We start from the raw sequence: 72089 nt of genomic DNA, 5'->3' as shown, positions 1-72089 counted from the left end.
CAAAGGCTGTCTTCGGCCTATGGACGTCAGCGATGGGTACTTGCCGATAGCCGGATCGTAAATCTAGAGATGAAAAGAATTCTGCTCCTTGTAGGCTATCGATGGCGTCATCGATTCGCGGCAGCGGGTATACATCTTTGCGAGTGATCTTGTTCAGGCGCCGATAGTCTACACAGAACCATACCGAGCCGTCCTTTTTCGTAACAAGGACGACAGGGGATGCCCACGGACTGATCGAGGGTCGGATCCCTTCGCGGCGAAGCATATCGTCCACTTGCTCATTAATCACACGACGTTCTGTGGCAGATACGCGATATGGTCGTTGTGGCAATGGCGGTTGGGAGCCACGGTCAATATGGTGCGTGACAGCAGACGCCCGGCCCAGGGAAGGTTGCCCGACATCAAAAGAAGAACGAAATTCTTCTAAGATGGGCAGAAACTGCGAACACTGAGGTGGGGTGAGGCCACCGGCAATAGGTGAATCGAACATACCTGTGGGCAAAGGGTCGAACGTAGACAGAGAACCGAGCGTGTTGTAACTGGCGCAGGACGTGTCTTCGGGAACACCCGTAATTCGTACGGCACCGATCACTTCCACGTGGCCAAGACATTCGCCTTGAAGCAGCATCACAGGGTATAAGAAGGGATTACAGACAAAAATAGCTGTGGAGCCCTGTTTGACGTTCACAGTCGCAAAAGACAGCAGCAGACTTTTTCGTGTATAAAAGCGGCCCGACGGAGAAAGTAGTGCGATGGCGTCGGAGAGGCTGCTACATTGATGATGCATTGATACAATCACTGACGAGTTGGGAGGAACGTTGGTGTCTTGCCTGACGAGTAGTTTGTTCGCAAAAGAAGCATTATCGGCAAGCGTCATATCTGAGATCGGCGACAGTTCTAGTTCGGCCCGTGCGCAATGAATGATGGCATCGTGGCGGGCGAGAAAGTCCCACCCCAGGATAACTTCGTGGGAGCACGAGGAAATCACAATAAATTCGACGGCGTATACAACGTCCTCGATGAGAACACGAGTGGTGCACGCCGCAATCGGGTGAATACGCTGTGCGCCTGCTGTGGGGAGGGCGAATCCAGCAATGGGCGTCGTAACCTTTCCAAGGAAGCGACAAAGCTTTGCGTTCATAACTGATACAGCGGCTCCGGTATCCACGAGGGCATATGTGCGCACACCGTCAACTAACACGTCTGTCACATTGGTCGGGCTACGTTGAGGACTTCCGCGTTTTGACGGCCGTCGCAGCCCTTGACTCATGGACTGCGACGATTAGTTTTCCTCATCCCGAGCTTCGGGACGAGGCCGCATCGGTGATGGGGAGCATTGACGTGGAGAAGTTGAGCGGCGCATGTTGGCGGACCGGCGGAATGGTGGTGACGCAGCCCGAGGTTCGTCGTCGTAATAAGGGCGCGGAGAACCCGCCATAGCACTTAGCACATATGGCCTAGCGCTAGGCGACTGCACGCGACTACAGTGGCGTGCGACGTGGCTTGCATGGCCGCACGCAAAATATATCGGTCGAGTGTCCGCTGTACGCCACCGAGTCATTGCGGCAGGTCCCATCCATGTGGAAGGGCGTGTTGGACGTGGCGGCTGGTGAAGTGATTGCCTAGCAGGCTGTTGTCGGGGCATAGAATGGACTTCGGCGTACGTGAGAGGTCCCCGTTGAGGGAGATGTTGAGGCTAGGTGACAACTTCCGCGTAGCTGAGTGGTACAGCCGTCGGAATCTGTCGGGGCCTGGCCATGACTTCGGCGTAGCTGTGAGGTGCAGCGCGCGCTGGTGGTGCTCAGGCGATCCATCACATACTGTACATATGCTCTGAGTTCCAGCCGCCATCAGGATGGCAACTCACTGACTTCGAGCGATGGGAGGTCGCGGTGTCCAGCTCCGACCCAGCTGTCCAAAAGCAGCTGGTGGGCTGGGCTTCGGAAGTCGCCGGACGTCACCGACTGCTGGCCACTTCACGAGACCAAGGGCCAACCCAGGAATAGCTTAAGATACGGCTCAATATTTATTAAAGTTTATCACCACCACCAGGCGAAACCTCGTGCAGTTCTTGCGCTAAGACGCGGTGAAGCGGAGGCGCAAGACATGGCGTAGGCGCGTGTACCGACTGCGGCTGTACAAAATCCACCAACGAGATTTGCCGGGCGACTTCCTCGCGGACGAACCAGCGAGGTGTTCGTCACGTGGCAGAGATCGACGGGTCAGTGATCGCGGCCTGCGGAGTTCTTCAGAGCTCTGGTACAATGTGACAATTTCAGCCACAGAGCGTGGACTTTTGGCCAGCAACATGTTAAAGGCGTCGTTTTCTATGTTCTTCAGATGTTTCGGATTCGATGAGACTCCGCCTTGGTCGTATTGACATTCGTGCATATGTCCAGGACATCTTCGATATAACTGGTGAATGTTTCGCCTGGCTGCTGAGCTCGTTCTCGCAAACGCTGCTCGGCACGCAGCTTGCGAACAGCAGGGCGACCAAATACATCGGCGAGGGAAGTCTTAAATTCCGACCAAATCTCGAACTCTGAAGTAGGTAAAGGCAAGGCGCAGAAGACCAGGACTTAGGAAGAACAGAAACGACAAGACGGGCGCCACTCACAACTAAGTTTATTTTCGGAACAAGCCTGCCTTATGTAGGTCATTCACGCCGAGTCACGCACAACCTTTAGAAGAAAAAATAAGACAGCAATCTATCGACCATTCAGGAATGTTATCTGCGCAGCTATCGACAGAGCAAACTATAACCACACGTGGATCAGCACAGGAGCCAACTGATCTAGTACAGCCTTATTCAACGCAAACGGGGACAAAAACCAGACATAAAAAGTACCGTCTACACTTCACTACCAACCAATCTAACCACAACATAACACACTTCAAACGCCTAAGACCCAGTCAGTGATAAAACCCGCACGACGATGGGAATAATGACCAACGAATAACGCGGAAATAACATGAAAAATGCGTCTAAGAACAGTGTCTGCGTCAAAACTAAAATCTCTGATAGTCACTCACCTAAAAATTGATAGAACATGTAACCGCGCGAAAAAAGAACCACGCGACAAACAATGAAATGGACAGAAGTGATGATGAACGATAAAGGTCTAAGAACAGCGTCTGCGTCAAAAAACAACAAAAGCCTAAGAGCCACTAGAAAATCGTCAGCAAAATAAAAACTAGTTAAATAAAAGGATGACAGACGGTAAAACAATGAAATCACTCTAACAAGAGGCCTAAATGAAACCTTCTAAAAAAGTCGTCTCCTTGTCACTAAGCATAATGGACGGTCTGCTGACGCATGTGTTCCCCTCTTTTTTGATGAAAAAGGCTTCCACAATTTCCCGCTCATACCTGTCTTTTCCATACTTCAAAAATTTGGTTTTGTCAAACTGAGGCCGGCAATTAGAGCAGTCTCTGCAATGCTCTGCAAGGAAACTCCCTTCCTTGTTGCGCACATTACGACAATGTTCCATTGCCCGCTCATTGAAACATCGACCTGTTTGTCCGATATAGCTGCGCCCACAGCTTAGGGGTATTCGGTAGACTACACGTGTCCTGCATTCAGTGAACTTCTTCTGATGCTGGATCGAACAGGCCGGGCGTTTCTCTCTGTTCATGGCACAAAGCTTAGACAGCTTGCAAGGCGCCGAGAAAACAACCTGAACGTTATGCCTACTTGCCACTTTCTTAATGTTGTGCGATACCTTATGAATGTACGGAATTACCGCAACAGAACTGCGTGAAACTGGCTCCCTGATAAGAGGCGGGTGCTTTAGTTTTTGGAGCATCGTTTCGCAGACAGCTGAAATCAGACATGGCGGGAAGCCTGCCTGTTGTAGTCGTTGCACTTGAGTGCTAACGCTACTTGACACCAAATGGATGCAAGACTTAGTTAAAGCCGCTTGCAGAGAATTTGTAGCGATTGCACGCTTTACAATCTTGGAATGGGCGCTCTCAAACGGAAGCAGGCCTTTCAAAGAACGCGGATTGTACATCCAACAAAGGCCTTCCTTTGGAAACACTAGCCTGATATCCAAGAACTGGAGTTGTCCGCAGCTCGGAACTTCCTTAGTAAACCTGAGACCCTGACTGTGGTTCGAGAAGATAGTCATAGTTCTCTCAACGGTAGAAACTAATTCGTGCTCAGGGACGTCCTTCAAAATGACCAAGAAATCATCAACATATCTGTAAATGGACACTACATGAGGATCACAAAGATTATTACTGATGTCAGTTCCTACAACAGATAGGAAGATATCGCAAAGGACTGGAGCTACAGAAGAAGCTACAGATAAGCTAAGAAGAAGCTACAGATATGTTGATGATGTTGACGCATACCGGCGATGCAAGCGCATCCAAGCTTAAATTGTAGCTAGCCACCCGAGTCTTCGGGCACGACACCGCTGTAACCATGCGCTGTTCTCAACCGCTGTTGTTCCGGGAATAACTCACATGGAGCGCCCTTTCCTGGCTTCCTGGAACTTTCCCTATGCACTTCAATGGTCCACCGCTGTTTATGCCGGTCCTGCCATGATCCCACCTATGTTTGGACACAACTTCTTCATACCTCTGGGAACGCGGATTTGGAACGGATATTGGCGAAGCAAGCGCATCAAAACATAAATTGTATCCAGCCACCGGCATCATCGGGAACGACACCACTGTAGCCACGCGGTGCACACAACCGCACTTTATTCAGACCAAACTGTCATGGGGTGTCCTTTCCTGGCTCTTTCCCTACGCACTTCGATGGTGCACCACTGCTTACGTTGGTTCTGTCGCAATCCCAGCCGTGAGTGGACGCCACTCCTCCCTACGTCTGGCAACGCGGATTGCGAAGGTATACCTGCGACGCAAGCGCATCAAAGCGTAAGTCAAGCCAGCCGCCTGGATCGTCGCGCTCTACACCTTGTAACCATGCTCTCCTGACAACCGCTCTTGTTCCAGGCAACCCTCTCTTGAGAAGTCCTTTCGTGGGTTCCTGGCCCTTTCCCTACCCACTTCGATAGTCGCCCACTGCTTATACCATTCCTGCTGAAATCTCAGGAGTGTTTGGATGAAACTGGTCCCTACGTCCGCCAAGGCGGATTGGGAACGTAAACCGGCGACGCAAGTGCATGCGAGTATATATTGCAGGCAGCAACCAGCATCGTAGCCATGCGGCGTTCCCAACAGCTCTTGTTCCAGGTATACCTCACATGGAGCGTCTTTTCCTGGCTTCCTGGAACTTTCCCTATAGACTTCAGTGGTCTACTGCTGCTTATGCCGGTCCTGCCACGATCACAGCTGTGTTTGGATGCAACTAATCCCTACCTCTGGGAGCGCGTATTGGCAATTTATACTGGCAACGCAAACGTATCAAGGCAGAAATTGTAGCCAGCCAACAGTATCATCGGGAAAGAAACCACTGTAGCCACGCGGTACACACAACCGCTCTTATTTCAGACCATACTCTCATGGGGTGTCCCTTCCTGGTCCCTTCCTGGTTCTTCCATGCCGGTCGGGTCGCAATCCCGGCCGTGATAGGACGCGTCTGCTCGCTTCGCCGTGCAACGCGGATTGTGAACGTATGTCGGCGAAGCAAGCGCATCCAAGCATAGATTGTAGCTAGCCACCAGCATCGTCTGGCACTACACCGCTGTAACCATCCGGTGCCCACCAAGGCTCTTGTTTCAGTCCACACTCTCATGGGGCGTCCTTCCCTGGCTCTTTGCCTACGCACTTCGATGGTCCACCGCTGCTCCTGCCAGTCCTGCCGCAATCTCAGGCATGTTTTTATGCAACTGCTCCCTACGTCTGGTAACGCGGATTGGAAACGTATCCTGGCGACGCAAGCGCATCGAAGCATAAATTGTAAGCAGTCACCAGCATCGTCGGGCCCGACACCGCTGTAACCATGCGCTGCTCACAACCGCACTTTTTTCAGACCAAACTGTCATGGGGCGTCCTTTCCTGGTTCTTTGCCTACGCACTTCAATGGTGCACCACTGCTTATGTTGGTCATGCCGCAATCCCAGCCGCGACTGGACGCTACAGCTCGCTACTTCTGGCAACGCGAATACGGAACGAATACCTGCGACGCAAGCGCATCAAAATCTAAATCGTAGCCAGCCACCAGCATCGTCGCGCTAAACACCTTATAGCCATGCGCTTCTGATAACCGCTCTTGTTCCAGGCCACTCTCATGGGACGGCTTTTCGAGACTTCTTGGCTCTTTCCTTACGCACTTCCATTGTCCACCATTGCTTTTAATGGTCCTGCAGCAGTCTTAGGAGTACTTGGACGCAACGGCTCCCAACGAGGGGTAACGCGGATTGGGAACGGCTACCACCGACGCAAGCGCATCCAAGCATACGTTGTAGCCATCCACAGGCGTCGTCGGGCACGACACCGCTGTAATCATGTGATGCCCACAAACGCTCTTGTTTCAGACCAAACTGTCATGGGGCTTCCTCTCCTTGCTCTTTCCCTACGAACTTCGATGGTGCACCACTGCTTAGTCGGTCATGCCACAATCCCAGCCGTGCATGGACGCAACTGATCCCTCACTCTGCAACGCGGATGGGGAACGTATACCGGCGACGCAAGTGCATCAAGTTATAAATTGTAGTCAGCCACCAGCATTCTCGGGCACGACACCGCTGTAGCCATGAGGTGCACACAACCCCTCTTGTTTCAGACCTAACTCTCGTGGAGCATCCTTTCCTGGCTTCCTGGCACATTCCCTATGCACTTCAAGGGTCCACCGCTGTTTATGCCGGTCCTGCCACAATCCCACCGTGTTTGGATGGAACTGATCCGCACCTCTGGGAACGCGGATTCGGAACATACACCGGCGATGCAAGCGCATCAAAGCATAAATTGTAGCCAGCCACCTGCATCGTCGGGCACGACAACGCTGTAGCCATGCGGTGCACACAACCGCTCTTGTTTCTGACCAAAATGTCATGGGACGTCCTTTCCTGGCTCTTTCAATACGCACTTTGATGGTCCACCTCTGCTTATGCCGGTTCTACCGACATCCCAGCCGTGTGTTGACGCAACTGCCAGATGCGTCTGGGAATGCGGATTGGGAACGTGTACTGGTGACGCAAGCGCATCAAATCATAAATTGTAACCAGCCACCAGCATCGTCGGGCGCGAAAGCGCTGTAACCATGCGCTGCTCACAACCGGTCTTGTTCCAAGCCTAACTCTCATGGAGCGCCCTTTCCTGGCTTCCTGGCACTTTCCCTATGCCCTTCAGTGGTCCACCCCTGCTTATGCCGGTCCTGCCACAATCCCAGCAGTTTGTTGACGCAACTGCTTGCTACGTCTGGCAACGCGGATTGCGAACGTATACCGGCGACGCAAGCGCATCAAAACGTAAATTCTAGCCAGGCACCAGCATTGTCACCACCAAAACCCCATAACCATGCGCTTCTGACAAAAGCTCTTGTTCCAGGCCAAACTCTCATGGGACGTCCTTTCCTGGCTTCCTGGCTCTTTCCTTAGGCATTTCGATAGTCCACCGCTGCTCATGCCGGTCCTTCCGCCATCGCAGGAGTGTTTCGAAGCAACTGCTCCCTACGTCAAGCAACGCGCATTCCGAAGTTATACCGGTGACGCAAGAGCATCCAAGCATAAATTGCAGCCAGCCACCAGCATCGTCCGGCACCACACCGTCGTAACCTTGTGGTGTACACAAACGCTCTTTATTCAGACCACACTGCCATGGGGCGTCGTTTCCTGGCTCTTTCTCTACCCAATTCGATGGTCCTCCACTGCTCATGCCGGTCCTGCCACAATCTCATGCGCGTTGTAGGGAAATGCTCCCTACGTCTGGCAACGCTGATTGGGAACGTATACCGGGTGACGCAAGCGCATCCTAGAATGAACTATAGCCAGCCACCAGCATCGTCGGGCACGATACCGCTGTAACCATGCGCTACTCACAACCGCTCTTTTTCCAGGCCTAACTCTCATGGAGCGTCCGTTCCTGGCTTCCTGGCACTTCCTCTATACACTTCAGTGGTCCACCGCTGCCCATGCCGGTCCTGCCGCAATCTGAGGCATGTTTTTACGCAACTGCTCCCTAAGTCTGGCAACGCAGATTGGGAACGCATACCGGCGAGGCAAACGCATCCAATCACAAATTGTAGCCAGCCACAAGCATCGTCAGGCATGACACCGCTGTAACCATACGCTGCTCACAACCGCTCAGTTTCCAGGCGAAACTCTCATGCAACGTCCTTTCCTGTCTGCCAGACATTTTCCCTATGCTCTACAATGGTCCACCGCTGCCTATGCCGGTCCTGCCGCAATCCGAGCCATTTTAGACGCAACTGCTCGCTTCGTCTGGCACCGTGGATTGGGAACGTATACCTGCTACGCAAGCGCATCAAAACGTAAATTCTAGCCAGGCACCAGCATCGTCACACCCAACACCCCATAACCATGCGCTTCTGACAACCGGTCTTGTTTCCGGCCATACTCTCATGGGACGTCCTTTCCTGCCTTCTGGGCTGTTTCCATGCACACTTCGATAGTCCAGCTGCGGCCTATGCCGGCCCTGCCGCAATCTCAGGAGTGATTGCACGGATTGGGACTGTATACCGGCGACGCAAGCGTATCCCAGCATAAATTGTAGCTAGCCACCAGCATCATCGGGCACGACGCCGCTGTAACCATGTGGTGCCTACAAACGCTATTGTTTCACACCGCACTGACATGGGGTGTCCTTTCCTGGCGGTTTCTCTACGCATTTCGGTGGTGCATCACTGCTTATGTCGGTCGTTCCGTAATCTCAGGCATGGTTGCACGCAACTGTTCCCTACGCCTGGCAACGTATACCCGCGACGCAAGCGCATCCAAGTATAACTTGTAGCCAGCCACCAGCATCGTCGGGCATGACACCGCTGTAACCATGCGCTGCTCACAACCCCTCTTGTTCAGGCCTAACGCTCTTCGTTCGCTAACGCTAACGCTAACGTTCAGGCCTAACGCTGGTTTCCTGGAATTTTCCCTATGCAATTCAACCGTCAACCGCTGTTTATGCCGCTCGGGCCAGAATCCCAGCCTTGTTTGTACGCAACTGATCCCTACCTAGGGGAACGCGGATTTGGAATGTATACCAGCGATGCAAGTGGATCAAAGCATATATTTTAGCCAGCCAATAGCATCGTCGGGCACGACACCGCTATAGCCATGCAGTGCACACAGCTGCTCTCGTTTTAGACCACACTGTCATGGGGTGTCCTTTCTTGGCTCTTTCAATACGCACTTCTATGGTCCACCGCTGCTTATGCCGGTTCTGCCGAACTCCCAGCCGTGGGTTGACGCAACTGCTCGAAATGTCTGGGCACGCAGATTGGGAACATGTACCGGTGACGCAAGCGCATCAAAGCATAAAGTGTAGCCAGCCAACAGCATCGTCGGGCGCCACACCGCTATGACCATTTGGTGCCCACAAACGCTCTGGTTTCAGACCGCACTGTCATGGGCTGTCCTTTCCTGGCTCTTTCCCTACGCACTTCGATGGTGCACCACTGCTTATGTCTGTCCTGCCACAATCCCAGCCTTGATTTGACGCGACTGCTCCCTACGTCTGGCAACGATGATTGCGAACGTATACCGGCGACGCAAGCGCAACAAAACGTAAATTGTAATCAGCCACCAGCATCGTCGCGCCCAAAACCCTATAACCACGCGCTTCTGACAACCCTTCTTGTTACCGGCCATACTCTCATGGGACGTCCTTTCCTGGCTTCTTGGCTCTTTCCATACGCACTTCAATAGTCCACCGCTGCTTATGCCGGCCCTGCCGCAATCTCAGGTGTGTTTAGACGCAACTTCTCCCTACGTCGGGCAACGCGGATTGGGAACCTATTCCGGCAACGCAAGCACTTCCCAGCATAAATTGCAGCCAGCCACCAGCATCCTCAGGCACGACACCGCTATAACCATCTGGTGCCCACAAACGCTCTTGTTTCAGACCGCACTGTCATGGGGTGTCCTTTCCTGGCTCTTTCCCTACGCATTTCGATGGTGCACCACTATTGATATCGGTCCTGCCACAATCCCAGCCTTCATTTGACGCGACTGCTCCCTACGTCTGGCAACGCTGATTGCGAACGTATACCGGCGACGCAGGCACAACAAAGCATAAATTGTAGCCAGCCACCAGCATCGTCTGGCACGACACCACTGTAACCATGCGCTGCTCACAACCACTCTTGTTCCAGGCCTAACTCTCAGAGTGGGCATGGCAGCAGCCTCAGCGGCAACATGCTAAGGAATCCCTTCTGTTTGGTACTGCAGGTTGTGGCAGTTCTGCTGCAAACCGGGCCATCATCATGTGGTTGTTTTCCCGCTGTACCACGCAGCAATGAAATCGTTGGGGCGTATCCGATGTCATCGACACCTGCCGGTGACATTTGCCTCGCGGAAGATTCGTCGCCGCCAGCTATCATCACCGCATCTGTGCGAACTGCGTTTACTTCAGACCACATGACCCACTTCCCTCTATAAAAGGCCAGACCACACCGAGCTTCACCGGTAGGCGTGGCAGCAGCCTCAGCGGCAACATGCTAAGGAATCCCTTCTGTTTCGTACTGCAGGTTAGTCAGTACTTACCTACTAAACGCTATCGAAGCGATGATCGCTTCTTAGTTCTGCTGCCCTGCCCACTATCTTCTTTAAATATCTTCAATTATGTATTTTCTATGCCAAGTGACTTGCTGGTATGCGGTGATGTATAGGCAAATCCGGGCAAATGCTTTCCGAAATACTGATCACCAGGAAAGTTGACCACATTTGTGGAAGCGTTGCAGAGTTCTCAAAACGGTATTCAGAAGAACATTTCAGCACTGACCAAACGCATAGAAGGTTTTGAAAAACAGCTGGCTGGTTTGAACGCACTAAACAAACCTGTGAAAACAATGAAGGACACTGTTGCGAAGGTTGATAAACATTTATTTGCTCTCATTTCTAAAGTCGACGACTTAGAAAATAGGAGTCGCAGAAACAATTTAGTTATATACGGGCTACCTGACGATGACAAAGAGACAGCAGCTGGGCTTGAAAGTAAGGTAGTGAGTGAGGTCTTTCAGGACAAATTAGGATTAACTGTCTCTGACATTGAGAGGTGTCATAGAATTGGTCGCAAATTTTAAGATAAGAAACGCCCCGTAATACTCAAATTTTTAGACTACAATTTTTAGCATTGAAATCCGCGCGCGAGCTAAAGGGTTCCGAACTATCAATCTCTAAAGACTTTTCCACCAGAACGCGAGAAATACGAAAGCACCTGTGGAAGAGTGGCGCGCCAGAAAAGGCTAATGGAGCCAAGGTAAAACTAATGCACAATAAATTGTCCGTTGAGAATATAATGTACGGCTGGGATGAAGTTAAAGGTGTCCGTTATAAGCTGATCAATAAAAATAACTGGCAGCAGAAGCCCTTCACAAATCACTAAAAATACTAAATGTGAATTGTAGAAGCATATTAAACAAAATTAGTGATTTGGAAGGAATTTTACTTTGCGAAGATCCTGACATCGTGGTCTTAACAGAGACATTGTTAAATGATACCATTTACGATAGTGAATTTGTGCCGGCTTCCTACAGTGTACATCGGAAAGACCGTGGGGGTAAAGGAGGAGGAGTTGCCATACTCTTTAAAGAAGATTTAAATATATGGAGCATGCCTGAAGTGTCTGATATAGAATGCATTTTCTGTAAGGCATACCATAACAATGTCCGGTATAATATAGGAGCACTGTACAGGCCCCCTGGATCGCCTGTCATGGTCTTGGATAACCTTAAAGATTATATGACAAACTTTATTAAGCTAAATGATCGCATCATTTTCACAGGCGACTTCAATTTGCCGGATATTGACTGGTCAACATTCGCGCTCAAGACGCATAGTGACGAATCAAGTGAGGCAATGCTTGATATAGCTTTCTCGTTTGACTTGAGGCAAACTGTAGAGCACCCCACCCGAATACAAGGGAATTCAAAATCTAGTTTAGACCTCTTCTTTGTTTCTGGAACAATCCTAGATGCAACTAAGTGTGTAGTGATACCTGGTGTCTCCGATCACCAGGCTGTTCTCCTGAACCTTAACGGCATGACTCTTGATAAAGTTTGCCCTAAAATGCATTTTAGAAACTTCTCCCGTGCTGACGATGGTTCCATTATTGATCTTATTTCCTTTAATTTTGATGCATATTGTAATAACAATGCAAGTGTTCAAGAACTTGGGGACCAGTTCAAGGCCATGGTACATGAATGTATTGAATGTCACGTGCCGGTTATTGTTAAAAAGAAAACAAATAGCCCATGGATTTCTCGGGCGACACTGCAGCTAAAAAGAAAACTGAAGCGCATGAAACAGAAAAGAAAACATTCCTTCGCCGGAATTGGAACAAAATACAGTTTTCCTTAGTTCTTAGCTCAAAAAGCAAACGGCCATTGACAAACACCATTATTTTGAAAAATCTTTGCCCAAATTTATATCAGAGTCTCCTGAGAAATTCTGGCGTTTGGTTTCCCCAACCTGAAAGACATGATCAGTTTCAAATCAAAGGTGTTCTGGTCAGTGATGCACACGAACTATCTAATGTCTTCAATGAACATTTTAAGTCCGTATTTAATAACGACAATAACATCTTTCCAAAATTTGAAGTCTCACTGCCGCCTTTGGATGATCTTGTCATTAGTGAGCATGGTGTCTTAAGTATGCTGCTTAACCTCGAGGTAAACAAATCACCTGGACCGGACAACATACCTAATGCCTTTTTGAAAAGATATGCACAATGGACATCTAAATATTTGTTTGTTTTATTTACAAGGTCCTTGCGTGAAAGTCAAATCCCAAGAGACTGGGGGACTGCCAGAGTGAAACCGCTTCACAAGAGTGGAGACAAGCGATTGATCAAGAACTACCGCACAATTTCGCTAACATCGACTGCTTGTAAACTATTTGAGCACATAATTCACAATCACACATCAAACTTCCTCAAAGCTAACAATTTCTTCACTAAATATCAACATGGACTCAGGAGGGGTTACTCAACTTGTACACAGCTAGTAGAAATTATACATGATTTTTCCTCTTCAATTAACAATGAAACACGGGTTGACACCGTATTTATGGATTTCTCGAAAGCTTTTGACAGGGTCACTCACGAAAAGTTAATTTATAAATTAGACACAATATTCACAACAAACAATTAATAAAGTGGATTTCAGCCTGCCCTTTAAACAGGGAACAATTCGTTGTTTTAAACAATCATTCTTCTGACAAGGTTACAGTTCACTCTCGCGTCCCCCAGGGCTCTGTTCTTGGGCCTCTATTGTTTTTAATATATATTAAAGATACTGTGTCTAACATTCCTGCAAAAATTAGTCTTTACGCTGATTATTGTGTCATTTATACAGAAGTAAGAAGTGTCTCAGATCAAATACTACTAAATAGCGCTTTGCAAAAAGTTTCTGCATGGTGTGAATCCTTGCAAATATCCATAAATTTTGAAAAAACTGCATTGATGAGGATTACTTACAAAAAGAATGCAGTATTAACGATGTGACACTTGCAGAAGTAACAGAATATAAATATCTAGGGCTCTGGGTCACCAACACTCTCAGCTGGAACAAACATATTGATTTACTAACGTGTAGCGCTTTTCGTAAATTGTTTTTCTTAAGACTGGCATTGCGGTTATCCACTCCATTTGTCGGCCTCCTTGCTTACAAATGTATTGTCTTGCCTACTTAGATTATGCTGCTATCATTTGGGACCCATTCACTAAGACTAACATAAACAAAGTAGAGAGGGCCCAAAGGAAGGCTGCTCGATACATATATAATAATTACGGACGTACATCGATAACACATCTTTTAATCAAAGCCGGCCTGCCGACAATAAATGAGCGAAATCGCTCTGCAAGGCTTAAATTCATGTACCAATTAATTAACGGTCACTACAGAAGGGTACTCACCCATTTAGTTCATTTTTCGTGAGGGTATGCCACCCGACAACGACATCAGCTAACTTTACCTCCTTTTCGCATCTCTAATAACATGTTTTAAATACTCATTTCTTCCACGAAGTTTTACCGAGTGGAATAACCATCACTAACAATGAAGTGTTGCAACCGTCATTGACGTTATTCGCTCAACATATTACCTATTCTGTGTTACTGCATTTCATCACCTTACTGTTCTATTTTGTATTTTATATTTTGCTGTTTGATATTTTCTTCAAATGTATTCCTGATGCTGGCTGCAGAGCTTCACCCTGCACCCTTATTTCCTTTGTTTACATTTTGCCATTTTTGTGAAACTGCTTGATACTTTTTCCCGCCCTGCTTTAATCCCGACACCAGGATAGCAGTATGAATAAATAAATAAATAAATAAAATAAATGGACCATCCATTCCTGGCTTCGTGGCACTTTCCCTGTGCACATCAATCGCCCACAACTGTTTATGCCGGTGCTGCCACAATCCCAGCCGTGTCTTGGCGCAACTGCTCCCTACGTCTGGCAACGCCTATTGGGAACGTGTACCGGCGACGCAAGTGCATCCAAGCATAACTTGTAGCCAGCCAGCAGCATCGTCGGGCACGACACCGCTATAACTATGTGGTGCCCCAAAACGCTCTTGTTTCAGACCGCACTGTCATGGGGTGTCCTTTCCTGGCTCTTTCCCTACGAACTTCAATAGTCCACCGCTGCTTATACCGGTCCTGCCACATCTCAAGAGTGTTTGGAGGCAACTGCTCCCGACTTCGTGCAACGCGGATTGGGAACGTGTACCGGTGACGCAAGCGCATCAAAGCATAAATTGTAGCCAGCCAACAGCATCGTCGGGCGCCACACCGCTATGACCACGTGGTGCCCACAAACGCTCAGGTTTCAGACCACAGTGTCATGGGGTGTCTTTTCCTGGCTCTTTCAATACGCACTTTGATGGGCCACCGCTGCTTATGCCAGTTCTGCCGCAATCCCAGCGGTGTGTGGACGCAACTGCTCCCTACGTCTGGGAACGCGGATTGGGAACGTATACCTGCGACGCAAGCGCATCAAACCGTAAATTGGAACCAGCCACCAGCATCGTCAGGCACGACACCGCTGGAAGCATGCGCTGCTCACAGCCGCTCTTGTTCCAGGCCTAGCTCTCATGGAGCGTCTTTTCCTGGCTTCCTGGCACTTTCGCTATGCACTTCAATGTTCCACCACTGCTTATGCCGGTCCTGCCACAATGCCAGCTGTGTGTTGACGTAACTGCTCCCTACATCTGGTAATGCGGATTGGGAACATATAACTGCGACACAAGCGCATCAAAACCTAAATTGCAGCCAGCCACCAGCATCGTCGCGCAAAACAGGTTATAACCATGCGCTTCAGACAACCGGTCTTGTGCCCGGCCATACTCTCATGGGACATCCTTTCGTGGCCCCTTAGCTCCTTCCTTACGCACTTCAATGGTCCACCACTGATTATGGCGGATTATGCCACGCATACAGGCGACGCAAGCGCATCCAAGCATAAATTGTAGCCAGCAACCAGCATCGTCGGGCACGGCACCGTTGCAACCATGTGGGGCACACAAACGCTCTTGTGTCCCACCACACTGTCATGGGGCTCTTTCCCTATGCACTTCGATGGTCCCCCACAGCTCTTGCCGCTCCTGCTACAATCGCAGCCGTGTTTGGACGCAACTGCTCCGTCTGTCTGGGAACGTGGATTGGGAACGTATACCTGCGACGCAAGCACATGAAAGCGTAAATTGTAGCCAGCCGCCAGGATCGTAGGGCCCGACACCGCTGGAACCATGCGCTGCTCGCAACCGCTTTTGCTCCAGGCCTAGCTATCTGGGAACGTCCTTTCCTGGCTTCCTGGCACTTTCCCTATGCACTTCAATGGTCCACCACTGCTTATGCCGGTCCTGCCACAATCCTAGCCTTGTGTTGACGCAACTGCCCCCTACGTCTGGCAACGCCGATTGGGAACGTATACCTGCGACGCAAGCGCACGAAAACGTAAATTGTACCCAGCCACCAACATCGTCGCGCTCAACACCCTATAACCATGCTCCTCTGACAACCGCTCTTGTTCCAGGCCACACTCTCATGGGACGTCTTTTCCTGGCTTCTTGGATCTTTCGTTAGGTATTTCTGTAGTCCAGGACAACATTCATTTGGGCTAGATGGTGCATACTTGAATTAGGAAGGAACAGCGCCAACGAAGACGATCACAAGCGGGGATGGCGCTTGTCCTTTGTCGTTCTCCCCACTCGTGATCGTCTTCGTTGGCGCTGTTCCTTCCTAATTCAAACTTCTGTAGTTCACCGCTGCTTATGCCGGTCCTGCCGCAGTCTCAGAAGTGATTGGACGCAACTGCTCGCTACGTCTTGCAACCCGAATTGGGAACGTGTACCGGCGACGCAAGCGCATCCCAGCATAAATTGTAGCCAGCCGCCAGCATCGTCGGGCACAACACCGCTGTAAACATGCGGTGCACACAACCGCCCTTGTTCCAGGCCAAACTCTCATGGAGCGTTCTTTCGTGGCTTCCTGACACTTTCCCTATGCACTTCAATGGTCCACCGCTGCTTATGCCGGTCCGGCCGCCATCCGAGCCGTCTTTGGACACAACTGCTCGCTACGTCTGGCAAAGCCGATTGGGAACGTATAGCGGCTACTGAAGCGCGTCAACGCATAAATTGTAGCCAGCCACGACCATCGTCGCTCGCAACACACTCTAACAATGCGCTGCTCACAAGCGCTCATGCTCTAGGCCACTCTGTCATGGAACGTCCTTCTGCTGGCTTCCTGTCTCTTTCACTACGGTCTTCAATGGTGCACCGCAGCTCATGCCGGTCCTGCCACAATCCCAGCAGTGTTTGGACACAACTGTTCCCTGTGTGTGGCAACGCGAATAGGGAACGTATACCGCTGACGCAAGCGCATCAAACATAAATTGTAGCCAGCCACCAGTATCGTCGGGCACGACACTGCTGTAACCATGCGGTGCACACAGCGGATCTTGTTTCAGAGCACACTGTCATGGGACGTCCTTTCCTGGCTTCCTGGCCCTTTGCCTACGCACTTCGATGATGCACCGCTTCTTCTTCCGGTCCTGCCACAATCCCAGCCGTGTTTGGACGCAACTGCTCCCAACCTCTGGGAACGCGAATTGGGAACGTATACCGAAGACGCAAGCGCATCCAAGCGTAAGTTATAGCCAGCCACAAGCATCGTCGGGCACAACACCGCTGTAACCACGTGATGCACTCAAACGCTCTTGTTTCAGACCACACTGTCATGGGGCTTCCTCTTCTTGCTCTTTCCCTACGAACTTTGATGGTGCAGCACTGCTTAGTCGGTCATGCCACAATACCAGCCCTGTTTGGACGCAACTAATCCCTCACTCTGCAACGCGGATGGGGAACGTATACCGGCGACGCAAGCGCATCAAGTTATAAATTGTAGTCAGCCACCAGCATTGTCGGGCACGACACCACTGTAGCCAAAGGTGCACACAACCGCTCCTGTTTCAGACCACACTGTCATGGGGTGTCCTTTCCTTGCTCTTTCAATACGTACTTCGATGGTCCACCGCTGCTTATGCTGATTCTGCCGCAATCCCAGACGTGTGTTGAGGAAAGTGCTCCCTACGTCTTGCAACGCGACTTGGGAACGGATACCGGTGACGCAAGTGCATGCAAGCATAAGTTGTAGCCAGCCACCACAATCGTCGGGCACGGCACCACTGTAACCATGCGTTGCTCACCACCGCTCTTCTTCCAGACCTAACTCTCGTGAAGCGTCTTTTCCTGGCTTCGTGGCACTTTCCCTATGCACTTCAACGGTCCACCGCTGTTTAAGCCGGTCCGTCCACAATCCCAGCTGTGTTTCGACGTAACTGATCGGTACCTCTGGGAACGTGGATTGGGAACGTATACAGGCAGCACAAGCGCGTCAAAGCATAAATTGTAGCCAGCCACGAGCATCGTCGCTCATTATGTCCTGTAACAATCCGCTGCTCACAACCACCCTTGCTCCAGGCCACACAGTCATGGGGCGTCTTTTCCTGGCTTCCTCTGTCTTTCCCTACGCGCTTCCACGCTGAAACGCTGCTTATGCCGGCCCTGCCACAATTCCAGCCGTGTTTGGATGCAACTGCTCCCTACGTCTGGGAACGGGCGATGGAAGCGGGCGACGCAAGCGCATCAAACAACACGTGCAGGCAGCCACCAGCATCATCGGTCACGAAAGTGCTGTAACTATGCGCTGCACACAAATGCTTTTGTTCCAGGCCACACTGTCATGAAGCCTCCAATCCTGGCTTGCTGGCTCTTTCACTACAAACTTCCATAATACCCCGTTGCTCATACCAATCCGGCTGCAATCCCAGCCGTCTTTGGACGCAATCGCTCCCTACGTCTGGCTATGCAGATTGAGAACGTATAAGAAGCATAAATTATAGCCAGCCACCAGCCTCGTCGGGCACGACACCGCTGTAACCGTGCTCATCTGAAAACCACTCTTGTTCAAGGTCACACTGTCGTAGGGCCGCCTTTCCTCGCTTACTGGGTCTATCCCTACGTACATCGGTGGCCCACCGCTGCTATGCCAGTCCTGCCGCAATCCTAGTCATGTTTGGACTCAACCACTCCCCATGTCTGGCAATGCGGATTGGCAACGCATACACGCGACGCAAGCGCATCAAAGCTTAAACTGTAGTCCGCCACCGGCGTTGTCGTGCAGGACATCGCTGTAACTATGCCCTGCTCACAACCCATCTTGTTCCAGGTCACACTGTCATAGGGCGTCTTCTCTCCCTACGCACTTCGATGGTCCACCGCTGCTAATGCCAGTCCTCGCGCGATCGCAGCCGTGTTTGGAAGCGACTGCTTCCTAATCCAGGCAGCGCGGATCGGGAACGTATACTGGTGACGCAAGCACATACAAGCATGAATTGTAGCCAGCCACCAGCATCGTGGGCACAACACCGCTGCAAACATGCGCGGCTCACAACCGCTCTTGTTCGAGGCCACACTGCTTCCTGGCTCTTTCCCTACGCACTTCAATGGTCCACTGCTGCTTAAACCGGTCCTCCGCAATCCTAGCCGTGTTTGAACGCAGCTGCTTCCTACGTCTGGCAACGCGGATTGGGAACGCTTACCGGCGACGCAAGCGCATTAAACATAAATTCTAGCCAGGCACCTGCATCGTCGGGCACGACACAGCCGTAACCATGCGCTGCTCACACCCGCTATTGTTCCAGGCCAAAGTGTCGTGGGGCCTCCTTTCATGGCTTCCTGGCTCTTCCCTATGATCTTTGATGGTCCACCGCTGCTTATGCTGGTCCTGCCGCGATCCCAGCCGTGCTTTGACTCAACCACTGCCCTGATCTGGCAACGTGGATTGGGAACGCATACTGGTGACGCAAGCGCATCAAAGCTTAACCTGTAACCAGCCTCCGGCGTCGTCGGGCCCGACACCGCTGTAACCACGCACTGCTCCCAACCCCTCTTGTTCCACGTCACACTCTCATTGAGCGTCCTCTTTCCCTATGAACTTCGATGGTCCTCCGCGGCTTATGCCGGTACTGCCGCAATCGCAGCAATGTTTGAAGCGACTGCTCCCTCCGCCTGGCCACGCGGATAGGGAACGTGTACCCGCGACGCAAGCGCATCCAAAATAAATTGTAGCCAGCCACCAGCATCGTCAAGCACGACACCGCTGTAACCATGCGCTGCTCACAACCACTCTTGTTCCAGCCCACACTGTCATTGGACGTCCTTTCCTGGCTTCCTGACTCTTTCGCTACAGACTTCGATAGTACACCGTTGGTCATGCCAGTCCTGCCGCAATCCGAGCTGTGTTTGTACGCAACTTCATCCTATATGTGGCAACGCAGATTGAGAACGTATACCGGTGACGCAAGAACATCCAAGCATAAATTGTAGCCAGCCGCCAGCATCGTTGGGCATGACACCGCTGTAACCTTACGCAGCACACAACCGCTCTCGTTCCAGACCACAGTGTCTTGGGGCGTCTTTTCCTGGCTTCCTGCTTCTTTCCCTACGTACTTCGATGGTTCACCGCTGCTCATGCCAGTCCTGCTGCAATCCTAGCCGTGTTCTGACGCAAGTGCTGCCTACGTCTGGCAACGCGGATTGGGAGCGTATACCGGTGACGCAAGCGCATCAAACATAAATGATAGTCAGCCAGCAGAATTGTTGTGTAGGACACCGCTGTAAACATGCGCAGCTCACAGCCACTCTTGTTCCAGGCCACACTGTCATGGGCCGACATTTGCTTGCTTCCTGGCTCTTTTCCTAAGCACTTCGATTATTCACCGCCGATTAAAACGATCAAGACATTAAGGAATTATAACAAGGCTGACATTAAGTCAATTAATAATGAACTCGCAGTGTTACTTGATGAATATTTGCGACAATTTGAATGCCGTTATGTTCCGTCAAACTGGAGCATCTTCGTAATAAAGATACTGAAATAACAGATAGGCACATCTCTGTTCCCATGATCACCTCTAATCTAAAATAAAGTATGGTATCACCGTCAGCTAAAACGCTTATAGAATAAAAAACGCCTGTTTAAATCTGCTAAACTAAGCCGTACCAGTGCTTGTTGGTGAGCCTACAAACAGAGCGCTGATGGGTGCGCGCAGGCCCTAAAAGACGCAAAAGATAACTTCCTAAGCAGCGCATTACATTCTATGCTTAACACTAACACTAAAGAATTTCGGCGCATGGGTAATTTTAAAGAAAATTATATCATAGCACTCGGTGACCTTAACGGTGACGCTATACCGGCCAAACAGTGTCCCGGAGCACAAAATCAAGCTTCCGCAAAACATTTTCGTTACCCAGCAATTCCACTTCGCCACCCCTACGACGATGATGACCATATGACCATGATGTATAGTTTCCACTATACATCAGCTATTATAGCGTCGCAAGCATCATTAGGGTAATTATCCTCTGCCCCGCCCAGTAATCAGATTAATGTGAAATTCCTTCAAAGCAGTTTGCTACACACAAATCACCTTAACTAACATTTTCCAGCAATCATTGCACGATGGTTTTCTTCCATCCGAGCGGAAAGTCGGGAAGGTAATTCCAGTGCATAAATCAGGCAATAAGCAATCCCCTTTAAATTACAGACCTATTTCGCTCACAAGTATACTTTGTAAGATACTAGAGCGTATCTTGGCTTCTCACCTAGCTAATTTTTTAGAGTCGCAATAATGTTTCGCACCATTACACCATGCATTTCACAAATCATAGTCGTGTGAAACTGAAATACCACTTTTTGTACACAAACTAAACACCACTCTTGACAATAGGTTCTTGGCTGACTGCAGTTTTCCTGACTTTTGTAAAGCCTTTGACTAGGTGTGTCACAAGCTGCTCATCTTTAAATTACGACTACTTAAGCTCGATTCCTGCATATTAATATGTATTGAAAGTTTTCTTTCTAATCGTTCTCAGTTTGTTTCAGGTAACGGCGCGAATTCTCAAGAATGCACAGTCCATTCTGGTGTACCGCAGGTCTCAGTCCTCGGTCCTCCTCATTTCCTGATTTATATTAACGATTTACCATCTTGCGCTTCCTCATCCGTTCATTTGCTTGCCGATGATTGCGTAATTTTCCGAGAAATAACATGTCCAAACGACGCCGCTCTTCTTCAGGATGACATTAACGCAGTTTTTGAGTGGTGTAATACAGGGCTTATAGAACTAAACATTATAAAATGCAAATTCATGCGAGTGTCTAGAAAGATTACTAATTTAGCCATTTATAACTTAAATATTGCACTAGTCGACAGCGTATGTTGATATAAGTACCCCGGAATTCACATCAGTAGCAATCTAACATGGTATACTCCCATCTTTCTTGTTGTCTGCAACGCTAATCACGTGCTCGGATATCTTCGTCGCAGCTTTGCAAAATCGTCTTCGTCTCTCAAACTAATGCTATATAAAACACTCATCTGCCCTAAGTTAGAATATGCCGCTTCGGTTCGGGATCCGCATTATAATAATTTGGTACATTTGCTTGAAATGGTGCAACATAATTGGGTGCGTTTTATACTCTCTAATTACAACAGAATCGCGAGCATAACGGTAATGAAAGCTAACCTTAAACTACCTACTCTTGTTTCACGACGTGCGATGCTTCGCTTAAGCTTCTTTCACAAACTGTATCGTCATCCCTACCTGCGTGATTTGCAAATACCTCCTCCCCATTACGTTTCGCACAGTCTGGATCGTCATCATAATGTAGGCATTCCGTAGTGTAAGACAGAATCATTCCTACAGTCCTACATACCCCACACATTAAATGATTGGAATTGCCTTCCCAAATTGGTAGTAACAATTCAGATCACGAAAAACTTTTGACTTCCTTAACCAATACTCTGTAACATCTTGTATTCTGCCTCTTTATAGCTATTATTGTATAATTAGAAACACTGGACTGCTTTGTTGTACATATAGTATTTTTGTAACGCGTATTCTGCCTCATCATAACTATTGTCGCATAATTAGAAACATTATGCTGCTTCTTGTAGCTAACATATTGTTGTTTTTCTGTGTTTTATACCACTCGCCTCTGTAATGTTTGTTGACCCTGAGGGTATCATAAATAAGTGAATGAATAAATAAATAAGTAAATAAATAAATAAATAAATAAATAAATAGTGGTAAGCTCCCAGTCAGGATCTGGCAATGCCTGCCGCATGCACTTGAACCAATTTTTACTCTTGTGTAAATTTCTTTTACAGGATCAGGGTCCCCTTTGAGCAAATTACCTAGATAAGCGTACTCCTTCACATATTCTAGAGGCTGATTGGCGATCCTGAACTTTTGTTCCTTTGCCATGCTATTGAGCATTATCTTTGTCATCTGCATATTAACCTTCAACCCCACTCTTACACACACTCCGTTAAGGTCCTCAATTATTTGAGCAAGTGTAAAACATTTTAAAAACAACATGTTCACGATAACGCTGCTGCCGAAAATTTAAACCAGCAGCAAAGTGGAATGCACTTAGTTAACGCTGCATCAGCTGTCTGGTTGAGCTCTGTGCCACCACGTCACTGTGCATGCCATGCACATTGGCGATTCCTCTCATCCAAAAGCCAGTCCGCTTGCCCTCGCGTTTACACGAATACGCATACGCTAAAACTCTACTTTGCTTGTGCTCTTCCAGCGTTCATTGACGGCCGTGAACACCTAAATGCTGGCTCCGATTGGATACAGACAGCCTGATGCGCTGCAGCCACTCCGCTCACATCCATCATTGTCACTCATCATTGTCCGGTAGAAGCACACGATGTCGCAGCTTGACACGTTGCCGATTGGTAGGTTTGCAGCCGACAACTTAACAAGCGCGAACCATGGTGCTTGCTAAAAGAAAGCTGGAGGTCAACAATGACCGCACAGGTTGCGTCAACAGGGAGAACATTGTAACACAAGCAGACGACACTTGCTGCGTGCTGGAAGTGCTTGTGTAGTGAAATTTGTCCTTGTGAATTTTCTTTTTGTGCCTTCTTTATGTAGAAGCAAATTAGCCAAAGTTCCTAATGATCACTCGTCAACCATGAAGTTGGAAAAATTCTCGATGACACAACCTGGGCAGCCAATCGCATGGCTCGTTGAATTGCCGTCAATTGGGCAAGTTATATCGATTGTACAGGTGTGGCCGAAAATGCGATGGAACGGTGCCGCTGCCATCGGTGGCAGTGCAGATTTTTAACCCCTATAATGAATTACACGCTTTACGCGGTGTACCTAAATGCATAAAGCAATGACAAGAAGCCCCTTCCCTAACAACTGGGTACATTTGTACAAAATCGTCATGGCTGTTTCAGGCTCTATATAAACAGCGTCTAATAAAAGTTGAAAGCCCTCATTAGCTAATATGATTGTAAGCGATATTGCGTTGCATTTACAAATCCTTCCATTCTTTCTGAGGTAAGGGTTCTCAGGACGTTATCCTTTACACATGCTTAATTCGCATAGGTTCTGTTTTACCTTTCGTGTGCTTGATGTGCCCATGGTATATCCACAATGTATGCATGTACAGTTTGCGTCAAAGTGCTGTGTTTCTTAAACTCCCAATGTCAAACACGTGTACGGTGGGGCGATAATTCGTCATTCGCGTAGCCAAATGCTTCCGGTGGCGCCTCACAATTACCAGCAATAATTTCTGCATTCACAGCTTCTGCCGTCTTTAAAAGAGCCTCCGACGTCTGCAGACACAATGATCTCTGCCGTTTTTTTACCTTTTCTTATCGGCCGGCGCGAACAGGAGGCAAATTATCGTGAAGCAGGACACCGCAGCTGCAGCGATTGTGAGGATCCTTTTTTCACGACCATTTCATCAGAAACGCACAGTTCAAACACTTTTGCACGAAATCCACATGCTGCTACGATAATATCGCACAGATGCGACAGTGCAAGGTTTGTTTAAGCGTCTGCAATCTTCGCACAACCATCGCAGAACTCTCACCGGGGCAACAGCGCCTGTATTGCGTAAAAAAAAAGAAGCGAACAAACACGACTCTCTTCGGTATGCTCGTCTGCCAGCTATGCGGCGAAAATAAGCCCGTTAAGGACAGTTGTTTTCGTTTTCGTTCCGGGAAGAGGACGACGCTAATCAGCGATGACCAGGCAGCCAAGGGGGCGACTCGAAAGCGCCGTCAACGAGGCTCTTCAAACCTCGTCGAGAAGCTTTCCAGTTTGAAATACCGGCCCCGGCGGGAACAACCGCTCGAGCTCGACAGAAATGCGGCTGTTTACTCCCATCCTGGTATAAGCGCTGTTGACGCCGGCAGCCTTCCTGGCGCACCTCTTCGTTGGCCCGCAAAACAACGCCATTTTCAATTTTTTGTTCTGAAAAAGGCGCCATGTTCTTGCGTGTTAAATGTGTTTACGGGGGCGCCAGCGCTACCCCTCGTTTCGAAGCGCTCAAAGGTTGAGTTGGTGCGCAGTCGCACAGTGCCGACGTGACTGGATGAGAACACTCGCGGCAAACATACCATTGGCTCAGGTCAGGAAACGAGGGCGGGGCTTGACGAGTGAGCTCAACCAGGAGGTATGCCGAGCACGAAGAAACAAGTTTGCCGTTTGTACTCTCATTCAGCAGGCCCGCTGACTCCTTACGTACGCTTGCTCGCTTTGCCATTCTTGGCGCTACAATAGCTCTCTCCGTGCCGCTGCGGCGAAAGCGCAATGACGGCATCAATGACGTCACTCGAGCCCGCATCGTAAGAGGATGGAAAGGGAAGGTCGTCTCCCCGCGTTGCTCATAAGGCACGCATCGGCTGGCAGTCGGACATAGCGCCGAGCGGGGTCGGTGTGGTGATAACTTACGCGAGAGCCAGTGTATGTGTCGCAGGAGAGCCGTTGGAAGCCTTCCGTCGGTGTTTGCAGCGTACCACGCTCCATCAGTTTCTTCTCTAAAGAAAGGAGGTAAGCAACCATTCTTGGCATTCGCTTAGAAGCTGTTGGCGTTTTGAGTGCGGAAGTGTATCGAAAGCAATCTCTGCAAAGGAATGTCTCGTTTTTCATATACCTGCAAATATGTCCACGCTTTCCAAGCTTATATTCAGCGAGCAATACGCCCTCGTTCGTTTATAACGGCAGGTCCAAGAGGCAGTATTAGCTTGAACGCAGTTTTATTAGCATTTCCCCTGAAATTATTGTGTAATTTGGACAACAACGACTAAATTTCTCTTCGTTTAGGGTCGTGCCTGAGTGACCGCCGCCGCATGGTGAGTGTATCACGTAGTTTTCTATCATGTCTGACGCGCATCAGCCTGGCATCTAATTAGAATAACGTTGACAACAATGATGACTTATAAACAGGGGCCCTGTATATTACAGTTAGCAGTCACCGCCGAGTGCAGACCATCAATACCCATGCAGTTGTAGAACGAACATATCTGGTTCATTCGAGTCAGATACGTCAAAAGTTATCGCACTGGTGGAAGCCTGGAAGTGAACTAATAATTGGAGCTGTGGAATCCTTATATAGGTCCAGTGATGATTCTTTCAATTTCAGGACACCGCTAATGTGTACGAACATGTAATAGAAATAAATGCTTTCACGGCGTGCAGATTCTGAGTGAGGTTTAGGGGTGAGCGTGCTAGTCCCACTAAAACACCACAGTAGGTTTTTCGGTAGCATGACGACTTACTAGAGCTTTCTCTAGAACGAATCTAAGAACTCGCTGTTCCATTGTCTTCCCTGACAGCGAGTGACTACATATCCTGTATCGCAACAGTTATCGCATGCTACTTGGATCGATGTTAGGTTTAATGCATCCCTTCGCGTGACTAATTTAATTTTTTACTAGAGCTTAACATCACAAGCATTCTTTATTATCATCTTCGTGCAATTTAGACCAGCTGGAGCGCTATGGTTTCTCCTAAATAAATGCATCTTAGTTCCTCGCGATATGAAATTATTCATGGGCTGCCCGATTACTAATACACCACTCCATCTAGTGCTTTCCCGCTTTCAACTATTCTTGGACTTTGCACCTATTCAGTTAATCATTGCCAGTTAAATGTTACACGCGTTACACGACCAGCTAAATTTCACTTCAATTGAACTGAAATATGACCTACTCACATTTCCTCTGTAATCCGCACTTCGGTTTTCATGTTCATGAAAATTGCGCCCGTCATTTCTTGCTCGTTCTCTTTTTCGACGGTACCTAGCTTGCTTATATTATTCTTTATCATCAGTGTTTTCGCTCCATGAGAAAATACAGTGATAGCCCAATTTTCGTCGCAATAATATTGGCAAGCTGACGTTCATAATGGAGGGGTGTTGAAAAAGAGTTCGCTAATGGTAGGTATCTTTATGCAGACTTACTTATCATGGTGCACATCCCCTGTGGGCCACATGATTGTACGTATTTATTGCCTAAAAACAAAGACTACCACTCACCAAACAGAGTCATGAATACATCATTTTAATCAGTTTCGCATTCCTAGCTGCTGGCTCGAAGACACATTCGTGAGCGTGCTTTTAAATCTTCTTGTCGTTGGGAATTAGAAAACTTCTTTATTGTAATCTTCATTTTTACTTCACACCTTGTAAAATAAGCCATTTTGGTTTATATATGGTTTTGGTTTAGCTATATTATATGCCATTATGTTACGACTCGATGGCCAGTCAGCAAACTGAAAAATGGACGGCATGTAATGAACATCTCTATAAAGCGAAATTCAATTAAGAAAAGGTGGCCAGTTTAGCAGAAATTCGAAAATTTGCGGAGGAAATCATTATCAAAGAGAATAGGAAGTATTTTGTCTATAAAGATTTCGTAGCTAAAAAATTTAATTTTAAGGTTTTACGTGCCGAACCTACGATTTCATTATGACGCACGCCATAGTAATTTAGGTTCCTGGGGTTCTTTAACGTTGACCTAAGCCTATGTACACGGGTGTTTTCCCATATGCCCCCCGTCGAAATGGGGCCGGCGTGACCGGGATTTGTTCCCGCAATCTTGTGCTTAGCATCCCGACACCATATCGACTAAGCAACGACGGCGGTTTTTTTCGTAGGTGCCATCATTCTCCACAAGAAAAGCGGCAGAATAGCGATTAGGAAACGAGTTAGGGCACGCAACACAACCTCTACAACTCTAATAACAGCGTTCATGTTTATAAACATTCGATTTCTTAGCCTGACAAAAATGACGTGCAAAGATCAGCTGGAAAATCTTCTACAATTGGTACTGACCAGCTGATATTGTCCTGTTAAAGAACACCTGAGAAGTCTGCCAACAAATTCTTTATAACATTAAGCGACAACGTCTCAGACAAGATTTGAAAATGAGTGAGCACAAGGTACTGTTAATTATCCTAATGAAGAAAAGAGAATTCGAGGTTAGTTGTCAGCCTACAGAACCAGTGCAACAGTGGTAATATTGGTTATTTAGTCTCGGGGAATGCCCGTTATGAGGAGATTTACAATACAATTATAATAGACTGGAGCGCATGCGACAAGAATTAACAAGTGAATACCTCCTGTGCACCGGCTACTTTGAAAAAAAGTGTGCAGTAATATATTTTGGTCGGAGGTAAGACATGCAGCAGAAACATTGAAGATAACAAAGATAATTGAGAATACGTTAAAGAAACGAACAATGGACCAAGGTATTATAGAATCATAACGTCAGGAGACAAGAAGACTGCGCTGTGTATTAGAGAGCAAATGTGGTCAGCCGATATTCTCGTGGAGAATAAGACCAACAAAATGGAGTTGGGCAGGCCATGTAATCCGAACAGCGCCTAACCAGTGGTCTGTTCGAATAAAAAAAATTAGCACGAAAAGAAGAGAAACACTGTCGAGAATCAAAGAGAACTAGAAGGTAGGATAAAGCCAGAAAATTTAATCTGATGGAATCAGCTGGGGTAGACAGGCCGGTTAGATATCGCTGGAGCAGGTGTTCGTCAACAAGCGGTCATACAGCACGCAGCTACTGGTGATGACCATTGTTGGGTGTCCACCATAGTTGTCAAGTGTTGGGCATTATAATCGTGACAATTGTGCAACATATTCGCCAGGAGTTCCGACAAAGGAAGCGTTCGCTTCTAGAGCAACAGACTTGCAAGCCTAATTTAATAAAATTTTGCATGGGTGCGGGGGTGGTGTGTATCTTATGCAGGTGTAAATATAAAAATGTGCGAGATTTGGGGGTGTCTTGCAAATTATAAAAATGTTTATCGTTTTCACAAAATGAATGTAGTTGTCCAGAGCTGTTACTCTCAGAGAACTAGTATTTTGCATACACAAGAAACCCGGAAGGCGTGCACAGTGCAGTGTTGGCCGAATTCTGAAAAAAATGGGATGATAATAGGCGTGATAATGACCAGACGATACGCAGTTGCCCAGGCAATTGAACCAATCTTATCTATAGAACAATATTTTATTCTGAACGAAATATTTGAAACGCATGGTTGACATGCCACTGCGTCCATATCTTAAAGACGACAAATGTGTCAGGTGGTTAGAAGAGACAGAAGCAATCATAAAATGCTGCAAGAGCTGCTAAAGTATATTTCAAGACAGTGAAAATAATTTTACAGTTACCGCCGTTACCAGGGAAACAAAGTTTTGGAGCGGTAACTTTGGACAAGCGTTCTTGAATTCCAGGTCGATATAGGTGTTTACAGTTTCTTCATAAAGATAGCCACTTAAAATAGAGTTTGGTTCGCGTTAACCAAAATGTTATGTCGTCATCATCATCAGCCTTTGTTATGTTCACTGTAGGACGAAGGCCTCTCCTTGCGATCTCCAATTACCCATGTTTTGCAACAAACAATTTCAATTAGCGCCCGCGAATGTCCTAATTTCATCGCTCTACCTAGTCTTCGGCCGTCGTCGACTGCGTTTCCCTTGTCTTGGTACCCATTTTGTTATCCAATGGTCCAACGGTGCATTACATGACTGGCGCATTACATGACCTGCCCAGCTCCATTTTTTCTCTTGATGTCAATTAGAACACTGTTTACACCCGTTTGATCTCTGATCCAAACCGCTCTCTTTCTGTTTATTAAAGTTATGCCTAGCAATCTTCGTTCCATTGCTCTTCGCGTGGTCCTTAACTTGTTCTCAAGCTTCTTTGTCAGTCTCCAGGTCTCTGCCCCATATGTCAGCACTGGTAAAATGCACTGATTGTACACTTTCCTTTTCAATGATAATGGTAAGCTTCCAGTCAGGAGTTGACATTGTCTGCCGTATGCGATCCCATCCATTTTTACTCTTCTATGAATTTCCTTCTCATGGTCAGGGTTCCCTGCGATTCATTGCCCTAGGTAAACGCACTCCTTCACAGACTCAAGAGGCTGACTGGTGATCTTGAGCTCTTGTTCCTTTGCCCTGCTAGTGATCATTAAATTTGTCTTCTGCATAAAAATCTTCAACCCCACCCTTACACTCTCCCAGTCCTCAATCATTTGTTGTAACTCGTCTGCATTTTTGCTGAATAGAACAATGTCATCTGCAAGCCGAAGGTTGCTGACGTATTCGTCGTCGATCCTTACTCCTAAGCATTTCCAGTTCGGTAGCTTCAGTGCTTCTTCCAAGCACGCAGTGAATAGCATTGGACAGATTGTGTCTGCCTCTCTGACCCCTTTCTTTATAGGTATCTACCTGCTTTTTTTGTGTAGAGATAAGGTAGCTGTAGAACCTATGTAGATATTTTCCAAGGTATTTACGTAAACGTTCTGTAGTCCTTGATTACCTAATGCCTCTTGACTGCTGGTATCTCTACTGAATGTGATGTATGATTGCCGTAAAGATCAAAGAAGATGACGATAAAAGTAAGAATATCAGCAGAAGCGCTAACTTCAAACTAAAGTTTATTCTCCAATAAATCGCCTTCTTTACCTGCCGACACGAAAAAAACAAAGAATATCAAGGCACATGCGCCTTCAAATCGTCAAAATGCATGATATGGGCCAAAGCAAACAGAATGACAAACACTGACCTGCGGCAGAAAAGGGTCAAGAAAGATTGTTTTAAAACGCGCTCACAGATTCTATCACGTATTCAAACCAACTAGCCCTTAAACGTGTTTTAACTAAATTAACGAGCATGGTGTCACGCACGCACATGAAAACATGAGCACATCGCGCTCGATGAGAGCGGAAACTGTCTGTGAAAACGCTGGAGTCGGGAATCGCGGCAGCAGGCACGAGCGAATTGACCTCCGTGCATCGGTCGCTTCAGGGCGAACGATACGTCGACAGTACAACGCATACGTAGCTACCGGCACTAAGCGTACTCTGCAAAAATCGAAGATCGCTTTGAAGTTGAGGCCCGAGTGGCCGGGCATTTTAGCCACGTCGCAGATCGCTTTGAAGATACACGAGCGCCGACAACGCGTCTCTACGGCGTCCACCAAAGGCGTCTACTACTGTGTCCACTATTCTTGTGGCCAACGCCGTAGTACACGCCGTGGTTGTCTCCACTCTGTACGGAGTGGTGGGCGAGGAGGATATCGAGGCACCCTAGCATCCGCCTGAGAAGAACACCCCTGCTCCCTCTCCTGACCCCTCTGCGTCGCCCGCCACAGGAGAGGGCACGCATCTGGGCGGCGTTCCTCGCTCGAGCACGCGAGATTGAACCGCGTTTGCCGGCTCACCTTCACACGCTTTCACTCATACGGAACCTCACGGCGACGGCACAAATGCACCTGGAGTGTACATATATACGCTGTCGCAATAATATGCTTGGTTTTCTTGGACAAATTTTGCCTGCATAAATGCATAAAATCAGCAGAGGATAGGCGCGACAGGTATATCTGCTAGTAGTTTACTGAGTAGTATTTGTCTAACAATTCAGCATTTTAGTGCGCGAACACTATCTTATTCCTGTTATTTGCAGCGCTAGTAGTGCAACCAATGCAATGTCTTGTTTCGGCTGCTAAGCTCTCTTTGCAACCTTTGTAGCCGGAATCGCTGAATAAACGGCAGAAGCAGCAGCAGAAACGAAATATCCATTATAGAGAAACCACATGTTACAAATAAGACCTATGTGTGTTTCTGAGAAAGCATCGGCCTTGAAAAAGGATGAAATAGCAAGAAGGGAAAAAAGTTTTCTCTCTTAGAATCATAGATGAATGTTTTTACAGCTTCGTGTTTTCCTCGGATGGATGGCCAGTTTTGTTTTATAAAGCTTCCTACGCCTTGCGTATTTCTGCAGTGATGATTTGCCAAAATTTATAAAAATAACTCTGAAAGTACGAAACCAGTATTACGCCAACATAATGTTATTGTTGCCTTCCATGAATCTACCACGTCTTTCTGGATTTCAATTGTGCATATATGGATAATCTCATTCACGCATGTGGTGCGGCATGGTCCAGCTCACACTATACACCAATCGGTGGCGTACTCATTGCGAAACTGGTGCTCGGAATCGTTTCTTTGAGCTTTAGCTCGGGAGTTCCTGTTTGAATGCACGGAAATGAAGAAAACATTTTTCTCAGCAACCTCTGTATCGAGCGTGTCTAGGTTACTTGCAATAAAAAAAATATTGGAATTTAGTGACCAATGCAAGCAGACTTTTATTTTGGTGGACAGTTCTTACCAGAAAATTAAATACCGTAGGATATAAGGATACGAAACCTATAATTCAACATCGCTGTGACTCAGAAAAAAATATTATCTCAATCTTCTGCATCTGAACCAATTAACGCATCTAAAATGGACAAAATATGTTAGTTATAACCGGTGTGAAACAAAGTAATAATATGTGAGTACAACTTTCGCAAAACCGCGTAACAAATTGACGTAAGCTGCAAATTCATATGTTAAAACTTCACGCTTTCAATGTTCCAACAGTTGCAGTTTACAGCACTACGATATCAGTTCCTGGTGCATAGTTAGGAATCTGCACACTTCGTGCTTCTCATTTTCTTAACTTAGAAATATTTGTCAATTTCTGTAAATAAAGTACAAGCCCTCAATAAACATTTCGTTTCGTATACAGTCACTACAAATTGCCTTTCTCTCTCAAGTGCAACACATTTGTTCAAATAGATCGACGGGTTATTTCGTAAGAGAACTTCTGCAGTTCGCATTCATATATTTGTAAAGTGACATTGGTGTTGGTCTGTTCTAAAGATCCCTCCTAAACAGGGAGTTTTTTTTATTATAGAGAATAATTCCCACGAATCCAGATGGTAATTATGCTGCAGTACTCTATTACCTACCGTTTGTCAAGTAAAAATGCTTCACTTTCTGCAATAGTGCTGCGTGCTGATAATGTTCATAAGGTGTGTTTTACGTAAGTTGTGAAGCCATGAATAACAAGCTAAATAGCACCGAAAGTATGGAACTATCTCTCTAGTATTGAACTAACTTCTAACGATGGTACGTATTTTTGTGCAATATTCCAATTCCACCCAAAAGCAAAAACATATATATTCAAATTTTTCGTAGTGCCCCTACGCATAACACCTCGTGATTGATTTCCCCGTCATTCCAAGTGGAGGATATCATCCAAACAGCTTTACACGCTATTTATATCCAGCCACGGTGCTTTGATGTATACATCCATTTTATATTCATTGCCTCTATTAAAGCATATACATTTTTTATTTGACCAGTCTACACAACATTCACAAAGACTGGGGTGACGAGCCATGCTGTGATGTTGGAGGCTAGATACGCTTGAATTTAGCATATTTTCTTTGGAGCGACTGACATGTCGTTGTAGCGCGTAGTTTTTATGTAACAAGAAACAGGGTATTTCCCGAAGAGTCAACAGAAAAATAGACATTTGGGCAAGTTGGCATTGGTTGAGCACGAAACGATGAGGACGCGAGGAAGGAAACGTGCCCTCGAGGTCTAACGATAAAACATGGCGGTCCTCACAACGGGAAATCATTTAGCAGCTCACTATCAGAAACATGTATCGCTCAGCCTTCAATCGCCTTGCATTCTAGACAACTTGAAAAATCGTCTTATCTTTTTCATGCCAGTCCTTTCTGCACGCGCGTGAGATGTGTGTAATGGCATGTATTTAGAAGTTTCAATGGGAAGTCAGCACTCATCCTGTTGTTTTCGTCTGTCGCAAACAAATACAACTTACAAAGTGCCACAATGCCGCGGACGGCGGTTGGCCTCCGCTACGCGTGCCCTCTGCGCACCGAGATGTGACCAACCGGCACGCGGAAGCTATTCGGAGGCTTTGCTCTGTATCGGCAGCCCCTTCCACACCAGCCATTTTTAGCAATGACGCTCGTGTCGCTTTTGCAACCCGTGTTGACGTGGCGCTACCACATGGCTGTCAGCGGGTGGGCAAGCTCGCGTGGATTCACCAGGCAGAAAACACCGATTCCAGCCCTGTCGTGAGGCCGCTACCGAAAGTGCGTATATTTCCGTGCTTTCGTTCTCGAAAAAAAAATAGATGGGCTGGCTTTCCTTTCCTCTCCTTCGTTTTTTTTTATCCTTTATTTCGCATTGCGCTTCACTTGCTACGTAGAATATAATATTAAAGCCGGCAGTATGACGAGCGGAAGCTTTACCACAAAGTAAATCGCTTGAGAAAAGGGAGCCATATTGAAAAAAGATTTCAGTTTTTAAATGCAGTTTGGCGCAGACCACCGCCTTCGTTATCCATATGTTCTACATCAGGAATCGCTGGAACCTGTGTTGTCGAACGTGTAGTTATACCGTAAAGAGGCTGTATCAATCTCGGAACATTGGAAACCGAAAGCCTAGAAGGTTTGCTCACGGGAAATACAGGCTGGGAAAACGAAAATATTTAACCCTATACGCATGTTTGTATGTTGATGAACATTTTTTCTATAACAAGCGCGTGTTCTAAACTCTTCGAGCACATTATTTATAAACAATTATTTTCTTTGACAAATACAACTTGTATTTTCCTGGACAGCATGGTTTCCGAAGAAAGCTCTCAACAACCACCGACCTCATTGAAATTGTACATGACCTCTCTGAACCGTTAAGCTCCCGCGGTCAAACAGACATAACCTTCCTCCAGTTTCCGAAAGCATTTGACAATGTGTCCGATCCGAAGTTAGTCACCAAAATTAATTCCGTATTTCAAAACCCCGCAATCACCCAGTGGGTTTCATCTGGCCTTTCGTAGAGAACAATATGTTGATTTCACGGGGTGCACATCACGCCCTTCCCGTATTCTGTGCGGCCTTCCGCAAGGAAGTGTGCCAGGTCCTGTTTTATTTCTGATCATTATAAATCACATGCCCAGTAGTATTAGTGTCCCTGTCAGGTTTTTGCTGATGATTGTGTGATGTGTAATGAAATTCGAAATAGTAATGATCAGGTCAATTTACAGTCTACTCTGCAAATACTTAAAAAAAACGGTGGGACGACTGGCAGATGGAACTGAATGCAGCTAAATTTTCTATGGCCATAACGAGAATGGGAGAAATTTTGCATTATCCTTACAATATAAGTAGTACAACTATTAGCAGAGTTTATAAATATAAGTATCTAGGAACAACGTTCACTTCTGACCTCAGATGGAATCAACATGTTGATGCTGTCAGTAGTAGGGCCAGCAAAGCGCTCTGGAGCCTAAGGCGGAATATAACTACATCGACCCCTGAGGTAAAATTTTTGCCTATAAATCCGTGATACGTCCTCTCATTGAGTATGCTAAAACTGTATGGGATCCCTACACTAAATCCAACCAACAAAAATGACAGAACCCAGAGGTTAGCATCAAGGTTCATATTTAACAAGTATCGCTACTCCCAATCTTCCACTGAACTTTGTAGGCTTGCCGACTTACCTCCACTATATTTGCGCACCAGATAGGAGTGACTGAAACATATTTACCTTATCATAAATGGTCACTTGCTTGTCGACTAAGTCAAGTACTTCAAAATCTCGACAAATGAAATATCCAGACATCGTCATAGCCAATACATCACAACCCTCAAATCAGAAATGACCGTTTTAAGTACAGCTTTATCCCGAGAGGTATTACAGAATGAAATGCGCTCCCCCACTTTGTCATGTCAGCACCATGCGTCGAAGAACTTTTACAATGTGAACATGTTATTCTTTTTGCCGCTAACTAATATTATATCATAATTTGCCAAAGGTGTATCTGTTCAGTTGTCGTTCCTTATTTTCGGGGGAATTTGTACGGTGCACAGAATTTAAACTGATTCGCCTCCCTGCCCAGACGTCTGCCGTTCATTTACTTGCTTTTTGTTGTCATACTGTATTATTTTATCTGTTCGTAACTTCCACTTCTGTAATGGCTCTTCAGGAGTTGACAGTTTTATTCAACAAATAAATAACAATAAATTAATTTTTCTCTATATCAGTGTCTGCATCGCACACACGCTCAAAAAAATAACAGTGCACGGAAGGGCAAAAGAAACTCAATATATACGCTGTTTGTAATGAAAGGCGAAAAGCGACCCATTGATATAAGAAATAAACTTTAATTTCCCAAGCAGGAGCCTAAAGTTACATGAAAATCTGGTGCCAAGGCAAGGCAAGGTAGTTCTACTTAGAATACAATGTAAGGGCCAAGTGACATACTCGCCAGTAAGCTTTCCTCACCCTTTAAGCATTGATGCTTAAATGATGCGAGCAATGGACAGGACAAGAGAGAGAATAAACTTTATCCTAGAACCCCGGTCCGAGTTCGCGAGGCAGCGTTCTCAGCGTCTCAGCCGGAGCGCAGCCCAGGCAATCTCGACATCGCACTTCCCGGACGATTGGTGATGTGACTGTGGCACCGGTCATTCATCTTCACTTCAATATATATATATATATATATATATATATATATATATATATATATATATATATATATTGTCACAGACAAAACCACAAAAGACTTCGGTCGACGCTATAGATCTGTTTATATATCTCTGTCCTGGCACCTTCGTCGTTTTCTTCTTATGGGGGCCACCCAACATTATAGTACTGTGTTTCGCAATAGGCGTTTGATTGACCTTCGATGTTGAAGTGAAACAGTCCGCAAAAGACTGTAAAAGGCTTCGAATGCTAGCCTGTTGTTCACCTAATAATCTAGAATTCACATCAATATTGCTGTTGGCTGGTACCTCACAGTTAGGATCTCCGTCATTGTGTCTTACAGTTAAACAAGCGGGAAAGTCGCTGACTGGCTCCAAATAGGCGATGGCAGTTCGTGGCGCGAAGTGCTGGTATTCACGACTGAAATTGGTCGCTAAAATCTGAGCACTCCGTGACGACAGCTGCAAGATACCGCGGGCTACGCAAACCTGTCGAGGCAACAAGACTGACAGACTGCCTTCAGCGATTGCGAGATGGGGAGGATCATCGTCTGTTTCTACGGTGATCAACGCAGTACTCCGGGGTGGTAAAGTAGCACAGTCACCAGAAACGCGTAACACCGTGGACTGTGGATGGCAGTCGTCTGAATGAGTTGCGCGTTCGCTGGAAAAAGTGACAAGCAACTCGCGAAGGTTTATGATTGCGCTGTACTCCCGAAGAAAGTCTATGCCGAGTATGACCTGCCTAGAGCGCTCTGCCAGTATAATAAATGAACCGACAAATGTGACCTCAAAAACTTGTACCCTGGCAGTGCATTTGCCGATCGGCGTGAGAACATGACCGCCGGATATACGGAGCTGAGGTCCTGGTCACGGTGTCGTCACCTTGCGAAGTGCAGTAACCAGTTGTCCGCTCATGACAGAATAATCGGCACTAGTAACGACAAGAGCTGTTACCGGGTGGTTATTTACAGAAACGAGTATGTCGGCTGAAACAGGTTCACGGTTTTCGAAGGAAGGTGTCGAAAGTACGCAGTCGTCGTTGTCGTCGTCATCGTCGTCGTCGTGGACGCTGTCGTCGGGGTGTCGCAGCGGAGGATCTTTTGAAATGCGTTGGACAGCGGCCCCACCCCCGGAGGTCGCTGTTCTTAGTTTCGCCGACGTGGGCTCTTGGGCCGGTTGCCCACGGAAGCGGAGAACGTAGTGTAGCGGCTAGGTGACGCCGATCGTCGAGGCGGTGGTGATCGTGACTGGCGTCTCTGTGGAGACGGAGATCGGGTCGTTGGCAGGGACTGTTCAACCAGTGGGAATTGCGCTTACGGCGACGAAGGTTGACTGGCCAGATATTGCTGGATTTCTCTCGGGCGCTCTCCCTCACGTGGGCGACGAGCGCCAGGGTGATAGCCCTGGAGTCCTATTCTTCGGTAGTAGCAGGCACGGTACAAGTGGCCCGCTTCGCCACAGTGGAAGCAGAGTGGCTGATAGTCAGGTGTGCGCCACACGTCTGACTTTCCCGTATTGATTTGGAGGCTCGTGGACCCGTACATATTTGTGCGTGAAGCTTGGCCCTGGAAGTGGCATAGTGGTTCTTCAGAAGAAGGCGGGCGACGATGGTCCCCGGGTTGCGCAGGTAGCCTCACTGCTTGCGCATAAGTCAGTACGGGGGTGGCTTCTGGTCTAGTTTGCACGAATGGCTGTGCCGCCTGGCAGACTTCTTCGCGGACGATATCTGTGAGGGATGTTACGGTCGGTTGAAATCGCACTCCCTGTAGTCGATCGAGCTCCTCACGCACGACACTACGTACAAGGTCTCGAAGCGCATCGGTGTCATAGGGCAACGAGAGAGAAGATGCTGATCCCAGGCTGATTTGGCGATCGTAGACAGAGGAGCGTTGCTGAAGGGCTCGCTCCATTGTTGTCGCCTCACTGACGAACTCAGCTACCGTAGCTGGGGGCCTTCGCATCAGTCCAGTAAACAGCTGTTCTTTCACTGCACGCATCAGCAGGCGTACTTTCATCGCCTCTGTCATCCCAGGGTCAGCACGCTTGAAAAGCCACGACATGTCCTCTACGAACATGGCTACGCTTTCGTTCGGCCTTCGAACCCTATTCTTAAGGGCTTGCTCTGCTCGCTCTTTTCTTGCGGGACTGCTGTACGTATGGCGTATCTGCCGTTGAATTTCTTGCCAGGTGGTGATGGATAGCTCGTGGTTAGCGAACCATGTTCGGGCAGAGTCCTCTAGAGCGACGTACACGTTCCTTAACTTTTTCTGGTCGTCCCAATAATTGACGTCAGCTATACGATCGAAGTCGTCGAGCCAGTCTTCCACGTCCTCAGAAGGCTCACCACGGAACGGCTGCAGCCAGCGTGGGGTGTGGAGAACCAGCCACGTAGGAGGCTGTCCCGTACCGTATGTCTCCTGTGTCTGGCTTGCGGTTGTGTTGGACATCCTCGGCAGATCGTGCAGGCCGTATTCCGGAGGCAGTCTTTGAAGCCGTCGGCTTTTGCATAGGCTGTCTGTTTCCAGTTCCTGGGGGTCAGAGTACATAGACGCGTACCCAGCACCTCCACCAGTTTGTCACAGACAAAACCACAAAAGACTTCGGTCGACGCTATTGATCTGTTTGTTGTTGTTGTTGTAGCCTGCGATGCGTGTGGCTCCTACCCACGTTGGGGGATTCGCCAAGAACTGGGTGGATTATTCAAAATTATTATGGAGCATAAATTTCCTAATAGCTATTGAAATAGCATTGAATAGCGCTTAATTACCTGCTAAATAAAATCAGGAAGGTCATATTGAATGAGTAATAATTAATTTAAAAGTAAAAACAAAAAGAAAGGAATTTAGCAGGGCATTCGTTTAGATTCCGTAAGAAATGTTCGGACAGCGAAGCATGCATCCCTGTGGCTGAATCCCAAAGTGGACGCTCCGAACGAAAGAATTGAAGGTTCTGTCAAGTCCAGGCCAATTCTTCGAAAAGGTATTTCCAACCATCTTTTTCTAACCGCAGTAAAGCGGCGACAAGATAGAAGAAAGTGGTGTATCGACTCTTCCTCATTACAAAAAGAGCAGAGAGGGGAGGGAACCAAACCCGACCCGTGTAAATAGAAATTCAGCGAGGGTACGCGGCAGCGTAATTTGGTGAGGCAGACCTCAAGCATCTTTGTGTCACAGGATTCGCTATGCCAGGGAAATGCCAGGTGCTTATACTCTGGAGAAGCAGTCAAATGTGGGTTTGATAAGGCTAATCTTATTGAACGCATCCGAAATCTTGCCGCCGTGATCTGTGCTGTCACTGGTAGAATAGGAAGAACAGGGCCGGATAGTGATGCATTTGCCAGTGAATCAGCAGTTTCATTATATATCGCTGTCCTGGCACCTTCGTCGTTTTCTTCTTCTGGGAGCCACCCAACATGCCTAGCATGTGGCACCGAATCGCACCGAGTGGCTGTCAGCTGTGTCGAGGTCGTGGCAATATATATATATTTCAACAAAGAAGAAACAGACGAGCGTTATGACATATGTTTTGACTGACGTTTCGGCCGGCCTTCGTCGAAGGCCGGTCCTCCGCCGCAACGTCAGTAAAAACATATGCCATAACGTTTTTGTTTTCTTTATGTTATACCTACGGGTCTTTCGCGGAACACTGCCATATATATATATGTATATATATAAATTGTCACGAAGAGTTGCGAAGAAATGGTTTTATTTACAGGAGAAGGACGATGATCGTAGCGTGATCGTAGCGCAGCCCGGCCTCTCAAGCTCCTCGTTTTCTTCGTCTTCCCTTCTCTCTTCTTGTCCGCGCCTTTCGTATCCATTACATTTCCGCGCAAGCAGACGAAGCCCGTGGGGCGAGTCAGGATGAACAAGCAGGGTAGAAAGGCTTCAGGCGAGCAATATGAGTCAGCTGAGTTCTGCTGGATCGCCGACCATTGCGCAGGAGGCGAGCTATGACGTAAGTGAGTTTGCTCAGGCGGTCCACAACTAGAAATGGGCCTGAATATTGTGACAAGAACTTTTGGCACAATCCATGATTGCGTTGTGGTGTCCAAAGAAGGACTAAGTCCCATTTTTCCAACGATATTTGTACGTGACGGTCGTCGTAATGCTCTTTCGGGCGACTTTGCGAGGCCAGAGTACGAAGATGAGCTATTCGACGGGCTTCTTCGGTGAGACACAATGTCTTCGATACAGAATCGCCACTGTGCAGTACGAAGGGTAAGAAAGTGTCCAGAGGGCTCCGCGGTAACCTTGCATACCGGATATGATATGGGCTATAGTTCATGGTTTCGTGTTTCGCCATGTTGTATGCGTAAGTGATGAACGGAAGCACGTCCTCCCAGTTCTTATGATTGGAGGAGACGTACATGGCAAGCATGTTGGTCAATGTTCTGTTCGTTCTTTCAACGAGGCCATTGGTCTGTGGATGATACGGCGTGGAATGACGGAACTGTGAAGTGCACAAACGAAGTAACTCTTCAATGGCATCAGCAGTGAACTGGCGACAATGGTCGCTGATGATGACACGTGGTGGGCCATGAGGAAGAACCACGGAACGGAGCAGGAAGAGTGCCACGCAAGCAGGGATGCAAGACGGTGTGGCTGCAGTTCCTGCATACCGTGTAAGATGGTCTACGCAGACAATTATCCAACGGTCCTTGTTGTTAGATAACGGGAATGGACCCAAAAGGTCAATGCCTAATTGCTGGAACGGCGTACTGGGCGGTGTCAATGGCCGAAAGGGATCCGGGGCTGCGGTGGTCGGTCGCTTGTGACGTTAGCACGGTTCATAACTAGCGACATAGCGCTTGGTTGTTTCGTACATCTTGGGCCATTAAAAGCGCTCCTGCGTGCGGTGCAGCGTTCGTACGAAGCCGAAATGGCCGGATGTCACATCTTCATGCATGGCGCGTAAGACGTCGGAGTGGAGACTCTTGGGGACAACAAGCAGAAAACGCGCTCCATGCCCGGAGTAATTAGTTTTGTAGAGCAAATTAGCACGGGCAGTAAAGCGATCGCTGCGATTAGAAGTACGGGTGGCGACAAAAAGCGGATCCAGGGTAATATCATTCCGTTGTTCTCGCTGAAAGTCTGCCGCGTCAGGGAACGTAGAAGTAACAGCAGCTAGACAGTCGTCGAAATTTTCAGCATCGCAGTCGGTAGTCGCAAGAGGAATCCGAGAGAGGCAATCTGCGCCAGCGTGACGACGGCCGCTCTTGTACGATACCACAAAGTCGTATTCCTGGAGGCGCAGCGCGCGACGTGCGAGGCGACCAGAGGGATCATGCAAACCGACCAGCCAGCATAAAGAATGATGGTCGGTGATAATTTTGAATGGCCTACCGTAAAGATAACACCGAAACATTTGTATGGCGAAAACAGCTGCCAGGCATTCCTGTTCCGTAACCATAAAATTGCGTTCAGATTTGCTCAGGCAACGGCTGGCATATGCGACAACATGTTCTGCGCCAATGTGACGTTGTACAAGCACCGCTCCTATCCCTATTCCACTAGCATCAGTGTCAACTTCAGTCGGGCAAGACGGATTGAAGTGACGCAAGAGAGGTGCTGACGGTAGTATAAACTTCAGTTCAGAAAATGATGCGTCACACTCAGGTGTCCAATTGAAGGATGCATTTTGTCGCAAAATACTTGTCAATGGGCGGCAGCAGTTGCGGCGGCATGTCCTCCTTCTAAGAAAATTCTTCTTGCCAACAGGTTGATCAGTGGCCTGTGCTCCTGCTCGTCCTTGGTTCCTGCGTCGTCTGTGGCCACCGTGTCATTTCAACGGGCGCTCGCACTCGCTGCGAGTGCTTTGAAGCGTCTGAGCCCTATACTGCCTGCTGCGTCTGCGCGCACTGCACGTGACTTCAACGAGGACCTTATAAGGACATACACAACGGCACTGATTCAATTTGGCGGCAGCAGTTGCGGTGGCATGTCCTCCTCCTCAGAAAATTCTTCTTGCCAACAGGTTGGTTTATTACTTCTGTACACTATCTAAAAGTTAATTTTGCCGCAACTGCTGCCCAAGCTTCTTGTTTCACTGTTCGTAGTGTATATACTTCACTATGCCTACCACAGCGGAATGGCGAAATAAAATTCATCTCTTGAAGCAGTACTGAACGAGAAGTTGGATACACTGATCGATGATTTAGTGTCACGAATTAACATCAAGCTACAGAATGTAGGACTACGTGAGCACGCTTCCCTCTGTGAAAGTGTTCAGTTCATGAACAAGGAACTAGACGCGATAAAACTAAAGCAGGAAGAACTCGTAGCCTCAAACAAGGCGCTCTTGTCACGTAACGAAGCACTAGAAAGAAAAGTGGCTGATTTAGAGCAATATTCGAGAATGAATAATCTGGAAATTAAGGGAATCCCTAGCAGGGTGAAGACTGCGGAGTCATTCTGAAGGGAATTGGCGATGCTATCGAGTACCCACTTTTATCCGCTGATATCGACACGGCTCATCGTGTTGCCTCTAAGTCAAATGAGAAGAGCATCATTGCTCGCTTCTGCTCACGCGATAAGAAAATCCAGTTCATCAGGAAGGCAAGAAGAGCTAGGCTTCGCACTGACCACATTGTATTCACAGGTGGCACCAGTACGCCTGTCTATGTAAATGACCACATGACCATTGATAGCAAGATGTTCTCGAAGGTGCTGGCACTAAAGAAAGAAAATATTTGGAAATACTTATGGACAGAAAACTGCCAGACAAAAGCCCGCAAAACTGATCATAGCAGGGCCTATCGCATTTTCACTAAGTCCGACCATCGAATCCTCACGTGATTCACTGTAAATATTTTTTTTCTTTTTTATCTTTTTTTTTATGGCCTTGCTCTACCCCGTTGACGTAAAATCTCGTCTTACCGCAAATATACGATCACTCATTCAGTTCAATGCTCGTTGCCTTCGTAGGAACATATATGTAATTAATAACTTCATTGCCTCACTTCACCATGTCTTCACTTTTATCTGCATATCGGAGACTTGGCTTTCTGATTCTGACAACGACATGAGCGGTTTTCCATCTTATCAACCCGAGTATCGTCATCGCCCAACTAACAGTCATGGTGGCGCCGCCATTTTCTGTTTCACAAGCTGTCACCTACGCTCGCAGGTTTGATCTGGCAGTTAACGTGAATCATTGTGAGTCACTGTGGATAGAAGTCGACCGGTCATTCCTTAATAACAATAAGAACTTGATCCTTGGTTGCGTTTATCGCTCACCGTCATCTTCGCTTAACGATTTCTTGCTTTCTCTTGATGCAGTAGTGTCCAAGCTAGCTTTTGAAAATAAGGATGTGGTGATTGTAGGTGATGTTAATATTAACTTACTTGACACTGAAGCTACCTCGTACACAACTCACACAGATTGTTTTGCTGGATTCGGTTTTGAATCACTCATTGACTGGCGAACTAGAGTAGCCTCTCGTGGGAGCAGTACGCTTATTGATCACGTGTTATCTAACATATCACCATCGCCTTGTTCCGGGGTTATTAATACTGACATAACCAATCATTTTCCTGTTTTTCTTACATTTAACAATGAAATACATGAGATCGATAATAGCTACTTTACTTCCGTATTTGGTGCAGATACGTTTATTGAGGCCATCAGTAAAACTGATTGGTCGCCAATTAATGCTATGTCTGATCCTGAAGAAGCACTGAACAAATTCGGCACTTTATTTTGATTGGCCGTTTCGACTAACCCACGCACTGTAAAATGTGGGAAAAAGTATAAATATCCGCGCAACCCGTGGATGACGGGCGGTCTTCTAGAAAGTTTAAGAAAGAAGGAAAACATGTACAAGAAAAATAAACGTCAGCCCTTCTATGTCTGATCCCGAAGAAGCACTAAACAAGTTCTGCACATTATTTTTATTGCCCGTTTCTACTAACGCACGCACTGTAAAATGTGGGAAAAAGTATAAATATCCACGCAACCCATAGATAAAGCACGGTCTTCTACAAAGTTTAAGAAAGAAGGAAAACATGTACAAGAAAACTAAACGTCAGCCCTTTAATACTGGACTAGCTAGACGGTAGGTATTGTAAATTACTGAATGTTTTACTTAAACAGGCGAAAAAAAAAGGTACTACGAAAATAAATTTCATCAGCATAAAGATAACCCCAGAGCGCAATGGCAGTTATTGAACTCTTTTCTTAACAAATCGTCTGTTGATGCCTTAATAACCAAAATAAATTACAATGGTCTCACTCTTTCTGAACCCAACGAAATTGCTAATGCTTTTTCGGACTACTTTTCTTCTGTTTACACTAATAACAACATACATGCGCAGTTGCATAATACTTTGAGCCGTACGCCACAATCATTCTTGTTACCAGCTACACCAAATGAAGTGTGCTCCACGATTACTAACCTTAAAAACACAGGGCCTGGCTTAGACAATATTTGTGTCAGGCATTTAAAATTGGTTGCCCATTTAGTTTGCGACACGCTCTGTAATATTATCAGCCTTATGTTTAAAGAAGGTGCATGCCCTTCATTATTAAAAAATGCCAAGATTATTCCTGTTTTTAAAAACGGCGACAGACACACAGTTAATAATTACTGACCAATTACAATTATTTCCTGCCTTAGTAAACTCATTGAGAAATAGTTGTTAAACGTCTTAATAACTAATTAACAAAGTTTAAAATGCTAAAGAACAATCAATTTGGTTTCCGCCTAGGAAGTTCCACGAATCTAGCTGTTATATCTCTAACTGACTACATAAAAAATGTATTTATTCGGGAAACTTAGTCGGATCTGTATTTTTAGGCATCAGTAAAGCTTATGACACGGTTAACCATCAAGTCCTGTTTAATAAACTTGATTCTTATGGTATAACCGGCCCTGCGCTAACATTCTTAAAAAATTATTTACTTGACCGGCCATACACAGTACATGCAGCAAATACTTCCTCAGTAACAAAATGTATTAACCAAGGTGTACCACAGGGATCAGTTCTGGGCCCTTTGCTTTTCCTTTTATATATTAATGATCTTTCGGATTCTCTTAACCCCACCAACTACGTTCATTGCATTTTATACGCAGATAACACAACCATATCTTCATCTGAGAAATCTGTGGCTACTCTTATTTTCTAAGGTAAATATTGCATTAAGTAACATTATAAAATGGTGTGGCCACAATTACTTAGTTCTTAATCATTTAAAAACAAAATTTATGTTATTAAATAGTGCTCAAAGGGCCTTAACTTCTATTCCTGAAGTAAAGCTTGGAATTCATTCAATTCCCGTTAGCACCGATGTAACTTTTCTTGGCATACATCTTCACCCTAAACTTACATTTCGGTCTCACTTCCAACATCTCAAGCACTACACTGCGTTTGGTATACGTGCATTAATCAAAGCTCACCCTTTTTTTTCTCGTGAGGCTCTGCTAGCATTGTATTATGCGTTCATTCATAGTCACATTAATTACGGCATTGTTTCATGGGGCAACACGTACGCTTGTCATATATCATCAATTCAACGTATCCCAAATCAGTCAATACGCATTACCACTTCCAGCTCCATGCAATCCAATGTCTCGTTGTTACTTTGCGCGTATAATATCTTTCCTAATAATAATTTGTTCCAGTTTAACATACTCGTCTTACTCCACAAGTTGCTTCATAATAACCTTACGTTTCCGTTCATTGCAACTGACCTTTTGCAGAATAAAAATATCACCAGATTTGCGGCTAACAATTTCTTGTTACCCATGGTCCATACCAATTACGGCAAAAAATCTTCCTTCGCTGCAATTTCTCTTTGGATATAATTACTATCAACCATAAAATCCTGTACTTCTCTTGTTATTTTTAAAAATCACCTTAAGCACCATTTCCTGCGATAACTTAACTGCGATCTGGCGGTGTACCTTTGACTTTTATCTCACATGTCATTTCTTGTATTTCATTCATGCTTTTTTCCGACTTTCTTTTATAACGTGCTTTTTCATGTTTGATGCTAAATGACATGTCTATGATGTATTTGATCTGTAGATGTTGTTTATAATACGCTAATTTGCTGACTGTTGATATCGCCATCAACGTTGTTGTTATTAACCGAGGGTCCCACTACAGTTCTTTCACTTTGAGACCCTCGTCTGTATATTTGTCATGTAATTACTTCTTTTTTTGGAATCAATAAATCTGAATCTGAATCTGAATCTAAACGATGTCGGCAAACCGGGGAACAAAACGACGAAAATACGAACATAGGCCAATGAATGAGCGGAGTTCTCGTGCTGACTGCGGTCGTTTGAAGGCGCTCACCGCTTCAATCTTACGAGGATAGGGTCTGACGCCATCCTTGTTGACTAAGTGTCCCAGGGCCAGTGTTTGACGTTCGCCGAACCAACACTTTTTTGAGTTTAGAACCAGTCCAGCTTTCTCAATGCAGTCGAGAACGAGGCTGAGGCGTTCGTTATGTTCTTCAAACGTGCGGCCAACGATTACAACATCATCGAGGTAACACATACATATCTCCCACTTTAGACAACGTAGTACTGTGTCCATGAATCTTTCAAAGGTGGCAGGAGCATTGCAAAGGCCAATAGGCATAACATTAAATTCGAATAGGCCATCTGGAGTCATGAACGCAGTCTTTTCCTTGTCGGCAGGGTCCATAGGTATTTGCCAATACCCCGATCGCAAATCAAGTGTTGAGAAGTAAGAAGGACCGTGTAAGCAATCATTGACGTCATCGATTCGCGGTAGAGGATAGACATCGTCCTTCGTCACTGCGTTTAGATGTCTGTAATCCACGCAGAATCTCCAGGAGCCATCTTTTTCTCGGACCAGGATTATTGGGGCTACCCATGGACTAGACGACTCTTGAACGACACCTTTGTTCATCATCTGCTTGACTTGCTCTGCAATAACTTTGCGCTCGGACGATGGCACTCGGTAGGGCTTCTGGCGGATGGGGTGTGCTGAGCCGGTATCTATTGTGTGACGAGCGCGGGACGACGTTAAATGGAGGGGTGCATCTCCCTGCGTGAAGTCGAATGCAGCCTCATGCCTGGCAAGGACCTGTACTAGCGCTTGCAGTTCCGATGTATCGAGAGCCTTGCTCATCATGCCAAGCATTAGCTCTTGAGAATGGCGATTACCGCAAGGAGAGCAAGCTGTAGAGGCGTCCGTAGTTAGTGCCGCTATTGAGCTACATGCGGCTTTATTGAAGAGAACAATTTTCATACCGCGAGGGAGGACAACCGGCGTGGCGGAACAGTTCAGAGCCCACAACGTGGCGACTCCTTTAGTCATGCACACGACAGAGCAGGGCATAAGTATATCTTTTTTAGCACAGCTTATGCGGAGAGGCCTAACTACAAGGTCAACACAATCAGCATCAGCAGTAGTTGCCGAAACACGAACGGGCGTCAGGCACCACGATGGTGCAATCACTTCATCAAGAACACTGAGTGTGTCTGTGTCCCTGTCTTCACCACATGAGCTTTGTTCGGAATGTGCTGATATAAATAACTTGTTCAATGATATTTCGCCACAACCACAGCCCACGGAAGCGCCGCACTGTTCAAGAAAATCGATGCCAAAAATAACATCGTGCGAACAACGAGAAAGAACAAGGAATTCCGACACAAACACTTTCCCAGCCAACAAAACACTCACAGCACAAACACCAAGGGTGTGAAGCCACTCGCCGCCTACTCCACGAAAGGCAATACCGTCATTCCAAGAAAAGATAACTTTGTGGCCTAGACGGTTTTTGAAAGCGAGGCTCATCACAGACACAGTCGCCCCAGTATTAACTAACGCCATTTTTTTTATTTATTTCTTGATACTGTCAGCCCATGACGCGCTATTACAGGAGTGGATGTAACATACATAAACAGAGAAGTGCATTAGTGCGATTGAACAATGCACTAAAAAGAAGGAAAAAGAAAATGAAGTAGCACTGCTGATTACAAACACATTAACAATAAACTTGCAGAGCACATTTTGACTTATATCACAACACTAGTACAGAACATCAGGGTGCGTCAGGGTACATAAGGCAATGTATTGCTTCCAAGAATGCATTAACTGATTTTATTTGGACAATTGAGTCAGGCAAAGAGTTGCACTGCTGAATTGCCCTGGGAAAACAACTATACCTGAAGCAGTCATTGTGCACTGTGGAAGGAGGTATATACATACTGGGTCTGTGCCGTGATGTTTCCTGTGTCTTGATTTGGAGGTACTTGTCGTATCTTATTTTGACATGGTTATGAATTACTAAGAACAGGAATATAAGCCTTTCGTACTCCGTACGTTTTTGCAGAGGTGGAAGCTTTGCAAGTTTACATAATTCAGTCGGAGAGTGAAAACGGCGGTATTTATGAAATATAAACCTAGAAGTAAGGCGCTGGACCTTCTCTAGTTTTAGACAGCTACTTTGGGTGTAGGGATCCCATACTATTTTTGCGTACTCAATTATCGGTCTTAGCAAGGTTTTGTAAGCTAAAATTTTAATTTCAGGGGAGGCACAGTGCAGGTTACGTCTCAGCCTCCACAATACTTTGTTAGCTTTTGCACAAAGTTCATTTACATGAAGATTCCAACGCAAGTCCGTTGTAAATATAAGACCTAGGTATTTATGTTGTTTAACTCGAGCAAGCTCATGACCGTTGATACTGTATGAGAAATTTAAAATATTATTTTTTCTAGAGAATGACATAAAAACCGATTTAGTTGGGTTAAGCTGCATTTGCCACCGATCATACCAGTTCTTAATTTTCTGTAAGTTAAGATTAAGGTCGGCTTGATCTCCTGGTGACTCTATTCTCTTGTACAATATGTAGTCGTCGGCAAACATTCTTATTTGGGTAGTGATGTCATTTGGCAGATCATTCATAAAAACGAGGAATAAAAGGGGCCCTAAGACACTACCCTGGGGTACCCCAGATACCACGGGAGATAAACTAGATTGCTGCTGTCCCAATTGAATATATTGCTCTCTATGTTCAAGGTAGGAAGTGAACCACCGCGTAAGGGAAGAATTTTTGAAAGTAACGCTAACTTTAAGTAAAAGCTTTGTGGGGGACACCTTGTCAAAGGCCTTTGCAAAGCCTAAGAATATTATATCAGTTTGGCCGCGGGCAATAATTGTGCTATAAAGGTCATGCACAAGTTCTATAAGCTGAGTGACGGTGGACAAACCTTTCCGAAAGCCATGTTGACCTGTAAAAATTAATTTATGTTCATCTAAATAGGTGAGCAGATGCTTTCACACAACGTGTTCTAGCATTTTAGAACAGGTGCTCGTGAGCGATATCGGTCGGTAGTTGCTAGTGCCAGAGGTTGGGCCACCTTTATGTATGGGCACAATTTTTGCGCGCTTCCAGGCAGTGGGAAACGAGCCACTAGAAATGGATGATTGAGAAATTGGTGTTAAAAAAATGGATGTCCATTCGGCATATCTATAAAGGAATTCATTGGGGATTTTGTCAGGACCGGGACTTTTTTTATATTAACGTGAAGTAACAAATTGAAAACGCCCTCTTCTGTAAGCTTGATATTATGAATAGGAAGTCTAAGCCCGTAATCATTGATGGTAGGCAAAATACCATCATCGATGGTAAAAACTGAGGAAAAGAAGGAATTAAATGCCTCCGCTTGATCCTGGCTACTTTTGTCTGTGCGTCTGCCATGGTGGGTATTCCGTCAATCGAGCCATTCAATTTGTTTTTGTACATCACAACAGGCAGAGGTATTTCTTGCAAAGGCCGTCCGGCGACCACAGCTCCATTGGCCGCGGATGCTAGTTTCTCGGCGGCGGTGAGGAAGAACGGCACCGAGGGGACGGAGAGCGACAGGCACGGCTATTTGGTGGCGTCAAACTCCGCGCAGATGCTGGCGAATCGCTGCATCTGGTCTCGTGTGAGAAGTGATCCCTTGGAAACAAATCGGTCGTCCGCAAGTCATATGAAGTACGGTTTCTGGGCGGCGAGAACATCGATGATGTCCTACGTGATTCACGAGCTTGGCGACAATACCGAGCCTGTTGAACCGCAGTTGTAGCACAAGGGAGGGTCGCGGTTCACAGCGTCTTCCTCGAAACGAATGGTAGACAGCTGCGGGCGGCGAGAAAGTTCGTGGCCATGTAGATAACCTGTTTCTACTGCTTGCTGAAATCCGTTATATCTTTCATAAGTCGCGTCGTGGTAGTAGGGTCGGTGCTGTTCTAAAAACGCGGCAGCTCTCGTTGTGGACGAGCGTCATAGGGAGGGCCTCTGTCGTTGAAACGTGGCTGCTGTCGGGGCGCGAGTTAACAATCCTCAGTGCCCCTTGCCGCAGGATACGGGGAGAAGGATGCCACGTTCGGCTCGATGTGCCGAATGATGTCAGCGATGGAAGCCAGGTTGTCTTTTGCGATGAGGAAATTGTAAGCATCCTCGGCAATTCCTTTTAGGATGTGCCCGACTTTGTCTTCCTCGGACATTCCAGAGTCCACCATCCTACACAGTTTTATTACTGCCTCAATGTAGGCCGTGCAGGTTTCGCCTGGCACTTGCGCACCTTGCAGTAGCGTCTGTTCTGCCCTTTTCTTTTTCGTCGCGGAGTCGCCGAATCGCTCTTTGATTTCCGAAACAAATCTCGTGGTTGTCGAACCACAACAACGCTGCATCTGTTAGAAAAACACGACGTTCGAAAGCTGAGAAGCGCTGTTCCAATTGTTGGCGGCACTCACCCGGTGATAATGGACGAGCCATTCCTCGACGTCTTCATCCGATCTTCCGGCGAAGGGACGCGCATCTCTCAGTTGCAGAACAGAACTTGTCGGGGCAGCAGTTGGAATGGGCCGTTGTTCGTCTGCGTCGTGGGACATTTTCAGCTCCTGTGGATTCGGTGGGAGTCCCGCTAGGCGACGGTTCCGTCGAAGAACTTGTGGTTCAGCCTCCGTCTTCGGGTGTCAATTACCCCGCACCTTCGACCACAACTGGTACGAAGAGTTGCGAAGAAATGATTTTATTTACAGGAGATGGACGATGATCGTAACGGGATCGTAGCGTAGCCCGGCCTCTCAAACTCCTCGTTCTCTTCGTCTTCCCTTCTCTCTTCTTGTCCGCGCCTTTCGTATCCGTTACAATATATATATATATATATATATATATATATATATATATATATATATATATATATATATATATATATATATATATATATATATATATATATATATATATATATATATAGTTCAGGCGCAGAATGGCATTATCGAACGTTACCGCTGGTACCATTACTCCTCTCCAGATTTCACACATCACCTCATGTTTATTGTGGCCCCAAAGTGACTTATGTTTCATTATTGCTTCATTTCGCTTCCCTTTTATTTTCAGATTATCTTAGTGGGTGCTTAAGTAAGTCTTTCGGGCGTTTATGTATGCCACGAGGTATTTACAATACTTGACTGTGGCTATGACTTGCTGTTTAATTGACACAACGTGATGACTCTTCTCTTTATTGAAGACCATCATTCTCGATTTCTCTGTCCCAAAATTGAGGCCTAGATTTGTCGCTGTGTGGACACATATATTCGCAAGTGCCTGCAAATGTATTTTGTTCTCCGCTAGTAGTACTATGTCGTCGGCATACATCCGTCCAGGGAGCTTTTGTTGCACTATGTGTCGATTACGCATGTAAGATAAATCAAAGACTAATTGGCTGTTTTTGAGTCGTCTTTTTATGCACCTAAAGTAAAGCATGAACAACAATGGAGACAGAGGATATTCTTGCTTCGGTCGTTGGTGAATTCCCACCACTTCATTACCTTTTCGACCTTCTCATAGAACTTTTACTTGGTCATCTCCTTATATCTCCCTCAGCAGCTCCACGAAATCTTCCTCTATGCCTTCGTGCTTAGCAATATCCCCCAACAATTCTGTCTATGGTGTGATAGGCTCCTTTAATATCTAAAGCTACTATTGATAGAGCTCTATTCCGAGATACTGAAATCTTTATGCAATGAACTTGTGCAAATATATTATGTTCTAGGGGTCGGCCTGGCCGCAATGCTTTCTGAAGTTCCCCCGGTGCATCAGTTTTATCCAACCACTTCGACATTTCCAATTTTATGGCTTATATGGCCATTCTATAAGTCACCGACATTACTGTAACTTGCCTGTACGAGCTCGTCCTATCCTTATCACTTTGCCTTTGTAGATGAGATTCATTTTGTTTTCACGCCATCCAACTAGATATATTTTGTTTTGTTCTTGTAATCCCACCTCACTTGCTATATGCCACTAGTCAGGCCGGCCTTGCTTGTTGAACCGACGCTTTCGGTTAACTGCATTGGGATTTCATCGGATCTTGGTACCTTGTTATTATGGAGGTATTTTTCTCTACTTTTTTTTCAATAAAAGCTGTATATGCTAAATTTTCATCTATCAGGCAGGTATGTGGTCGCTGGACCTGTTTAAGTCTGAACTACGCTTTCATTCGTGCTGATGTTGCCCCTAGTAACATCTCGGATTTACCGCGGCGCTTCATCTACTTCTTAGATGTTACCGTCTTCGTCCTTTATAGCCGTATGCGAATTTTGAGTTGGAGCTCCGAGTACTCGTATATGGTTCCAGAACCTTTTTGGGGTGCACTTGTCTCTTTTTCGAATGTTATGCACGACACCTTCACTTGTCCAAGCTCAGTCGCCACCCTGCCTCTTTATGGCATTTGTTTCATCGAAGGAACACCTCTTCTTCCTGTAATCCCTACTTTTTGACTTCTCGATGATCCCTAGAGGCCTGCTTACGCTTTGCTATAGCTTGTTTTATTTCCTTCTTCCACCACTTAAGTGTTTTCATCTTTCCAATCCAACAATTTGTTTTGCCGCTTGTCATGCTTCCTGCTTCACAACGTCTACCAATTCCCTATATTCCCAGACGGCTGTAGGAAAATACTCCATTTTCTTCTGTGTTTGTGCGATATCTCTAATTATCTCTTCATTCATTTTTTTTTTTTAGAAATTCTGATCGTATTGGTTCGTATTTTGCATTGGTATCTCCCTCGGACATTATTTTTGAATGCCTATCATCGCTACTCAAGCTATACATCACTCCCTGTTTCCACATTGTCACGTTACCTGTGCATGATACTTATTTTCCCTGTTAACTTCTATAAGGTTCTATCCATCACCTAGATCCAGCAATAAAGAATCGATTTAATCAATATATTCGTCCAGATCTCCCGCATATGTCAACTGGCCCGATTTCTTGAACTCATTATTAGAGTTTGTATCCAATCGATCATTTTCTTACTTTTATCTCTGCTACCAATACCTGTTCATTCGTAAGCTGCTCCCAGTCACGCCTTTTTTTTTTATTGCCATGTGCCGCCAATCCATAAATATCCATACGTGTCTACGTTTAACCTTTGCCACTTCAGACCTCGCCTAAATAGCAAGCTTTTCCTCGATCCTGTCATTCTGTTGCACCATTCCCATACAAACTTGTCGATAGCAGGCCTCAAATCTGCGCTTCGGTCAAGGCGTATATGCTAATAGCTTCGTCATTCAGCTGCGTTTGAATTTCCAGTCATTCTTTCTGGTTGCCACTACCCTACAAATTTACGCAAAAAAAAAATTGCCCGCTCTATTCTTATCATATATGCGCGTTCTCCTAGCTACTGGTGGCCTAATTCTGCCCTTATTCTGTAGAGATGGCGCGAGCGCCACCACGTGACTCTGCTCCACCATTAGGGGCAGGCAGACCTTATCGCCTACCCTCGCTGGAGGGCTCTGCAGGAAACATAAAGGAATGTCACTGCCTTTAGTATTTTTAGAAGGCTAAGTGGCCGCAGTAGCAGCTTGAAAAGCAAAGTTCACCCAACATTTATGGCTACGCACGGTAATATTGGGATAGCAGTATGTTGTGTCTCAAGATACGCGATACATTGTTCTATGTATCGCAAACGCAAATACTGATACACGTCTTGTCAGACGTATAGTGATACAGATACAGACACAAGGTACTCAAATATTTAAAATAGTATCTAAGATACATGTAGCTTCGATACTTCCGAGCTGTCTGAAGCCGTGGAGGTGCCATACTGAGCTCAATTGGAATACGAATGAATGCGAATGGCAAAAAATGCTATTTCTCGAAGCTAAGGTTGCGCACTCGTTAATGAAGTCACAAAATTGAAAACACAAAACTTAAGCACATATGCTCGCAAATGAAGATGTAAATTTGCATATTGCTAACGTTTTCTGAACACGCGATTGCCCTTCACATGACGAGTGGGTTGTAAATTTTTATTGGCGTTTTCAGTTAATTTTTTCATTTATGCCATTTGACATGTTACGACGTTAGTTACAAGAAGGTAAACAAATACACAACTGTTACCACGCTCACATGCTATGACACCGCCCCTTGTCAATATAAAATCTGTAAGTTTGCAGTCGATCAAATAAGCACTTGGTGTAAGTATAATTGAAGTCGTTTCAAGCTAGGTTTATTTCTTTCGCTATCGCAGGATTAAAGCTCTCATTAAAGCAGTTTCCTTGTTAGAGAAGCAATTTTCAGCGTTAAACTCTTTTTCCAATTCTTATTTCCGCAGGCGCTATCGCCAAGCCAGGTCATGTCCGTGGCCCAGGCGTGTGCACTGGTGGTCATGCTGCTCGTCGGGCTCGTCTGGTGCCGTCCACCTCTGTCCACAGCGGTACCGGTGACGCTGCGCCACGACGAAATCGGCGACTGCCTGTGGGGCACTCACGTGCGCAAGCGTTGCCAGGACTGTGCCGTGCTCACCAAGAGCTCGAAGGCGTACCGCATGTGTTGCTTCGACGACCCCGGAAACAGCACCGAGTCGGTGCGTGCTTACTGCGAGCGCTTGCTGGATTACACCGTCTGACGGCTGCTTTCTGAAGAACGCGGAGAAAGCGGTTGACTGAACTCGTTTCCGGCTGCCTTGTGTCCCGAGACGTGCGTGCCAACAGAGCAATTCCGTTTGAAAAACGATGTGGGTTTTTGAGCACCGCTCGAAGCGATAGCGCGGTTCGCGAGGGGATGACGTGCGCTCACAAGCACCTTTTTTCTCTGGACGCGCGCTCACGAAAACAACCAGATGTAAACGCAAACCAGAGTCGTCCTTTACATGTAATTTTGCCCTATTTGGCCAAGTGACATGCGTGCCACTTCGCAGACTAGATTGACATCACTTGTCATGCGCAATACCGCTGCCTGGTTTCTAGCCATTGCTTAGCCTAGCGGCCCACGTGATACAAATGCGATATAGACAGCGATGTCTAATCGCAGACTAGACTTACGTCAGTAACAGTTATTGGGAAGGCAGGTCCACGCCGTTGATATTATTGCATTGCTAATTAAACACACAACGTTAGGGTTTTCTACCAGCCACCGGTTTTCTACCTATCATCACTGTGCGGAGAGTCGTGCTGCAGATATGAAAAAAAGCCCCTTGCTTTTTAGGAAGCGCCAACTTTTCTTCTCGAACTTCGCTGCGTGAAATCTGCAATATTGTTAGCAATAAGCAAATTGGCGCGATTTCGAGAGAAACATTTGGCAGGCTCAATTGTACTTCACATCTACGTATTACAATACATTCAAAATTTCCAGGGAGCGGTTGTATCAGTAATCTAAGTGTTGTTTAGCGCGCGGTTATGTATAAGTTATACGCTGGGGGCCTATCATGTTTGAAATAACAAGGTTGAAAGCAAGCAGCCAAACAGGTGCACACACAGTTGCACATGTGGCAGGCAATATGAGATTGCGTTATTACAGGGATAGGGCCATGAAACGAAGACATTTGCTTACCCGCCACAAAGGGTTCAGCTTGGAGAAGCTTTTCATTAAAGAGAGAAATAAACTGCACAGCCATGGAATAATCCATTTAAGTACTGGCAGGACTTGGTCACTACGTGTTGGCAGCCTTCCGGCCGCTCACTAATCTCACCGAAGTTCGGCATCCTGGAAAAAATTTTGGCATTCTCTCTGTTTTATCGGCTTTTCTTGGTGATGAGTACGGGGTGTAACAGGCAACTTTAGCGAAGTTTGAAATCTTCTGCTCTTATACCTAAAATATCGGGATTAAAATCGTGTTGCTAGTTAATCTATGGAGCTGCACGCACTGATTCTTGTATGTTGCTAATGTTATGTTTAGACGAGAATGTTTATTTAGCTGAAAATGTTGTATTGCGCGGAAAACCTAAATGAGGTGTACTTACATATATCTTACAAATGCCTGATTTATTAGATGTTTAATGTGACACTTGTTGCGCAATATTTTATTCTACGTCATAAAAAAGCCAGCGACATATGGAGATAAATGTCGCAAGACTGGCCGCCTGAGCTAAGGTACCATGTAGCTCGAAAATGTATCGCTTATAAACGAGCAGCGTTTTTAATAGACTACGCTGCCGCTCAGAAAGTAACGCAGTGGTGATGTCTTATGCTTATTCAATGTACATATCGTTATGATGAACAGCCGCGTCGGCTTCATTCGGTACTGAAATAGAAATCAATGATTTGTCGCAATGCCAAAGACAGTGCCTGCATTCTTAGCCTGCCAATTTCTCGGCGCAGCTCGCTAGGCAGAATTCAAGTGAACGCATGGCACACGTGAGAAAACTGAATCTCTGATACCACTCCGCGTGTCGCGCAGAGTTTAAACAGCCGTTTTTTTTTTAAATACAGATTTTTTATAAAAATTAATGAGGCAGCGAACATTGTTTTTGCAGACAAATTGTTAGGCAAGGGGGATGTACTTTACCGCAAGAAACATAAATGTCAAAGGAATAATTAACAAGCATTCATTAATCAACTCTCTTATTATTACATTCGGGGAAATTTTTCGAATGTCTTATTTGGAGGCAATATTATTTTAATGCAAATCTATTCTTTAAGAATAGTAGAAATAACACCTAATTCGAGATGTCAATGATCAAATTCCAAAGCTCAGTCGAGGCAACAGACGGCTTCAGAATAGCGTTTGCAAACAAACGTTAATGCTTTATCTTCGTAAAGACATAGCGTTCTCCTGTGTGCGCAGGCTCCGAATGTTATTAGGTTTCTATGATTTACGTGCGCTTTGATAACGCAAGTTATTTAGCCATTTCAACTTTCGTGATGTTTGCCGACGCTGAGAAACAGCGTTGTCGAACATGGCGGCACCATTTCTCGTGGGGCTACCCTCTCACTCTCGTTGATCGCCAGTTACTATTGAATTGAGCTTCCTCTAAACTCACCTGACCCGCTAAATATGAGCGTAGCACGTGGAATTTCTGAGCTCATCCGGCGATTCCGGCGTCCGTACGCTAAGCAAGGCGCGTCCACATAGCAACGACAGGATGTTTGCTAATGGACCGACTTGGATGCCACTGCCACAAGGCACCAGACGGTCCTCCATCTTGCAAGCTTTCCCTAGCGTTCCCGCACGGCAAACTAAGAGTCTTGAAGAGACGCGCGCCCTAACGTCTCGCAAGGGCGCTTGTGTTTACAGAGGCAGCCGCATGCACGATGCGACATTGAAGCGACTGCACCCCCTCCCGGGCTGTCGTGTCGCGGCGTGGAGCAATCCCACGAGCGTGACGTCGCGAAAGATTTTCGTCGCCGCGCTGACTTCCGGGCGACAAGCGATCTTTTCTGGCTGGCCAAAAAACCGGCGACTCGACAAGCGACAGCGGCGGATCGCTCTCGGCAAAATCTGTCGCTTGAAAATCGCGTGCATGTGGTTGCGCCTTAGCGTATCGGCAAGCGCTATTGTAAAACTGCGTAATGTCGAGAGGGAGCGCGTCCCGCTGCACGCCAGACAGCGACGCCCCGCGAAGAAGTGTGAGGCCAAGTTTGAATGATGTAACTAGCCGCATTAAGGCTCAATCACGCTGGCGACTAGAGGAAATCACGCGACCAAGAAAGTGACTGAAGGCGACCGATGCCCACACCGAGCGCGACCTCCCGGCGCTTGTCGTTCTCAGCGAGAACTCTACAGGGATCTAAGCAGTTCGCGCGCACTTGGCCGGTTCCGGCAACAGCCATGGATTTTGATTCGAGCGAAGAGCAACACGTCCTCACTGTGCTGGCGTGCTCGCCCGGGGGTGTGGCTGCTCGCGAGGCTGCGAATAAAAAGCGACGCTCGTTAGCGATGAGCGGCCGGCTGCGCACGACGCGCAGTGTGGCTCCAATTTCTAGTTCGCGTCAGAAAATGTGCATCATTTTTGCGGCTTCTTTCGCTGGTGTTTAACTTCCTGCGAATGTCGCAGCGTACATTCGACACCTTGCTGGAACTACAGGCAAGACGCGAATTACAGGCCGGCAGTCTGCCATGGTGGCATGTACTTGGCATTTGGCGCGACGCAGAAGGACGCCAGAATAAAACATATGAAGCATAACTAGAGTGCACTAGAAGAGACCTAATTTTCTGCGCGCGGCTGAATGGTTTAGCAGTTTTGCGACCACGGCCGCCCGACCTAAAAATCGAGCAGCGAGCGGCTTGCCCAAAAGCAGTCGCGTTTCCATAAAAGCGAGCATTGGTGACCGCTGTTCCTCACCGGTGTGCATGGGCCTTTGTTAGCCGACAAACACTCCCCACGCTCGCAAAGCCTCGGCTACAGCGATACGCTCGGCCTCGTGGCCTTCTACGCGCGGCGCTCGTTTGCCATGATGTCTGCATTTACCGTTGAAATTTCACGTTAAATATCTCGAATCGATTGTGACAGGATTTTTTTTTAAACGACGGTGCGTCGAAATGTGACTGCCTTCGACTTCGTTATATTTTCAGTGGGAATAATACAAAATATTTGTAATGCCTAAAAAAATCAATCTACATATTTGTAAAACACCCTCTAACTTTCTCACCGAATGTTTGTCCCTACTTTCAAGACCCGTGATATGGATACAATAATTTTGACGAATTATGAACCTTTACAGAGTAAATGAAAAAGATGCGTGGTGGTCGGTAATAAAGTGGCCAACGACGTGCATTTATTGGACAATCAAACCGAGGTCAAAATAGCTTTGAACCCCTGCCATGTGCTACTTCGTTCTCTGTAGACAAAGAAATACTTGCGGATCTTTGTGCAAAATGAATATGCAGCAAGAGCGCCGTTGTTTTGTTTTGAGATGAAAGCTTACGTTACCGTTTCCGTACATTTCAATTCCTTTTGTACACTTGCCGAGTTGTCCATTCCTTCTTTGAAATGTGCGTGTGAAAGTTTGCTACTTCATGCTAACATCTTTTGGGCCACTGATTTTCGAACAGTTTTTTTTCTGTAATTGTGTTAGTATTCAGACATTAGGTGAATACTCAAAGAGGGTAATGATATTTTACAAAAATTACGAACAAATACTCACAACATGCATCACGTTTTCCTCCTTTTTCTACTGACATCACTACAACACTAGTTTGCCCAAAATCATCGTTATTGTCATCTTCCTTCATGGAAATTCTATTTTTGTATTTATTGCTCCGAAGCCGAGCGATTGCAATGCAACTTGACGAAGTTTCACTGTTATGAACCGTCGAAAAATATTGTTGAGTTGGTTGTTTTACTTTCTATCTTGTCTTTAGATGACACAAATGTCTATTTATTGTCGTTATTTATTTATAAGTACTGCCGTGAGTTTCGCGCAGTTCTACTGTTCTGGACTGGGAACATTGTGATAAAACTTGCTTTGAATAAACCATGTCTCAATTAATGCGTCATTTCACTTGCGTCCTCTTTGACAAAATAGAATTGCCTGTAACTATGCTACATTGTACAGGTGAGAAAGTAACCTACTAGGCCCCAATAAAAAAAATAATAAGCTGCATGAATGCTGGACCATTGCTCTCTCGCATTGTCTGCTTTGCGAAAACCCGCTGCTGTAGTGGCGTGGCGCCACTGAGCTCAATCTCCCAAAACCCCTCAATCTCCCAAAGTAGCGCCATTCACTTTCCTCCTCCTCCGCTCGGCGCGGCCTCGACGGTGGCGCCGCCGGTGGTGGCCCTGCCGTAGCAGACGACGGCTAACACGCTACGGGAAGAAATCAGCGGAAAAGCTTGTCCTAGCCCTGCGGAGCAGTTTTTTCAATACAGATGTTGCTTCGTCAGTCGGTAACTGGCCTTAAAAATGTCGTTTTGGAATTGTGGAAGAAATATAGAAAAGGACTATTATTCAAGGCGTATTTAAGGCGTAAACTGCGCGCAAGTTGAGAGTTCGTGTTGCTGAAACACGACGCAAGCACGCAGTGTGCTCAAACATGCGCGGAATTACCAAAGTTTCAGGTTTTGACAGCATGAAAGTATGTGTACGTGGTTTCGTAGGTTCATTTACGTACCTGCAGGATTCTTTTGTTCGGCCGGTGCGTGACAGATACCGACTGTCTGCGGTCAGTGATGCCTGGCAAGAGGGCCGCTTTTTTCATTGCGGGGCGCTTTGGTAATCGTGACGATAGTTTTTTTTTTTTTATAAGTACTGCTCCAGGAGGGCACATGTAACGGCTAACGGAGGTCTCTGAAGAGCACGTGACATTACAATAAAGCAGGCGGCGCAGGGAGTGTTCGCATACAAAATTGGCTGTCCGCTATAGCGGCGAGCCTATCTTATACTCCCTTGGCATGCACAGGCTTCGGCGAGCCCCATCCAGCCCTGGTTCTAGCTTTGGTGCTCCCGTTGCCGCTTTGGTGCCCTGGAGGCGCCGTCAATAGTACGAAATAATGACACGTTGTTACAACTAGTAAATAAAATATATTAAATAAATACAATCGCGCTTAGGCGCCAACATCTAAAGCAGTGCTAGCGCGCCCACGCGAGAATTATGAAACGCCAACGAGAAATGTACCGGCCCACGTACGACTCTACGATCAAAGTGCACGTTAAACATCCCCTGCCGACCTAGATAAACTTATACGGAGCCATGCACTACGACCTCCATCAGAGCTTTAGTCACTTCGGGACGTTAAAAACGTTAATCACCACAAACCAAATCAATACATGCGGGCGTACATTCGAAGCTAAAAGACTGCATCCATAAGTCATAGTGAGCCTTGCAAAAGCATCGAAAATGTGCTAACTTCTGGTGGAGCTCAAAACACACCCAGTCGCTTCTATGTCACAGGCCAGCTGCAGATGCATGCACTTTCAACGCAAGACGAAACTACATGAAACAAAGAGAGCACATTCGAAGAAAAAGTCAACTTCAACGCGCTAAAAACAACGCAGAGCATGAACACATACACTTTTTCGAAGCAGAAGGTGTCAACTAGACTCAAAAGAAGAGGTTGTGTGGAGCCGTGGCACTTACTTCACGAAGCCGTGCGTTCTTTGCCACTTCCTCGAAGTCAACCCGCCCGATCCTCTGAATCCACACTTCTTTGTTGTTTTTTTTGGCCTCGCTGTGTATGTTGCGTTAACCGAAGGCGCAGCAGCACGGCATCGCAATTAAGTTCTCGGCCCTAACACATTCTATAACGCTAACGCATTCCGTCAGTCCATCTGCCGTACTTTCGTCGCGCAGGCGCAACAATGGAGGTCGGAGCGTGCTGGAAAGAAAAAATATACAAAAGCGCGGCGCCTGTTCTGCTCTCGAGGAGAAGGAGGACTGAAAGTTTATTGTGTGAAACAGCGAGAAAGTGTTCTTTCTTCGCCCTAGGTGGGCGAGTCCAGAAAGCCGTTGGCTAATGCCGCAGCCCGGGCCCGGTCCACCAGACTTCGCTGATCTTCCAGGCTCTGTGCCTTTAACATTGCCTCCCACGTCTCTTCTATCGCTTCTAGCGGTTCTGGGGCATCATCTTGACTGTTGTTCTCGCGGTGTGGGCACACCAACACCATGTGTTGGAGGGTGTCTGGTACCTCACAATATCGGCACAGGTATGAGAATTCGGTGGGGTGCATTCGCTGCATGACAATTCCATGGACATAAGTATTCGTTTGTAGTCTGCGGATTGCGGTGGCTTCTTCCTTGCTTAATTTTGGATGTGGTAGAAGTTATTGTCTTCGTTCCAGTCGGTAATGTTGCAATATTGCGGCGTAGTTTATGGGAACATCCTCCACTCTCGTCGCTTTCCGGAGACCGTGCGGCAGGAAATCCCGGCTGGTGTGCTCTCGGGCGACAGCATGTGCTGCTTCGTTTCCTGCCAGGTGTTCGTGGCCTGGGGTCCATGCGACGTAGGTTTCGGGCAGTTCTTGGCGTCTTGTTATTTCTTTCAGAATATTCACTGCTGCGGCAAAAATTGGGCCTTTTCGTAGGTTTCTTGCGAGTCGCTCAGGATGATTGCTGTGTCTTTGCATGAGGGGATGCCAAGGACGATGGCCACTGGAAAGAAAAGATTACGCAAAAGCGCGGCGCCTGCTTCTACGTGTCACAGATTGGCCAATGGGGGAGCGGACGAGGCTGGGGAGGCAGGAGGCGTGGAGGAGGAAGCGCCAGGGTGAGCGGGGTGGCGGAAAGATATAAAAATGGCGCTACTTTTGAAAAAATTGAGGGGTTTTAGGGCATTCCGGTGCGTGGGGGGTGCAAGAAACGCTCCGTTCATTATGCGGCTGTTACCCTCTGCGCGGCTTGGGCGGCTGTTAACTCGTCTGCAGTGTTGCTGAATGGAACAATGTCTTCGGCAAACCAAAGGTTGCTGACGTATTCGCAGTCGATCCTTACTCCTAAACCTTGCCAGTTTAATAGCTTGAATACTTCTACCAAGCACGCAGAGAATAGCATTGGAGATAGTGCGTCTCGTTGTCTGACCCCTATCGTTATAGGTATCTTCCTCCTTTTATTGTGTAGAAATAAGGTTGCTGTGGAATCTCTGTAGATATTTGCCAGGGCATTTACGTAAGCGGTCTGTACTTATTGATTACACAATGCCTCTATGACTGCTGGTATCTCTAATGAATCAAATGCTTTTGCGTAACCTATGAAAGCCCAACAAAGAGGCTTATTGTACTATGCGGATTTCTCGATAACATGATTAATGACATGGATGTGATCAATTCTAGAGTATCCCTTCCTAAAGCCAGCCTGTTCCCTTGGTTGACTAAAGTCCATTATTGCCCGTATTCTATTGGAGATTGTTTTGGTAAACATTTTATATAATAATGGGAGTAAGCTAATGGGCCTATAATTTTTGAGTTCTTTAACGTCTCCCTTTTTGTGTATTAGTATATTGTTTGCATTCTTCCAGTTTTCTGCGACCCTTGCAGTCGATAGACACTTCGTATAGAGAGCCGCCAGTTTTTCTAGCATTAGGTTTCCTCCGTCTTTGATTAAATCGGCTATTATTCCATATTCTCCTGCCGCTTTTCCCCATTTCATGTCTTGCAAAGCCCTTCTGACCTCATCTCTAGTTATAGGAGGAGGTTCGGTATCCTGTTCAGTATTATTTTAAATGGAGTACTCCTGAGTCATCTGGGTATTGTAAAGGCAGTATAGAATTCTTCTGCTGCTTTTGTTATACCCTCGAGCTTGTGCATGATATTACCCTGCTTATCTTTCATTGCATACATCTTGGTTTGTCCTATGGCAAGTTTCCTTCTCACTTATTTCAGGCTGCGTCCATTTTTTACGGTTTCTTCAGTCTTTCTCGCATTATAATTGCGAATATTATGAATTTTCGCCTTGTTGATCAGTTCTGACAGTTCCGCGAATTCTATGTTATTTCTTGAGTTGGACACTTTCATTGTTTGGCATTTCCTTATTAGGTCATTTGTTACTTCGGAGAGCTAGCGTACTGCTTGCCTTGGTGCCTTGTCTCCCAGCACAACTGCTGCCTCTGAAGCCAGCCTCGTTACCGTTTCATTCATTACCTCTAAGCCATCATCATCATCTCTCTGTTCTATGGCTCCATATTTGTTAGCAAGTACCACTCTAAATTTGTCTTCTTTTACCCTGACCGCCTCTAAGCTGACCTGTTTCTTCTTGACAAATTTTACTTTTTCTCTGTTCAAATTAAGGTGAATCCTAGCCCTCACTAACCTATGATCACTGCACTTGATCCTACCTATCACTTCTGCATCCTGCACTATGCTGGGATCGCCAGAAAGTATGAAATCAATTAGATTTCTTGTTTCCCCATTAGGGCTTTTCCAAGTCCACTTTCTGTTGCTCCGTTTCCTGAAAAAGCTGTTCATTATTCTCAGCTTACGAATTCTACTCGCATCTATCCTTTAGCGTTTCTAGAATGGACGCCGAAGTTGTCAAATGTCTGTTGACCCGCCTGCTTTTTCCCAACTTTTGCATTGAAGATACCCATTACTACTGTATACCGAGCTTGTACTGTTTTCATCGCTAATTCAACATCTTCATAAAACTGCTCAACTTGCTCATCGTGGTGTAGGCATGTTGGAGCGTAGGCTTGTACTACCTTTAATGTATACCTTTTATTAAGTTTGATTTGGTCTACTACTGCGCTCTCAATAATGCAATAGAATTCGTCAATGTTGCCTGCTATGTTCTTATGGATTAGGAATCTTTCCCCGTACTGCATCTTCTCAGGGAGAGCTCTATAGGAGAGGATCTCATTAAGGCCGATAATATCCCAAGCAACGTCTGATAGTTCCTCAAACAGTCATGCTAAGCTAGCCTCATTCCACAGAGTTCGTCTGTTAAATGTTCACAGGGTCAGTTTCCATTGGTGGCCTGGCCAAACCCCGAGATTGCTAGCACCCTCTGCTTCGTTACAGATCTGAACGCCGCCTTGGTCAGGTGCTCCGCAGCTTTCTGGGGACTGAGTGCCGCGGGTTGATTGTAGATATCATCTGGGAGGTTGCGGCCGAATATTATAGCAGGGTGGCCAATTTCTATTCTGGTGAGGGAGCGTATTTGTTCAAGCTTAGTTGATCTTCCTAATCTGGTTGTACCTGGATTAGTATAGCCCCGCTCGCTCTTGCCGTCTTTCGCCATTGTCAGGCTTCATTCCAATCCTTCAAATGTAGTGCACTGGATAATGTCAAATTCAGATACACTGTTTTAAGAAAAACCGGGTCGGGGGCTTTGAACTTCCCACTACCGCAACCGAGCATTCGACATAGCTCAGTAAGATAATCCCGCAGGCGGCTAGGCTACCTTGTCTCAGAAGCGTACGGCCCAGAGGGCGCTACATGCCTAAGAGGTCCGCTAATTTGTCCACGCTTTGCGGGTTTCTGGTATTATGTGATATTATATGGTGGTATTTGTAGTGTTATGCAGTGTACAGCGCCAACACCTATTCGCGTACTAGGTTCCCCGAATACGTTTTCAAGATTTTTATAAGCTAGCTTCTTTGTATTGTGGGCTTATAAAGAGGGAATCGCGGCAGGTGCAAATGTTCGGAATTTGTCTGCGTTATATTTTATAGAGTTGTCACTAGAAAAATTGCACAACGTATGTCGGTAGTGTATTTGCAAAGCCCTTTTCGTAAACATTTCATGTTGCACGATATAGAGTAAATTCTCCGTGGCCCTAACCTCTTGTTTTTCGAATCTCACGCATGGACACGGTCTTGAACGCGCCTAGGTACAGGAGATATTATCGCTGACTTTGAACAGCACTTAACGCTTGTCTGTTAGGTTGTTAGTAATGTGAACACCTAGATATTTAAAAAATAGGGCATTTTCTAGTGAAACTCCGTTAAACTTGTAAATAAACGTTTTGAATTGATTAGATTGGCGTTGGATGCACATAACGTTACACCTGGAGTGGTTAAGAACCATGCACCATCGCTCACACCAATTAAACGTCGTCAAATTCAAAATGAAGGGCGCAACAATCGTTAGACTGATTTATTGTAGGAAAAAGAACACAGTCATCAGCAAAAAGCTTAAGGCAAGGGTTAGTTCCGAGCGCAAGGTCAGCAATATAAATTAGAAAGAATAAAGAATCCAAAATAGAACTTTGGGGAAGACCAGATGTTACGCCACATGGTGGTGATAACGAGTCGTTAGCTGATGCAAATACAGAGTAGTTACTCAAGAAACATGCAATTCAATAAAAAGATTAGGGTCAATATTGAGGGAACAAATTTTAAGGAGTAATTGATGTGACACCTTATCGAAATTCCAAAAGGACTTCTTGGGCAAGTTGGTGCTTAGATTTCCTAGGTATATTTTGTGGTGCAAGATACACTTCTTGAAAAGGGACACAAGTCTTCCTTTGTTCGGTCCCTTTTTAAGAAATGTGTTTCGCGCCACAAAGTATACCTACGAAACCTTATCGAAAGCCTTAGCAAAGTCTAGAAAGATACCGTCGGTTTGCAAACCACTATCTAAAGACAATGATAAGACATTAGTGAAAGACAAATGTTTAGTCGAAAAATTATCTCAAAAACCGTGCTGGCAAGAAGTGGAAAACGAGTTGCTTTTAAAAAACGAGATTAGAATACATAATGTGCTCTAGAAGTTTACAGAGAATGCTTGTTAATGAAATAGGCCTGTAATTAAAAGGACAATTCGCATTACTGTGTTTGAACAGTTGAAGCACCCTCGCTACCTTTCCATCAACCGACATTGTGGAAGGTTTAACAGACTGAGTGAGAAGGTGCGCTAAGTATACGCTGGAGTGAACAGCAGTATTTTTCAACTTATTTGACCTAATGTCGTCTACACCTCAACTAGACGATTACTTCAGGCGCGGTATTAATGCCACAATACCTGTGAAATCAATGACAATGGGGCCCATGGGGAAAGGAAAATCCACGCTCAAGCCACATCAAAAGAACAATCAGAAAACGATTTCGCAAATGCGATGTTTAAGGAAGCACAACATTCATCACTCGTCATAGTATCACGAGCGCTATCAGAAAGCTCAACGACATTTCATTCTTTGGGTATGATAAGGCTCCAGAATTTAGATGGGTTTGTGGAAAGAAGTGAATGCAGTGTGTTATACAGAAAGACATGCGTGGCTTCTTTGATAGCTGATATATAGATTCGGAGAACATCGCTGCATGCGCACCAAAATTCTGAAGTGTTAACACATTTTCCAATGCGAAAGAAGCGCTTTTTCTTATTCAAAAGTCGTTTCAGGGTGACGGTGAACCACGGTGATCGGGAGCTTTTCGCACTTAGGCGTAATGGAACGTACTTATTAACTAAGGACGCGACTGTGTGCTTAATTAAAGCCCAATTTTGATCAACTGTTCTCTCTAAGAAGGTAGGCAAGCAGTTTTCAGTGAAGTCTTCAAGTTCGGTGTTGATTTATGCCTAGTCGCTTCTCGAATATACTCTAAAGGCTAAACCCCATTGGCGCGATTTTGTGCGCGACAGCGACGAGCGACGGCTTCGCGCGACGGATCGGGCCGTCGCTTGAACAGATCGCTCGGTCTTGTCGCGCGATCGCTCGGTTTTGCAAATCTAGAATCCGTCGCTCGTCGCCCGGAAGTGCTATGAGCGACTAGCCAATAGCGCAAAGCCGGAACTGGACGTACATAACTCCAGCACTTCCGATTGTCGCACGGAACGAGCAAACAATTGAATTTTTATACGTGTAAGGATAAGAATCTACTGCAAGACTTTCAGAAATAGTTATGCTGCTTTTTACAGTAAAATACATCAACTTAAGTTAATAAAGCACGCGTCACGCTAGTTTCGGCGCCTATATTGCTGCCCTCATACCGGCAACACTGGGGAGACGTCGCTCGAAGTCATCGCTCGCATGGGGTGCAACTTGTAGGCGATGAGCGAACGCGACAGCCATCTCCATCGCGTCGCTTGTCGCTGTCGCGCGCAAGATCGCTTGCATGGGGTTTATACTTAAATGTCTTGATGCATTAAATTTTCTTTGTAGTATGCGCAGTTATTTCGAAGTAAATAAAGCGATGGTCACTCAGACCTGGCATATAAGTAATTCCATGCAAGAGGTGATGAGCAGTGGTTATAATTAAATCTAACAGGTTAGATGTACCGGAGCCAAACCTTATAGGTTTTGAAACCAGCTCTTAAAAATGCTATTGCATGCAAAGGTTAAAGAAAGATTGGCTGACTGCGGAAGTGTCTCTGATAGAGAAAGAAAGACTTCACCAATCAATTTTGCCTAAATTGAGGTTACCTAACAAAAATAAAGGCAGTGGACGGTATCTCGCAACGAAACCATTCCACACATCAAATAATTGGTAGCAGAAAGATAGTGTCCAGATCGGTGGCCTAGGGCACACACAGAATAATGCACTTTGGTAGTCAATATTTGTGCGCACACAGAGAGCTGCAAGGGCAGTAGCGACGATGACAATGTCTGATACGAGGTAATCGGAAACATTAATGAGTACACCACCTCCATACCTTTCAGTCTGCTCGTGGTGGTACATGGTCTAATTTTGTTTATAGTCAAATCATTCCGTATTACTGATAGCGCTTCAACTTTCCGTCAGCACCACCACATCGGCAGTGCATCGGCAGCGCAAACCATCAGTTTGTTTGCAATACTCAGGACGTTAGTAACCAGAAACAATAGATTACAATGGTCGACACTAAGAGCACGTTTTACAGTGATGCTGTATACCTCTACCGTCCAAGGAAATTTTCGTGCTGTTGTAAGCAAAAAAACTCCCCATACGTGGGCTGATCCCAGAGATAGTACAATGCCGGGACCACCCACGGCGCAGGTGAAGCAGGCGTTAGGCGCTCGCCATACGGGGGCCGATCCCGAAGATAGTCCCATAAGGGCACGACCCGCGGCGTAGGTGAAGCCGCCGTTAAGCACTCCCCATATGTGTGCCGATCCTGAAGATACTGCAATTCTGGGTCCACCAGCGGCGGAGGTGAAGCAGGCGTTAGGCACTCCCCATACGTATGCCGATGCCGAAGCTAGTGCAATGACGGGCCGACCCGCAGCGGAAGTGAAGAAGCGTTAAGCATTCCTCATACGTGGGCCGATACCGGGGATAGTAAGATGCCGGGCCGATCAGCGGCGGAGATGAAGCAGGCGTTAAGCACTCGCCCAAAGTGTGGCGATACCGAAAATAGCACAATACCCGCCCGACACTCGGCGGAGGTGTATCAGGCGCGAAGCACTCCCCATAAATGTGCCGATGCCGGAGTTAGCGCAATGCTGAACCGAACGGCAAAGGAGGCGAAGGAGGTGTTAAGCACTGCCCATACGTGTGCACATCCCGATGATAGTGCAATACCGGGACCCACCCGCGGTTGAGGTGAAGCAGGCGTTAAGCACTCCCCATACGTATGCCGATGCCGAAGCTAGTGCAATGACGGGCCGACCCGCAGCGGAAGTGAAGAAGGGTTAAGCATTCCTCATACGTGGGCCGATACCGGGGATAGTAAGATGCCGGGCCGATCAGCGGCGGAGATGAAGCAGGCGTTAAGCACTCGCCCAAAGTGTGGCGATACCGAAAATAGCACAATACCCGCCCGACACTCGGCGGAGGTGTATCAGGCGCGAAGCACTCCCCATAAATGTGCCGATGCCGGAGTTAGCGCAATGCTGAACCGAACGGCAAAGGAGGCGAAGGAGGTGTTAAGCACTGCCCATACGTGTGCACATCCCGATGATAGTGCAATACCGGGACCCACCCGCGGTTGAGGTGAAGCAGGCGTTAAGCACGCCCCATCCGTGTACAGATCCCGAAGGTACTGCAATGCCAAGCCGACCCGCTGCAGAGGGGAAGCAGGCGGAAAGTGCTGCCTTAAGCACTACGTCAGCTGATACCGAAGATAGTGCAATACGCGTCCGAAGCGGCGGAGCTTAAGAGGGCGTGAAGCACTCCGAATACGTGTGCCGATCCCGAAGGTACCGCAATGCCGGGCCGAACCGCGGAGGAGGCGACGCAGGCATGAGCCGCTACCCTTCCGTGTACCCATCCCGAAGATAGCACAATACATGCCCGACACGAAGGGGAGGTGAAGCAGGGGTTAAGCTCTCCCGATACCAGTGCCGATACCGAAAATAGTGCAAAACCGGGCTAACCCGCGGTGGAGGGGAAGCAGGCGTTAAGCACGCCCCATACATGTGCCGATCCCGGAGATAGTGCAATGCCCATGCGACCCGCTGCGGAAGTGAAGGACGCATTAAGCATTCCCCATACTTGAGCCAATACCGAAGATAGGGAAATACCCGCCCGACAAGCGGCGGAGCCGAAGCGGGCGCGAAGCCCTCCCCTTAAGTGTGCCGCCTGAAGGTGGAGTTAAGGACTCCCCATATGTGGGCCGAACCCGAATATAGTCAAAAGTCGGGCTGACCCGCAGTGGACTTGAAGCGGGCGTTAAGCACTCCCCATACGTGAGCCGATCGCGAAAATAGCACAATACCCGCCTGACACGTGGCGCAGGTGTATCAGGTATTAAATCCTTCGCCATATGTGTGCCGATGCCAAAGATAGTGCAATACCGGCCCACCTGCGGCGGAGGTGAAGCAGGCGTAAAGCACGGCCGCATACGTGTGCTGATCCCGGAGATATTACAATGCCGGGCCGATCCGCAGCGGAGGTGAAGCAGGCGTTAAACGCTCCCCATACGTGTGGCCACACCGAATATAGTGCAATACCCACAAAACACGTGGCGGAGGTGAAGCAGACGTTAAGCCCTCCCCAAACGTTGGCCGATCCCGAAAGTAGTGCAATACCAGGCTGACCCGCGGGAGACCTGAAGCAGGCGTTAAGCACTCTTCACACGTGTGCCGATCCCGAATATAGTGCAATATCCACACAACACGTGTCGGCGGCGAATCAGGTGGTAAGCACTCCCCAAACGTGCGCCAATCGCGATGATATTGCAATGCCTGGCCGAACTGCAGAGGAGGTGAAGCAGACGTAGAGCACTCCTCATACGTGTTCCAATACCGTCCCAGCCAACGGCGGAGGTGGAATTGGCCTTAAGTACTACAAATACGTGTGGCGATATCGAAAATAGCGCGATACCCGCCCCACACACGGCGGAGGTGAATCAGGCAAGCACTCCCCATACGTGTGCCGATACCGAAGATAGTGCAATATGGGCCCTATCTGCGGCGGAGGTGACGTAGGCGTTAAGCACTTCCCATGCGGGGGGGGATCTCGAACATAGTGCAATGATGGGCCGACCGGTGACGGAGGTGATTCAGGTGATTCAGCCTGCTTAAGCCCAGTGCACGGCAAAGGCCTCTCCCATGCTTCTCCAGCTACACCGGTCATATACAAATTGTGGCCATGTTCTCCCTGCAAACTTCTTAATTTCATCCGCCCACCTAACTTTCTGCCGCCCCCTGCTACGCTTCCTTTCCATTGGAATCCAGTCTGTAACCCGTAATGACCATCGGTTATCTTTCGTCTTCATTGCATGTCCTGCCCATGCCCATTTCTTTTTCTTGATTTCCACTTAGATGTAATTAACTCCAGTTTGTTTCCTCAACCAATCTGCTCTTTTCTTATCCCTTAAGGTTACACCCATCCTTCTCCTTTCCATAGCTCATTGTGTCGCCCTCAATTTAAGTAGAACGCTTTTCGTAAGTCTCCAGGTTTCTGCCACGTACGTGAGTACTGGTAAGGCACAGCCGTTATACACTTTTCTCTTGAGGGATAATGGCAACCTGCAGTTCATGATCTGAGAGTGCCGGCCAACGGCACCCCAATCCATTCTTATTCTTCTGATTATTTCAGTCTCATGATCCGGATCCGCGGTCACTACCTGCCCTAAATAAATGTATTCCCTTACCACTTCCAGTGCCTCGCTACCTATTGTAAACTGCTGTTCTCTTCCGAAACTGTTAAACATTAATTTAGTTTTCTGCAGAATAATTTTTAGACAGACTCTTCTGCTTCGCCTCTCCAGGTCAGTGAGCATGCCTTGCAATTGGTCCCCTGAGTTACTAAGCAAGGCAATGTCGTCAGC

The 72089-nt window shown here is 46.7% G+C and overlaps 1 protein-coding gene across 2 annotated transcripts; it reads left to right on the top strand.

Moving 5' to 3' along the window:
- Window positions 1–25196: 25196 nt before the first annotated feature.
- On the top strand, window positions 25197–60146 carry LOC129386028 (uncharacterized). Of its 2 annotated transcripts, XM_072289150.1 has the most exons (3): window positions 25274–25515; window positions 42059–42314; window positions 54926–60146. In XM_072289150.1, the coding sequence occupies exons 2-3, from the start codon at window positions 42279–42281 to the stop codon at window positions 55217–55219; spliced, it is 330 nt and encodes a 109-aa protein (XP_072145251.1). In that variant the 5' UTR covers window positions 25274–25515; window positions 42059–42278; the 3' UTR covers window positions 55220–60146. The 2 variants fall into 2 exon arrangements, 1 of the variants encoding a protein (XP_072145251.1); XR_008613510.2 differs by lacking the exon at window positions 42059–42314 and having other exon boundaries at window positions 25197–25515.
- Window positions 60147–72089: the final 11943 nt, after the last annotated feature.

This window comes from Dermacentor andersoni, chromosome 7 (assembly GCF_023375885.2).
Source record: "Dermacentor andersoni chromosome 7, qqDerAnde1_hic_scaffold, whole genome shotgun sequence".
Taxonomy (NCBI): domain Eukaryota; kingdom Metazoa; phylum Arthropoda; class Arachnida; order Ixodida; family Ixodidae; genus Dermacentor; species Dermacentor andersoni.
This window is presented reverse-complemented; position numbering and strand designations above follow the sequence as displayed.

Coding starts and splice junctions, on each gene's coding strand:
- LOC129386028 (XM_072289150.1), top strand. CDS start 42,279: ATGTCCTCCTCCTCAGAAAATTCTTCTTGCCAACAG. Junction 42,315..54,925: donor AAAATTCTTCTTGCCAACAG/GTTGGTTTATTA, acceptor TTATTTCCGCAG/GCGCTATCGCCAAGCCAGGT.